Below are 72,089 nucleotides of genomic sequence, written 5' to 3' on the forward strand. Positions count from 1 at the left end.
CAAAGCTATCCACTCAAGATTTGAAGCATCTCCTCATCCAAGATCCAACACACCCGCTCTTCTTGCACCATTTTGATGGTCCTAGGCTCATTCTCTTGTGTCAACCGCTCCACAATCACAACTATTCCACCTGGAGTTACGCTATGGCAATGAGTCTCTTTGTGAAGATCCAAAGTAGGAAACTTTCTCTACCAGGTCTTGTGTCAACAATGTTTTCATCTCATGTTTCTACAATATGATGTCCAAGGAAATCCTCACTAGTATCCTCTTCGCCATAAGATTTTCAAGAAAGAATGATCCTTGTGTTTTTCATCTTCGTCGCCAATTAATGTCGCTTCAACAAGGAATGAATGATGTTAGCTCTTACTGCATTAAGCTTAAATCCATCTAGCAAGAATTGTTTGGATACAAACTAACCTTTCCACGTACTTGCGACGGTCTTCAACTTCTTCACCAACGCATGGAGTCTAAAATGTGTTGTCTTTCTTAGTAGGCTCAACGATTCTTTCTCCCAAATTCGTGGGCAGATCCTCCTTTAAGATCTCTTATCCATTATCAGTAATGTTTTCTTCCTTGTTCTTCAAAAGGAAGGATAACATGAATTTGTTTGTATACATAGCCTTTTACCTTTTTTCGACCGATAATGTTTCCTTTTCTATTGATAATGCATCTACTAAAATTGACACTCGTAGGCATACTTGTGTTAAGAAATCTAGGCCTAAGTGTGCTTATTGTCATATCTTGGGACACACTAAAGAGAAATGCTAGAAACTGGTTGGTTACCCCTCAAATTACTTTAAGAAATAACCTCAACCTTTTGTTAATAATGTTGATGATGCTTTTGAAAGCTAAACAAACACTCATGATCAAAATCTTACTCAATCAATGCCAACAACTTATTTCTTTTCTCACTAACAAATTGAATAACGATACTCATGTTGATGCTATTGCTACCAATGTCCTAGGTACAAGTTTAATTGTTGAGTCCTATAAAATTCCTAATTGTTGGATCATTGATTCCAGAGCTACTGCTCACATTTATTCTTTTTGAAGTTTATATGATTCTTATACTTCCATTTTCGATTCACATGTTATTGTACCTAACTCTATGAAAATGAAAGTGTTGAGTACTAATAGCATCAAACTTTCTGATGATATTCTCTTGCATAATGTTCTTCATATACCTACATTTGGTTTTAATCTTCAATCTCTTGTCACTTTATTTAAGGAACATGATTTTTAATTCATCATGCAACCTAATCAGTTTCTTTTGTAAGAAATGAAATCCTTAAGGATGATTGGCACTGCCAAAGCTCACCATGGATTACTAATTTTTTATTTTTCTTGCTAAAATCTCACATCTTTCCTCTATACATAGTAACATTCTTGCCTATGACATTTTGCATAGACATTTAAGGCATATACCATACAATGTTTACAAATCTATTGTTGCTAAAACCAATCTTTTGTTAATAAGTTTTTTAATTGCTCTATATGTCCTCTTGCTAAACAAAATAGATTACCGTTTCTGAATTCTAACAGTTTTAGACTAAATTCTTTTGATCTCATTCATTCTGACATATGGGGTCTTTGTCAACATCCCATATATGATGGTTTTCAATACTCTCTAACCTTGGTTGATGATAAAAGTAGGTTTACTTTTAATGTGTTGCATAATAAATATGATTGCATTCATATCATACCTCAATTTTTTTAATATGTTGAGACTCAACTTTAATATGAAATAAAAATGTTTCGATTAGACAATGCTAAAGAGTTTTTATTCAAAGACTTTTGTTTCTAAAACATGATGTTTTACATTATTTTCCTGTATTGAAAGACCTAAGCAAAACAATGTGGTTGAACACAAGCATTTGCATATTTTTAATGTGGCTTGCTCTTTATTTTTTTAGTTCAATATTCATATAAATTTTTGGAAGAATGTGTTAAAACGAATATTTTTATTATGAACAGAACCCCAAGCCCTGTTCTTAGCAATAAATCACCGTATGAAATCCTTTATGATAATATACTGTGTATTCTACTTTTAAAATATTTGGTTCTCTTTGCTATGCTTCTACTCTCATGTTTAACAAGCACAAATTTAGCCCTTGGGCCACTATAGATGTGTTCACAGGTTACCCCATTGGATAAAGAGGATATAAATATTTTAATATTTTCACTATAAGATTTTCATGTCCCATGATGTCAGGTTTTATGAACATATATTTCATTTCAAAACTAAAATTTCTATATCTCATGATACAATTTTTTTAGCACCCATGTTACATCAAATCTCCAGCCTCTTACTGGTTTTGTTGACTTTGCTCCACCTTCACCTACATCTATACCAAACCCTCAACCTTTTAATCCACCTAATCCACAAACACCTTCACCTAGCAAATCTGCTAGAACTTAAAAAGCTCCAAATTATCTCAATAACTATCACTATTATAACCTCACCAGTTAGCCTTCTACACCTTAACCTGTACAATATTACATGAGCTACTATTGACTTTCCCCTTCTCACATCTATTATGTTTGTCGGATTTCTGCCAATTGTGAACCTTTAACTTATTCCTAAGCCATCAGATTTTGCCATTGGAAACATGTTATTGACGATGAGCTGGTTTCCATTGAGATGAACAATACTTGGACTATCACAACCCTTCCTAGTGGTAAAATTAGTTGTAAATGGCTCTTCAAACTGAAACTTAACTCGGATGGCATTGTGGCTAAATATAAGGCTCACCTCGTGGCTTGTAGCTTCACTCAACAATACGGCCTTAATTTTCAAAAGACCTTATCCCTTGTTGCGAAAATCATAACCTCGCAGGTTCTTCTTTCTTTAGCTGTTTTAAAAAATGGCACATGGCTCAATTGGACATTAATAATGTTTTTCTCAATGGTGACCTCCAATGAGACATTTATATGCAACTTCCCTAAGGTTATAACCATAATTTTTCTCCTACTTCAAAAACATCTTTGGTATGCAAGCTCAACAAATCAATTTATGTTTTGAAGCAGTCTTCTCGCAATTAGTTTTCCAAGTTCAGTACCACTTTGTTGGCGTCGTGTTTAACCCAATCGAAGCATGACTACACTTTATTCACACAAAAAGTAACTCTACATTTTAACTATTCTCATTTATGTTGATGATATTGCTATTTCCAATCCTAACATAACCATTGTTACTAATGCTAAGCTTTTGTTTAAGGATCATTTTAAAGGATCTTAGAAACTTAAAGTTTTTCCTTGGGCTTGGAGTTCTCAAGATCTACAAGAGGTATATTTATGTTCCAAAGGCATTACATCGTGTCTCTTTTGTAAGACTATGGAATGCTTGCTTGCAAACCTTTAGCCATTCCTATGGAGCCTAAAACTTCATGCAACCTCTAATACCTTTCTCACTAATCCTATCATAAAATGCCAGTTTAATGATTGACTATTATACCTGACTATCTTTAAGCTAGACATCTCTTTCACCATTCATAAGTTAAGTTAATTTTGTATTTCATCCTCATTTTGATCATTTTAATGCTGCTTATACATTTCTACGTTACCTAAAACACATAATAGGTCAATGAATTATTTTTAAATCACAATCTGACCACAAACTTCATGCTTTTGTAGATGTAGATTGGGGGTCTTGTCCTGACACTAGAAGATCCATCTATGGTTCGTACATATTTTTAGTAAATTCTTTAATTTTATAAAAAGTCAAACGCCAACCTACTATCAACAAATCCTCAATCAAAGTTGAACATTTGTCATTGGCTTCGATTTTCACTAAACTTATTTGGATTCGAAATCTATTATCTGATTTTCACATATACCATATATTGTTGCTTATTGTGACAACAAAGCAGCCACAACATTGCTACAAACCCCATCTATCATGAAATGACCAAACACCTTGAGATTGACCTTCATTACATCCGTGAACAAGTTGATAAAGGCACTTTCAAGTTATTCCATGTCCACAAACATCACCAACTTGCAAACATATTTACAAAAAGTCTATCCAAATCTACTTATCTCAACATCATCACTAAGTTGGGCAGCAAAACTATCTTCCTCCCATATTGAGAGGCGATATATTAATTATAGACATGGTAGTTATAATTGTATGATTCGTATCGCGATACGATTGAAATTTTTTGTCCCACGATACATATCAATAGATGAATTGTTTTCTCACTTGAATCGTGACATGAATCAGATGAATCATATTGGAATCGTATGATTCCCAATTCAGTTTCGTTTCACCCGATTCTGCCCACACTTACACTTCCCCAAAATATTCCCCAAAATGCACATCTCACGAAGTGACACATTGCCTACATGCTACTTAAACATGATACGCTTCATGCTGCATATAATACACATCGAAAATGAAAAAAACCAACAAATTGAAGAGTCACATTGGATGGATATTTGCTTATAAATTAAGAAGGGAATGAAATATGAGATGCATAAGAAGGTGGAGAAGAAGCGTAAAGTGGAAGAGAAAAGAAGAAGCAGAAAACCTAATTGCCCGAGAAGTTACTAGCACCATACAAGAAAGCAATCGTGAAGAACCATTTCCGTGAAGAAGAAAACACCATGAAAAATAAAACAACTCGAAACAAGTTTGCCTGTCCCACCTCTAAAATGGCTCAAATGTTTTCATTCTGAATCTATTTCAGCACTATTTTAATATCTTGCTTTTTGATGAAGTATCTAGATTTTGAATTTTAATAATATTTAATTTATTGTAAAATTAATTGTGTATCACATCAACCTTTTATTTCCCTTTTATTGAAATGTTCACGTGATCTTTCTTTACTTTTATATTACTTCTAGATTTCATGTGTTTCTTTTTCAAATGAAAAAAAGTTTCATATTTTATCCATAATGAATCTTTATGATCTCGTCACGTGAAATAAAACTTCATATTTTTATCCATGATCATGTCACGTGAAATTTTTCCAGCTTTATCCAGAATTATATTTTGACTTCAAAATTATATTTTGACTATTCTTTATACTTTTTTTATCCAAAATGTTAATTTATCTTTTTATATTTCTTTAGGAAGAAATATCAGTTTGAATTTATTCTTATTTGTAGAAGTAAAAAGAGTATAAGTCAAACAAAGAGAAAAAAAATAGATATTACATGGAATCATTGTGAGAGTGTTCCTCCTTATAGACTTGTAGTCAAGTGCAAATATTGTTCACATACTTGTTGGGGTGGTGTTACAAGAATGAAACATCATATTGCTGGAACAAATGAGAATGTCATTGCTTGTAGAGAAATGTTTTTGAAGTTGTTAGAAGATAAAAGAAATAAAAGAAGCAAATCGGGTAGACTCTTTTGAAGAAACATATATTCAATGTAGTAAGAAGGGGAAACAAGGAGTTACAAAATAGAAAACCATAAATGAAATGTTTAAAGATAGAGAGTTGGTGACTCAAGATATTTGCAATTGCATATATAGGAATGCTTTGCCATTTAATTTGATAAGAAACTCCTTATTTACCCAAATGTTGAAATTTGTTAGGGGAATATGGAAAGGGTTTAAAGCCTCCAACTTATCATGAAGTTAGAGTATCTTATCTGAAAAAAGAAATATACAATATTCAAGCTAGTTTGGAGAAATATAAGGTTGAATTGGAAAAATGGGGATGTACTTTGATGTGTGATGGTTGGACATATGGAAAAGGGAGGTCTGTTACAAAATTTTTAGTTAATAGTCCAAGCGGAACAATGTTCTTAAAATCTATTAATATTAGTAATGTGGTTAAGGATGCTAAACAAATGTTTGAACTGTTAGATTCTGTGATTGAAGAAATTGGGGAGGATAATGTCATGCAAGTTGTGACAGATGGTGCTACTAATTTTGTGGCAGCAGGAATGATGTTAGAAGAGAAGAGAACTAAATTATTTTGGTCTCCTTGTGCAGCTCATTGCCTTGACTTAATTCTTGAAGACATAAGTGAACTTCTAGGCTTTTACAATACGATGGCAAATGCCCAAAAAGTCACAACTTTCATTTATAAACACATATGAGACCTAAATTTATATAGAAAATATTCTAATGGAAAAGAATTAGCTCAACCAGTAGTCACAAGATTTGCAACTGCTTTGCTAACCCTTCAATGTATAGCACAATATAAAAATGCTCTTCGAGGTATGTTTGTTTCAAAAGAACGGACAACTAGTAAGCATGCTAGTAAGACTGAAGGTAAACAAGTAGTGGGCATTGTTTTATCTGATGATAGATTTTGGAAATCTATCCAATATTGCTTGAAGTGTGTCACTCCACTTGTGAAATTACTAAGGCTTGTGGATGGAGACTCAAAACCTACAATGTCATATATTTATGAAGCTATGGATAGAGCTAAAGAGCAAACAACTACAAATTTCAAGAATGAAGAATCTCGTTATATAAAGGTGTGGAAAATAATTGATACTCGTTGGAATTTGTAGCTGCTGCTTACTACCTCAATCATAAGTAAGTAACTATAACACTATACTTTCTTAGATTACAATTTCATAATGATAGATTTTAATACCTACTTTTTATTTTTATATTAGATTTCATTATGACAAAAACTTCAATCTGGATGAAGAGGTTTCATATGGTTTGTATGAGACCCTAGAAAAAATGATCCTTGATAGAAGGATTAGATTTAAACTTGATCAACAACTTGATAAATTTAAGAAAGCCCAAGGATTATTTGGAAGAAGCATGACAATTGACACTAGGGATAAGAAGCAACCTGGTATAATTTTTTTTTTTCAAGATTTTATTAAAAGCATAATTTCACAATTATAAATGTTAGTTTTTTATTTGACATTGCAGCTCTTTGGTGGGAAAGTTATGGTGTTGAGGGTAAAGAGTTGCAAAATCTAGCAATGAGGATTTTAAGTCTCACTTGTAGTGCTAATGGTTGTGAAAGAAACTAGAACATCTTTGATCAAGTCCATACCAAAAGAAGAAACCGCTTGGAACAATAAAGATTAAATGCTCTTGTCTTCGTTAAATATAATCTTCAACTTGAGATGAGACAAAAGGTTAAAGAAGAGAAAGGAGATACTTATGATCTTATATGTCTATCTAATATTGAATCAGATGATGAGTGGATTACTGAAAAAGAGGATCATTGTCTAGCAAACAATGTTTCATGGATGGATATACATGAATATTTTACTCTTGAAGAGGGAGCTCCAAGCAAGAAAAGGAAAAAGGGTCCAAGAAACTTAAACAAAAGGGAAAATATACTACAACAACAAATGATGATGGTTGAAGAAGTTGAGGAAGAGGATGAAGATGAAGATGAGTTGCCACAGAATGTTATATTAGATGAAGATGCTGATCTAAGTGACATTGATCTTGGAGATGATGAATGAAAGAATAAAATTAAGATGTAACATTTAAATCGAAGATCTTGACTTAATTATATTATATCATATTTTTAATGTTATTTTTTTCATATCACTTATTTTTACTTAAATATATTATATTTTATTTATCATGTATTTTACGATTCATAATAAAATTCGATTCACGATTCAAAAAAATTCACAATACAAATCTTGATTTGATAACCATGGTTATAGACCTTTTGTTGACTTTATTTTAACTTGACTAGGGTGTATTTTGTTATGGATAATGATATTTTGACCTACCTTTTTTGATTCACTTTTAAACTATCACTCCAATCACCCTTAGACTATCACATCATACCATTAAAACAAATTAAAATAGATGATCTAAGGGTAATTGAATTGATAGATTAAAAGAAGGTAAAAGAAAAAGTGATTAAAATATTATTATCCGTTTATTATATTGGTTCACATATATTAGGAACACATTTTTTTCTTTTGCTTAGATGTAAAAATACATTCTCTTGCAATAACCTTTTTTTTTCTTCCGCTTGTTATACTCTAATAAAATTCCAACTATAACTTTATATCCTATGAAGATTAATTAAAAACTGTAAATATATAACATATAATTTAATACTTATTTTGTCAAAGATGAAGAGATCTCCGATTAATCCTAATATACATATGTCCTAGCATTGTTATGGAGTCTCTCCTCCAAAGATTCTTCTCCTAGTGCCAAAATGTTTTAATCCAAATCCGAATTTATTTTTTCTTCTTTATTTTATACCACATTTAATTATATTTAAATCCTTATTTAAATTATTAATTTTATTAAACAACAAAATAATTAAAATTCGGTTTTTTCGTGTATTACATGTACAAGTTTTTTGAAATTAGAGTAATCTATCTTTTAATTTCTTCCATCATATTTAATAAACGTAAATTTTAGTTGTCCATATTTATCATATTTACAACACAAAAAACATGAACTTTTTACTCAATCAATTTTTCATTAACTTGCTACGTACACAATCTTTTTTAATTATTTACAAAATTTTAAATATCATCTACATATTTTACATTTTAATTACTTAATATCTTTATGAAAGTTTACATTTTATTATTTCAAAAATATTAAATATCAATTTTATTTTATGTTTCACTATAATTAAATCAATATTAATATTGAGTATTTTAATTCGTCACAAAAACTAATTAGTTACTTTCTAAAATAATTGTTACATTAATTTTATATTTTAATTTTAATATTTATTTAAATAAATAAAATTATGAGTGCACCATTTATACGTTAATACTTATTTCGTGAGATATAAGGCCCCTTCTTATTCCTCCCTTATAAATTTAGGGCTTGGCTTTTAGTGGACCCAAAGGTCAGCCCACACTTAGGGACTTTAGAACTCTAAGCTGTCTTTCACTTTTCATTATGTTCTCACTTTACAAACAGCTCACTTCTCAAACACCCTTTTTTCCTTACAAAAGTCATGCTAGGGTTTTGCTTCCACTTTTTGTTAAGCTAGAAGAACTTCATTTATTCCATGTAAGTTAACCTCCCAACTGATATTCCCTCAGTTCTAGCTATGTTGTCTTGGTTCCAACTAAGGTTCCTCATGATAACCTCGTTTCCTTTTTGTTTCACTGTTTTCCAGCTCATTAATCTGCTCCTAGAACTACTGTGCTTAACTGGTTAGGGTGTCTAAGTCGTTTCCTAGCCTTTTCCAGGTAAGGGAAGCTAAAGTTTCGTATTTTAAATTCATTTTGTCTAATTTTGGTTCTGTTTTGCATTTTTGGTGATTGTGTGGTGTTCACGATGAAATGAATATGCATTGTTTGCTGTTTTGGATGAATCTTTGGCTTTGCATGTGTGAAAATGTGAGGGACAACTATTATTTTCGCCAAGCCAGAAGTCTTGCCTAGGCGACCGTAGCAAAATCTTGCCTAGGGATTTTTGCTCGAGGACTCGCTCAAGCGGGAAAACTGAGTTTTGAGTGAAAAACCATCTCGCTCAAGCGAGATGGCCTCGTCTAAGCAAGCATTCACAAAACCTCCTAGGATCTTTGTTCGTAGTCTTGCCTAAGTAAGAGCATGCAGCTTGAGCGAGAGCACTCCTCTCGCCTGAGCGAGGGCTCCTAGCTTGAGCGAGACCTGACACAGGCCATTTTGTTTTCTTATATAATTATTTTTGGTTGAATGATTGGCTGGTTTGCTCTATTTGAAGTATGAAGTATGAAGTATGTGAATATGCATGTGATACCTAATTGGATAGTTAGTTATAAATGTTGGCATGGAATTGGTATGCCTGATAACTTTATGCTTGGTTGGCGAGACATGATTTTGGTGTGGTTTAGGACGTCATTCCACAAATCTCTAGGTGAGGTCTCATGGTGGTGTCTCATTGGTCAAGACATAATTCCACGATGGTTTCTTGGTGGTGCCTCATGGCCAGGATGTAATTCCATGACCCCTGTTAGTGGGAGCTCATGGTGGTACCTCATTGGTCAGGACGTAATTCTACGGGGTTTCGTGGTGGTGCCTCATTATATAATCTAGTAAGGATTCAAGTAAGGATTGCATCCTGACACTCTAGAGAATCAGTTAGTCTCACATAGAGGGTACTGACTCAAGTGGTAAGAGTAGCAGGAAGCCCTAGTCTTTGGCAGGATAATGGCCTTAGATGTTTGAAGGCTAACTTTGTGAGTGGTAGGGTAAAACCCACTGGAAATGGCTATGCAGAGCAGTAGAGGCCACCACAAGTGCAAGCATCCATTGAATCCGACTGATTATATGTATCCGGATAAAGTGTGTCTTTGAGTCTTAGTGTTTTGCTTGTCAGTCATTATATGTTTGGTTGATTTATGTACTCATGACTTTTGAATTGTATATTCAATTGTATGATAAAACATTTTTCCACTCTAGCTTAACCTTCCTGTTTTGCTTGTGTGTTTGTGTGTGATTTTCTTCTTTTGCGATGATCATCAATTTATTGATGTGAGTAGATGTGAGAACTCCTCGTGATCATCAGGGTGATAGAGATTCCGCTGCTTAGCTTATCTTGGGTCAGATCCCACTTCTTCTAGTTCTTCCTTTAGGGCTATAGCCTATGTATTACCTTGCTCTCTGAACATTTATTTTGAATACTGTTGAACTACTATTTTGTTTTGTTAATGGTATCGTGATGTGCCTTAGTTTTTCCTTCTAAGTATTCTTGGATAATTGTAAGGAGTGACATTATACTCCGTAACTCTGCTCTTTATATTATTCTGTGTGATCTTTCATTTAGTTATGTTATTTTTAAATGGAATGTTACATAAGACACTAAAACATCTTCGGTTAATCCTAGTATGTGTATGTTCTAACATCTGGCATAAAGGTTCTCCTCCTAGAGCCAACATGTTTTAATCCAAATCCAAATCGTTTTTCTTCTTCACCTTTTTGTTATATCATTTTCATTTTATGTTTTTACTATAATTAAATCAATATTAACATTGACTATTTTAATTCGTCACAGAACTAATTAATTAGTCTCTAAAACGATAATTATTACATTACTTTTATATTTTAGTCATAATATTCATTATATTTAAATCAGTAAATTTCGTTACTTTCGAAATAATTATTAAATTTATTTGTATTTTAATCATAATATCATACTGCTATACAATTTTTAATAATTATTATATTTACTTATTATATTATATTAATGTATAAAAAATCAAGTTAATTCATGGAAAATTGAATTCTAGTTGTTTTATGTGGAAAGTCAGATTTACAGTCAGAGTTCATTTTCAGGAAATAGATTTCTTTTACCAGAACAGTATATAATGCTACTTCTGAAAATAAAAAGACACAAATCACGGAACAGTACTCAAATAGCACGCTATAATCTAAAAATTACTTAAATAGTATATTATACTAAATCTTTATAGTATATTTTTTAAATAAAAATTCAGTTTGCAGAAAATTGAATTTTAAAATTTTTTATTTTTTACAATTTTTTTTTTCAAAAGTCTCTTCCTTCTTTCTTTTTATATGGAAAAGAAAAAAAAAATCAAAATTCAGGTTTTCAAAAATTGAATTATGATTTCTTTTTTAATCATTTTTTTCTTAGAATTTGATTCCCGAAAATTTAATACTGATCTAAAAAAAAATACTATATATATATTCGGTGAAAAAGTCAGTCTGTGTATACCTCAAGAAATTAAGAAAAATATAGATATGATGAATAATTTAATATATCTAAATGGGCCTAGAAGGTTACGAACAAAAACTATTACTATTTCCATATATTCACATTTTCTTCAAACTTCATCCAAACACAAAATAGCTCTGTAACTGTTTCCATGGGAGAGAGAAAGAAAGAAAACGAAGATAACAAACAAAAAGAAACAGAAGCGACAATGGCTAACCTAACAAAACCATTATCAAAAGGAAAACTGTAAGAAGATCCAAATCATTGAGAAAACACAGAGACGACAACAAACAACAACAAAAGTATAAGCACTGTCGAAATCAAAGAGGTGGTCTTATATGTTCCTCTAGACGCGTTCCTCTTGAGGAGTTGTTCTATTGGAGTTGGTCTGGTTCTGGTTCGGCATCTCCACGGTTCCTTCTTCTTCTTCTGTTGCTGTTTCCTTCTTGGGATCACTTTTACTGTGACGGTATATAAAATAGAGTATGAGCTGCGTCGCTCCCAGCAGTGAACCCACGCCGTTAGGTACCTGCAGTACGTAACAAAACAGGGTTTGTCCAGTTACGAGTCTCCATCACCACAAAAAGGGTTTCTCTAAGAAAGTGATAAGAATCTGTGTGGTGTGCAACTTACAGCCACAAATGGGTCACGACCAATTAGACCGTAGATGAACCAGGAAGTGCCACACAGGAACACAAACAGTGACAGAAAGAAGGGCATAAACTCCACGCTCTTCGTTCTGATCACTAGCCTCTGCACCCACACATAATGCCAAACACAACAAAATTATGCTTTCAAATAATTGCAAACTTTTCAAATACAAAAATTATTTATATATACGCCAAAAATAATGACTAATACAGAAAAAAATAATAATATAATGTGATAAGAAAAAAAATATTTAATAAATATATATATATATATATATATATATATATATATATATATATATATATAAAATATGTATGTTTATTATTAGTCCTTAAAATAACGCTTGGTTCTTGATATTAGCCTTTGTGTGTGTGCGTGAAGAAAAAAACATTTTAGTATATATTTAACATTTACACAGAACTTTAGGTCTTATTCTCTGTTATTTTTGTAATTGTGTGCATCAAAAATATCTTATTGCTTCTTCTTGTCATCTTTATAAGAAAATAAAATGGAAATGAAGTCAATGATGTAATGAAAAGAAAGATAAAATTGTTACAAATTTTGAATAAAAACAGCTTTGTAAAACACAGTGCTAGGCCAAATTAAACCTAGTTATCTATAACTATTCTATTAATAGAAAAATGCCAATATTTGGTGCACATTTTTTTTTGACATTTTGTATCTTTCTACTTATTTTTTATCTTTCTTATTTATTTTTTACATAATAAATCTCAAGATATCCTCAAACCTTTTTATAACCAGAGAGGAAAGAATTGACGGTGAATTTATGAAATTGATTGTTTAAAATAACATTTATTTGTTGTTTTTGGCTGAATGAATGATTAAGAGTTACGAAATCCAATCAAGTGAGAGTGATGTTAGATTCAGTGAATTTAAGAAAAGGAGAAAAAAACAATGTAAAACACTCTTAAAATAATGATTAACAACAAAGACAACATGAGAAAAGGTAACTTGCCAAAAGAGGAAAAGGGAAAACGAAGAGACAGGGGCAAGCTGGCCATGCCATGATGACATGATAAGGATGTGATGAAATTATTCGATGTAGAAATTGAACTTTGCTTACCATGATGGAGAGAGGTGACCCATACATGATGATGGAAAATATTGCAGCAGCGAAACCACAGAAGAGTGTTCTGGTGTTTCCATGCAGAGCCAACAGAGACACCAGAACAACACCAGAAAACACCGCCACCACGAACGAGAAAAGACCAAGAATCTTTGCTTTCTCTCTCTTGGGTGCAAACAACACGAAGATGAAAACGTATATGATTTCAATCACTGCTCCTGTGCCATTGACTATTGATACTAGAATGTTGTGTGGGGACACAAAAGGTAAACCATACCTGTGTATTGCAGAATACGATCAAAAGAATTAATCAGACCATGGAATATCAAACTTTCATTTCTCAGATTGAACCTGCTAAAGAAAATATGCAGAAAGATAGAAAGAACAGGAATAACCTCTAAGAAACTTTCATTTCTCAGATTGAACTCACTGTTAGAAAATATGCAGAAAGATGTATCTTATTAGAAAGAACTAAGAAAAGATTTAGCCAACGAGAGGGAAAATTCAACCATGATTTGACAAAATTGTGCAACTTTTTTTGCCTTAACTGAAACTACTATCTGCGGATAAATATTATGTCCCTCTTCCCATATGAAATTTGATGCAAAATAGAATGAAAAAGCGGTTGATTCTGAGTGAGAAAGGTACCAAGTTGAAAGGAGACAGTTGAGAAGTGTCATAGGGTAAGGAACGCCAGAGAATTTCTCTGTGGATTTGTTCGCAATGACCCTCTTGAATGTTACCCTGCAAAAACCAAACTTGTCACGAATTTTGTCAAATGGGTAACCTACACACACAAAAAGATGATTTTTTTGTGTGCATAGATGATGAAAAAAACATGGGGTGGGGGAGATAAAGATAACAGTTATGAGAAGCATACGTTGGGGCCAAGAAGAGGAACAAACCAGAAGCATTCCCTGCACCACAGAAAAAAAAAGTTGAGAAACCAAGAACAAAGACAAGAAGGGTATGCAAATGATGCAAATGCAACCATTGTAAGAGAAACCCCTATGCGAGCAAACCTCACCAAATATGCCGAACAAGAAATGCGCAATATTCATGGTGTTGAAGCTTGGAAAAATGAGAGAAAACTCAATGGGGGTTGAAGAAGGGAAAGAAAGTGGTCTAAAGAACTAGTAGTTTCTTTAGAAACGGTAGGTAACTCATAACTGGCTACAATGAGGGGTAGTTTTGCAGAGGTTGTGGGATGATTATTTATATATGTGTGTGGAAATGGAAGAATTGAAAGGTAACTTCTTTGGGCACTAAAAAAAAAGAAAAAGAAATTATTTGATCTTATCCATGGGGATTCAATGGAGAACCGTTTATGAACTTCAAAAGACAGTGTGTGTCTTTTATATATTAATTGCACCAAACCCAAATGAATGCAGGTGATAATGTAACATTCATGCGGTGGAGGCCAATATGCAAAGTGTTCAAGGTTCATCTCTCATTGTCTACAATAAATTTGTTTATTGAAGAAAAGGCAGAATAATTGAATCAGAAAAGTAAAAGATATTTGGGGTTATTTAAAATGATTTTTCACTTTGTTTTAATTACTCACATCAAACAACTGAATCAGCCATGATCACTAGCAGTCAAAACTTACCAATATTTTTTTTCTCTTCAATTTTGTCAAGTTTTTATTTATTTATCTTTACTTATAATAATGAAGTAAAGATATTTCAATTTCTTAATTATCGATTAATTTTATTTACTCTTTATATTTATGTATACTTTTTTTTCTTTCTTTTTTTCTGCCATGCAGACCCTGACAAGTGATTTTGTTTCGGAAAATTATAAACATATACACCTCTCAATTTTCCTACATCTACTTAATATTTAATAAAACTTAATTTTTTAACTTTTCTACTTTATTCATTTCAATTTGTTTTATATTTTAAAATAAAATATACATTTTTGGTGTTGAATAGATATAGAATAAAAAAATGTGATGTTTGTGTGTCACTCTTTTGTTTGTTCTTTAAATATATTACAAGTGTAGTATGAATTCTCTTTGAAATACTAGAGTCTATCCACTGGGGGATTAATTGGTATGTGTGAAAGGTAGTTTTGCCATTAGTAATACTAATACTTTTTTATCAAAAAAATATGATTGAATTATTTATAATAAAAAGAAGGTATAATTATTGGTATTTCGATTTTTTGTTAATTTCAATTTGGTACTCATACTTTTAATTTGTTTAATTTAGTATCTTAATTTTTTAAAGAGATTTAATTTGGTCATTTTCGTCAAGTTGGAGTTAATGCCGTGTTCCTACAGGACACGTGCCAAACCATGAATTTTTTTTTTAATTTTTAATTTTTAATTTTTTTTAAAAAAATTTAAAAAAGAAATTATTTCTTTTTCAAAAAAAATTTTAAAACTGCCACATGTCAGTTTATCATCGTGTCACGTGGCAGCTTACAATCATGACATGTGGTAGTGGTAATAGTTGTTTTCAATTTAGTACCCCAATTTAAATTTTTGGTTCAATTTAATACCCTAATTTTTTAAAATGATCCAATTTCATCCTCTCCAATTTGAGACCAAATTAGTAAATAAGCTTAATTACAACTTATATATACATGTTACAATAAATTTTTCTAATATATACATCAAATCATTTCACCTAAATACTTAAATTATTTTATTTTTACATTTTAACCTTTGTAATTTTTTACACATGGAATTTTTTATACTTGTAAAAAATAAAATAATTTGAATGTTTAGGTGTAGTGATTTGATGTATAAATTCAAAACAATTATTTTAACATGTATATATAAGTTATAATTAAACTTAATTACTAATTTGGTCTCAAATTAGAGGGGACGAAATTGGATCATTTTAAAAAATTGGGATACTAAATTGAACCAAAAATTTAAATTGAGGTACCAAATTGAAAACAACTATTATCACTACCACGTGTCATGATGGTAAGCTGCCACGTGACATGATGATAAACTGACACGTGGCAATTTTTAAATTTTTTGAAAAAAGAATAAAGTTTTTTGAAAAAAAAAATATTTAAAAAAAAATTAATTTAAAAAAAATTAAAAATTTCATGGCTTGACCCGTGTCCTGTACGGACACGGTGTTAACTTCAACTTAACGGAAAGAACCAAATTGAATCATTTTAGATAATTGGGGTACTAAATTTAACAAACTAAAAATATGGGTACCAAATTAAACTTAACCAAAAAGTTGGGATAAATAAGTAATTATACCTAAAAAGAATTTCTTTCGATACTTTTTTATACAAATGTTAGAGACTCATATGATAAAACATCACTTTATGTAACATTTTTTTAAATACTAGTATAATAGACCATGTGACAATGTATATAATAACGACGGTTTAGTATGTATTTTTGTCCAATATTTATTAAAATATGATTCTTTGATTTTTTTTTCTTAATTTAATTTTATTTTAATTAAAATGAATCCGTGTGCTCTTTTTCGTTAAACTTGAATCACCTCTAGAAGATCTTAGTCTCATCTATTTTTGATGGGTTTATATATTTTTTCATATATGGTTGTAGTCATTGAGTTATGGTCATTGAGAAATTGTGATTATATATATATATATATATATATATATATATATATGACATTTGTATTACACATATACAAGGCATTTGACATCACTTTTATCCCAAAACCTCAAGACAGTGATGTTATGAGTCTTTATTCTTATATAGTGTTTAATTTTGTCTATTCTATCCAATGTAGGACTTTTTGACTCGCACTTGGACTATTCTTGAACAACTATTTAATCATTCAAGAAGATTTTAGCCTTACCAACTCTTGTTGTAAACCACACAACCATTGCAAAACATTCCAGCCAAATAACAACATTTACACCATTGGAAACACTCTAGCAAAATAATAAAATGAGAGTTTAACAATGATTCAATACACAACAAAAGCACGACACTTAGACCTCTTGTAAATAGGACATTCTTTATTGAAAAAAGTTCTTAAAGATAAATATTAATTTTCTATTTATTAGATTTTGAAAACACAATTCAGAAAATTAACGTATTTAATTGATTATCTTAAGCATGTAATTATTTGTTTAACAAAATTTTTAGTTTTAAGTCTCTATGAAATAATCATTTATTACACCATTTAATTGGTTAAAATGCTCCTTATTAATTACAAAAAAACATATTTAATCTATTATAAAACATCCTAATCAATTATTTGGCTGGGAACATTAAAACTTGAAAAAGCACTATGTTTTAATCTATTATTTCTATGCATAATCCATTATTCCATTCTTAATTAGAACCTCTTAAAGAGAAAAGTTAATTGATTACTTAATCGATTAACAAGATTAATTTCCACTTTACAATTTATTTTAATTTTAAGAAAAAAAAATGTTTGACTCATTTTATCTAATTATTATAGGCTTTGTGTTGCATTTTAGACTCTAAAACTTGAATCTTAATCATCAACATCATCAAACATTATCAAAATATCTTCATCTTCATTTGGTCAATTGAGGCTGACTTTAATCTTCATCAAGATCAACATGTGTTCTTTTGGTTCAAAAAGGCCTCCTTAAAACTTTGGAAGATGAATCAAAGTTTCATGTAGAAATGATAGAGAAGGACAAGAAAATTCTATTGGAGAAGACTTTCATTGTGATTTCTTTAGCCTTAATGATATCGTGTTGAGGCCAATCTTGAAAAAGGAGACTACGAAGTAAGCTTGAGAATTTGTATGTAATGAAGTTTTGGTGAATCATATAAATTTAAAATAATTGTTTTACTCATATAAGACGAGTTGTGAACATGCAATTAATGAACTACTGGATGAATTCAACAAGTCGATCATTTTTTTATAAACAAATGCTAACTGTTAGTATTTTGTTAGTGGGGGAGTTGAACCCACAATCTCTTCCACCCTCACTTCCTAACCCATCAAACCTACTTTATATCTCTCAAATGTTAGTGGGGGGAGTTGAACCCACAACTTGTCCCTCCCTTCCCTTCCACTTTGAGACACATGATCATATCAAGAAAACCCTTTTGTATGGAAGAGAGATCTTCAGGAGGTTCAAGTTGCTTTGATCTCAAAGGAGTTGAATGAGAAGTTTGACGTTCGACCATCTAGTGTCGGAGATGGCCTTATAGTAACGGGTAGATCATTTACTAGTGATGACATAGAGGGCAGAAGGAGGTCAAAGTCGAGGACGCGTGATATCACATATTTATATCTTTATTATACATTGATTACACTTTCTACCTGCTTCATTTTCAGTTTTCATTTCATTTTCTTTTGTTAATAATAAATTTTCCTTTTCTATTTTTTACAATTTTTAGAAGTTGTGTAAGATTTATTATAAATGGACCCCACAAGATTTGGACGTTTTTAATTAAGCTTCTAGACCTAATTATGCCTATTATTCTTTGATTGTAACATTAGAGTTGAGATTTAGAGTCTATTTCAAGGGCTTATTTTGCTTAGCGCAAGACACACAAATTAATTGAAAATCTTTTAGGGTTTCATATTATTTCTTCATTCTACATTCTACTAATGGAGAACTAAATCCCTAAGGATCAATTCATGAAGTCAAAATCAAAAAATGTGAATCGATTTTTGCTTTGATTGTTCATCGATTTGAGTTTATTTATCTTTTCCTTAATTTTGATTTTTCTCTTTGTGATATAAATTTGCTCTGAAAGTAGAATTCGAATTAAAAGTTGATTAAATCTTAATTTGATAATACAAATTGGATAGAATGATACTAAGATGTAATTTGTATAAATTTATTTAGTCGATTGATTGAATTACCTAATTGTTCAACTTGAATCTAATATTGAGAATTGTGATCTTTGGATTGTTTGGTTGTTTGAATCTATAGATTGATCTATCTTGATTATTATTGATTTTGAATTTGCTATACATCTTTGTTTTCTAATTTTTGTTTATAGTTTTTAATCGTTAAACCCCTAATATGAATTTTTACCAAGGAAATGCTAAATATAGAATACAATTCAATATGTTTCATTGGGAAATCAACCAAGGTAGTACTCTATACTCCATAATCACATAATTTAGAGAACTCTAGTATATTTGAGTTTCACGTATGACAATGAAACATCAATGCGTAATGGTGGAAATACATCGTCTATTAGATAGTACCATTGCAAGAAGGATGGTCATATCATAAGATTTTATCTTGAGGGACATAGCCAAAGAGCTAAAGGTGCAAAAACAAATTGTCATTGTCTACTATGACAATACTAGTGCAATACAACTATCCAAGAACCAAGTCTACCATGAATTAATTAGGACATTGATGTTAAGTTACATTTCGTAAGAGAAGAGATTACACAAGGACTTGTGAAAGTGATGAAGGTCTTATAAATCATAACCCTTTAATAAGATTACAAAGATTATTCTAAACAATCAGTTCTTTCATTGCTTGGATTTGATCTAGCTTATTAGTGATTAAGCCCATAATAGACTTACTAACAAGTAGTGATAGGTAGTGACTCTTTCTTAGAAGATTTGATTTGAATCAAAGTGATTTTTTGTTAAGAAAGTGAGCTTTTAAGCCCTACTTATATATATATATATATATATATATATATATATATATATATATATATATATATATATATATATATATATATATATAATGAAATTGTCTTATCTCTAGTTGACGTGAGACCAACTTCTACCACATGTAGTGGATAGTCTTAGTAGAATGTCTAGTCTCTTAGCATCTACTAAGAATTGAATCATATGCAAAAATCATCTAAGTAACTTTCTAACTTAGTAATGACAAGTATTGTTCACATGTCTTCCTTGTTGGTCTAGACATGTTTCATGTGAGTGAGTTATAATGGTATTGTTTTATAAATATTAACATTGTATGTTTGAGTTGTGCTTGACTAAGAGTTTGAGTGAGAATTTGTTGTAAGAAAAACTAGAAGTTGTAGAGTTGTAATATTTGATTCTAATGAATTCTATTGAATCATATTATTTATGTGTGATTTTATTTTTCTCTTGTATTTAATCTGTACTAGTTACGTATGTGGACTCTTTAAGAAGTCTGATTTAATAGGATATTTGAGTTTGTTGGATCTACTTGTTAGTGTATGATATTAAGCCATACATCAAAATACAAATAGATGAAGAGATTAACATACCTTAATGTGTACCCTATTAGAGTTTTTTTGATATGCTTTCGCAGGGTAAAAATTCATTTTGGTCGTGCAATATAATCCAACAAAATTTATCATATACACAAAATCATATTTAATGCATGCCACTTAAATCCTAACTACTTTGAATGTGCACCAATTCTATTTTGGATACTTCAATATTAACCATTAATGTAATATGGAATTTAAATGAAAACAAAAAACAGTTTTTAGTCATAATTCAAGTCTTTTTGTTGCTATAGTACAATACATTAACAAAAAAAAAAATCAGTACATATATTTTCACTCTCTTCTTTATTCGTTTACTAATACTAATGTATCAAGTAGACAAAATCAAGGGGAAGAATAAATGATAAAAAAAACATATGAAAAAAAAGTTGGAAAAGAAAAATTGTGAATGAACTTTAATTATTTAATGTAGTCCTATACACGGCATTAGTAGTACATGACACTTAGCATGTCATATTAGCATCATTAAGAATGTAATTAACGAAACTTTTATTTAAGAACCAACGTTGATGGTGAGATGTATTTTCAGAATTTATATTTTATATTTCTATTTATTGTTTGTTATACATTTCTATATGCTTTTAAGATCCTGATTGAATTTTCTTTTTAGATTACAGACTATCTGATTTACATAAATTTATATAAAAACAAAATTACCTTCTTGAAATGATTGGGATTTTTTAAGGAAAAAACAAAAACACCCACGATGCATTATTAACATGTCTCGTGTTTTTTCTTCCTTTCCCGATTAGAAGAGAATGCTTCCAAAGTAACCACCCGATGCAACACTTTTGGTCTCTTGCAATTCATTCTTTTAAAAAGAATTATTTTTAGTGTATTAAATATAATTTTGGAAAGTTGATTCTTTCTTAAACGATATCGATTGGATGCTTACTTACGTCACGTATAAATGAATATTTATTTATAATTATGAAAAAAAAATAATTAGGTTCTCATTATTAAACTTGGTCTTAGAAAGGTAGGTTGTTATTTTTAGTAAGTTTGTCTCTAATCTAATTTTATAGTTTGTTATATAAGATTTGTACTTCATTTATATATTATGATTTAATTGTATTTCTAATTGATGTGTGATCTTTAACATACTTCTCAAGAAATAAGTATCTTAAACATGAGATTAAATATTGGTAGGTGTTTTAACATGAGTCCGATAAGAGGTAACTCAACAATCTCAATGAACTTAATTAGAATAGACTCGTAATAGTTCTATCATTGAGTATAAAAAAAGTGTCAAAAGGACAACTGAATTTGGTCTTATATTGGTCCTTTGGTACAATATATATATATATATATATATAATCTCAAAGTCCAACAAGAAAACAATAATGTGATTTAATTGCCAATGTCTCCAAGATACGAATAATGAATAGGAGAGAGGAGTAGTCCTTCCTAGTAGCCTTGGTCAAGTAATTGATAATCAATACATACTCTCCAATTGTTTGCAACTTGAGTAGGCACTAACTTATTATCTTTTCTTTTTACTATAATTATTTCAGACTTCTTAAAAATCATTTGAAGATGTGAAACCCATGTGTTACTTAGAACAGATGATCCCAATTGTTAATAGCTTTGTCATCTCTTTCTTCACAAAATCAATAATGACAAGATTGATTCTCTTGATAATGGAAGTATAGGAACATCAACATGTATGTTAGCAATTGCTACAATCACCTCTAACATAGCATTTATAAAAGTTAGTTCACCTATAATATATGGAATATTAAAAATGTCAACATCATCACACTTCTACAAAAGGCTAGACTAAAATAGGGAGGCAACATGTTTACTTTGTATAAGTGAAAACACATTCTTTCCCATCTTTTAAATCTACTTATCTTTCAAACTCCTTTTGTAACCATACATTTCTTTAAGAAAGTTTGCATATTTAGGATTCTTTTAAATTACATCAAGGAGAGGAGTGCTTATCTCCACTTTTTTAAAAGTCATAAATAGCTCATTATCAAAATTTAATTTCCTTAACTTAATGGCCTTGGAAAGAAACTAGTGTAGGACCTAAAGTTTATTGATATGGTGATGTCTTCTAATTCAGCTCTCTACCATTCCTCATGGTAATGACCCTTATGTTTCCCTTTGGATTTAAAACAGGAACTTTTTCAATAACATGTTGGAAATCAAATATGTAATGGTTGTCATGTTTTCAATAACATGCCATCAAAACTTTGTTGCTAGTTGCATCATCATGGTTCTCTCCATAGGCATAAATCCCCACCACCATGTTCATCCACGTTCTAGAACCTCAGATGATGACCTTAATATATCCTTTGCTGCCATAAGCCACAACTCGTGGTTCCACCATCTATAAGCCACAACTCATAGATACACGTGCGAGACTATGTTGTTATGAACCACCATTCGTAATGCTAGGTGGAGTTCCTAATACGAACCACAGTTCGTACTCTCGACTCAATCAAATGGAGACCATCCATACGAGCCACAACTCGCATACTCACACTGGTTACCAACATCACCAAGCCACAACCCGGGATCGTCACGTGTTTACCCTCCACTCCGAGCCACAACTCAAGTAATAGCATTCCGAGCAATAACTCAAGGAATGCTTCAGGAAATCTCCACCCTAAAGCCATCATCCAAAGCATTTAAAATTAACTCGACCCCTTCTAAAAACCTCCACCCTCATGCACTAGAAATCACAGTCACCACCATGCGCATCCCGATTATACACACACTGATAATATTCTTAAGATGACTCTTGTTGCCACAAGCTCCAACTTATGGTCCCTCCATCTACCGGCCACCACTTGTAGATCACACACGGGAATTATCCAGTTACGGACTACAATCCATAACACCGAGTGAAACTCCCCAATACGAACCACAATTCGTATTTATCACAAGACAACCAACAAGGGAAATCAAGTGAACTAATCTGTACTAGTCACAATTAGGACACTCATACTGGAATTCCAATTACCATCAAGCTCCAACTTAGGATGGTCACGTGTTTAACTCCCCATTACAAGCTACAACTCGTAAATGGGCCTCCAACAAGTCCCCTTCTCAAGGAATTCATCAAAGCTGTGTAAAATCCTCCAATGTAGCCCCACTTTTCACGCATAATCGCCTGACACAATTCTAGTGTCGCCAAGCGAATTACCGCTCCAGACTGCCTAGCGGGCAACCTGACGCCGCCAGGCGCCAACCCATTGGATTTTGATCCAAGCCCAATTGCTCAACACACCGCTTGGTGAAACCACCCTACGTAGCCAAGCGCCAGCTCTCAAATTTTGCTCGAGAGCTCTCATTCTAGCCTATCGCTTGGCAATTCAATCTGCACTGTCAAGCACCACATCAATAGTGTGACAACTAATTATTTTTCCTCCATCAAATTAGGTTCCAATGAACCCAATTCCAAAACCACACAATCCAGTATAATAAATACATGTTCATACATTTCAATGTGACTAAAAATTTCACTATCACAACTCATATGCATCAATCATATATACACACACACACACATGAATCCACCAATTAAGACCATAACAACACTTGGTTTTAACAAGAAATCAAATATGCTCAAAAAATCACTCACAGACCAATAACCAACTATTGCATACTACTCATCCAAGTCAATACTTACCTCACCAGCCCCATCCAATAATCCCTTTTTATATAAATTCAAGTTTAACATCATCACATAGTCCTATATTCTTGCACATTAGACTCACCATAGATTCCTTAGATCCATTTTATGTCAATATAACATGCATTCCAAAAGGTGGACTCACATAGCAATTCAATTGCCACCAATCATGCAACCAAACATATACTCTCTATTGCACACTAGGTGTGCCTGGCGGTGCATTCCTACCTCCAGGTGTTAATCAGGTTTCAGGTGCAGAACTCCTTAATTCCTCCCCCACGCGACCCCAAAACCCCAAACCTAAACTAAACATTCAATTTCCCTACATTCGCATTCAATCATGCTTTTGCAATTCATATATTATTCAATAATCGCGTGCAAACATAAAAGTCATCCTCATTTACACATTAATCATATCCAAATTCATTTCTCAGAAGCGCTCCTAGAACCCTTATGAGCATGTATTGTTCAATCACCACATTAGCATCATCTTTAGCAAATTATCAGTAATTGATCATGAAAAACATACACTACCATTGCGCATAATAATTCCAAGACATCACCATTGCCCCAGAATCCATAAAATAAAATAAAAAATCGAACCATAAATCTCGCATCACCTGGCAGTAAAGGAGGCCCATCAGGTAGTTTATGGGCAAAACCCAAAAACTACGTTTAAGCTACATGCATCGCCTGAAGGGTCGTCAAAATTGCCAAGCGCTATCTGGAAAATTTCCAGAAATACGAACAATCCAGATATATGATAGAACCCAAAATCCACATGCATTTTGATACATCCCAAAATTATATTCCACAAATTAATAGACGAGATGCAACTCTCTTAACCAGGATTTCCTTGCTCAAAATGCCCTTCTATGATTACACTTGTCCAAGTTTTCATCTATTTTTGACCTCTAGCAATGGCAGCCCTCTTCCTAGCCTTTCACCCTCCTAGTAGGTCCAAAATGGTGTTCTGGAAACTCTCTTACATTGCCACCCTCAAATTGCCTCTCTCTTTTGCACTAAACTCCCTTTTTTTTCCCCACTTTTCAGCCTTTTAATTTTACTTAATACACATTAAAACGAAAATGAAACTCATATGTTATCAATGACATTAATCTGATGGTTTCAGCTCATCAAAGTCCATAAATCCCACCTTTCTACCTCCTCCACAAACAGCTAGGGTTTCTAGGTTTTCCCTACCTTAGCAAAAATGATAAAATGTTAAAAGAAACTATTTTGCACTAGCCAAGGTTCAAACTCACAACCTCCCAATTACCAAGCGAATGCTCAACCATCAGGCTAATAGATGTTTCTTGGCATTTTATGCACACCATCCTTTATAATTTCATATCCCCCAACCATGCACGCATGCAAAACCATAAAGTAATAAAATTAACACACTAATGACATACATAAGACTCTAACCCAAGTCTTCTCAACACCACTCCACACACTCAACCACTTAAGCTACCATTGCTCCTTTTCATAATTCCCTTCATTAATTACCATAAAGATCCCTTTAATTGCATTTATACTAAATAAATATTTATTTATTTATTTTTCCCAGATCTTACATTCCCTAAACTTACAAGAATTTTCATCCTCAAAAATTGTACTTACCTGGAAACAACTATGGATATGATTGTCTCATGAGGTCTTCCATTTACCACGTCTTCTCATGTGTAGCTTAGTCCCAAAGGACCTTCACTGATTGAATCTCCTTCCCCTTAGCTTCATGACATGAGAATGCAATATTCTCACTAACCTCCCTTCCAAAGTCATATCCTCCCTAATATGGCCCTCATCCTGATCTGACATCCTCCTCCTCTAGCACATGAATGGGACTTGCAATTTATTTCCTTAGTTGTGATACTTGAAACACATTGTGCAAGTTCGCCCGATATGGTGGTACGATGATGTCATATACGACCGAACCGATCCTCCGATTAGTCTAATACTTCCCAATAGACTTTTGAGTCAACTTTCTAGATTGATCGCTCCTTCAATGCTTATAGTTGAGGTAACTCTAAGAATCACGTGCTCTACTACGTCAAACTATCACAATCATTTCCTCTTATCTGCATACAACTTGTGTCTATTTTGTGTCGCGTACATCTAATCATGGATAAAATTGACCTTCTTTGTTGTATGTTGTAACAACCCAGTCCAATAGTAACCAACTCCCCATCCTGATACTAGCACAACGACATTCTACCCCTTTTACCATCTAATGCCTCATACGGTAACCTTCCAATCTTAGTCAATACTTCACCTGGATGATTTAACTCACCAATTTCTCCTTAAAGATCCACTAAAACTTGCAATCATTATGGTGTTTACACTGAGTCCTTGCCATTATGTCCTCAATATTTTTTTCTCCTAATTCTCTTACTTCCCACTTCAAGCCAAAACTATCCAATTAGAACGTATTGGCACAAGCTCGACTTCAAGCACTAATGCAATAGTGGAATTTACCTATCCAACGAGAAATTCTAGTATCTCCTTTCGAACTTATCTATAGACTTTTCCACCACCGAGACCCTTTGCATTTATTCTTCGCTTGCCTTTGTCTGATACACTGGTTCACCTGACACTGTACCCTCACATTCCAGCTTGATCTACACTTGATACATCGTCACCAACTTATCTCTTTGAATTGTAGAACCTCACTTTATTGAGAATTGCATCGCTCGGAAAAAGGAATTTGAAAACAACCAATTCCCCACAAGTTTATGTACTAACCTTGCCAATGAATCACTTCCAATTACATTGAATTTGACCCTTTGATTCACCATGAACACAAGCCTCTCGTAAGCAAGCTTCCCTTAATTGCAATTGTAGCAAAACCAGTATCTCATTATCAATTCCCTCTTGCAAACAATTGTGACTCATTCACTATACCGGCAACCCCAAGGGACGTACAATCCCAAAAAAAACTAAACCCATATCCAGACACTACTTTTATATCTTATGTCCTTGAATTTGGTCATCTACGTTAATCACTTTAGCACTAACACTCACGGACACCCCTTTTAGCTACCCCAAAACTTTCTTTTTTCGTTCCTCCTCGCTTGTGCTCGGACAGTACCAACTACCTTTCCCATAAGACCAACTTAACGATGTACTTCTTCTTTCGATACTCGATACCGTTCATCTCGTGTCACAAGTCAAACCTTTCTCTCTTGTGAGCCACCTCACATAGGCATCCCTTCTACTCTTGCCTTGGATAACTACTATTGTCGAGAAAATATAACTACTTCTTCTTGATATTGATATGGTATACAACCCCTAGTAGACTTCCTTCTTATAACACATCAACATGTATGGCTGATCTTCACAATTCTACCTCATCTTAGCCTTTCATTAACACATGTCATCCTTATGCACATTCGTTGTTTCCACCTTTCATAGCTTGCTCAATGCCCAATAACCCTACCATTTTCTGCCACCTAGTACCTGCCAACCGCTTCTCTTTCATCAAAGGAAATCACCAGAGGGTCATATGACTACCTCTAAGAACATATTCTCCTTAACCACTGTGTACCTCTGAACCCCAATGCTGGCGGGAGGTAGAACCAAGTTCATCTTCTCAACGTCGCTCCACTAACACGCCCTAATATTTCCCTTTTGTTCTAATGTTTATCTCCTTTTACATACTAGAGATATCGGATCCCAACTTGTCCTTGAAGCTCCCTTAGTTCAAACGTTGTTATAAAACTCTAGCATCTTCTCCCAGCCTACTAACCCAAAACTTAGCTTTCCCCGTTCATCGATATAAATCATACCACAACTTCCTATCTTTGCGGTAATACGTTGTCTTAGAGATCCCGTCCAATCCTTGTAAGAGTAATCACGTCAAGTTTAACCTTGAATTTGCATTCCCTTACCATTACCGAGACTGAACACATACCACAAAAACGCGAACATAACAAGAAAAGGTATAGGAGACAAACTCAAACTATATCCTCATCTCTCTTCCCAAAACCTTTAGAATTAAAAAAAGAATTATCTCTGATATAGTCATGAGTGTGCACCCTCATCACTCTACCTAGATATTTTCTGTTCTTAATGCTTCCAGTTTCACCAAGAAGTCCATAAAATTTGAACTCTTAATTAAGAGACATGACAGTCCAACAACCTGTCTTTTTATGGAAACACCACTATGCACTTTCCATAATCAATAACAACATGATTGATAGACAACCAATCCATTCCTACAAAGTTTCGCAATCGAAACACGACAAGCTCACTCCCCAAAGCCCAAAAATCTTTTGAAAACCATTGCTCTGATATCAAATGTAACATCCTGGTCGGATATTACTAATTTAAACAAAACAAAAGAATACTAATTATAAAACTACATTTAAAACACGAGAAAATCTTGGCTTTATTAAAACGTCGCAATTTAAAATTACATAAGCTTATCTCAACTTTTACAACTTCAAAGTCTAGTTATAAATAAACTTTACAAAATAATAAATATAATTCATATAAAAGTTCCCATGATGCCCCTCTCCGACATTATGCCTCACTAGCTTCACCTGAAACATCATCTACTCCCGTGTAACGAGTTACACGATCATCGCCAAACACAAACAGATAGGGTGAGCTAACAAAATAAATAATAACAATTATCATAAGGTAAAATGAACACACACACAATCGTCGAAGGACCTCCATCCTCTAGTTTCAGTATACATGGCCACCACCATGTTTATCCACGTTCTAGAACCTCAGATGATGACCTTAAGATATCATTTGCTGCCACAAGCCACAATTCGTGGTTCCACCATCTACAACCCACCACCTGTAGATCACACGCGAGAATTATCTAGTTACGGACTATAATCCGTAACACTGATTAGAGCTCCCCAATAAGAACCACAATCCATATTTATCACAAGACTAATAACCTCACTGACTCCGACCGTGAAGGCCAAGGAAGTGAACCAATATGTATTAGCCATAATAAGCACCCTCACACCGGAATTCCAATTACCATCAGGCTCCAACCTAGAATTGTCACGTGTTTAACTCCTCATTACAAGCTACAACTCATAAATGGGCCCCAACAAGTCATCCCCTCAAGGACTTCATTCAAAGTTGTGTAAAATCCTCCAATGCAACCCTACTTTGCACGCCTAGACTGCCTGGTAGGACACTTGGCGCTCTTAGGCTCCAGCCCACTAGATTATGATCCAAGCCCAATTGTTCAACACACTGCCTAACAGAATCCCCACTATGTCTCCAGGCGCCAATTCTCGAGTTTTGCTCCGGAGCTCTCATTGTGGTTTATCGCCTGACGGTTCAACCTTCACCACCAAGCACTACACTAGTAGTTTGACAACTACTGATTTTTCCTCCATCAAATCATATTCCAATGAACCTAATTCCCAAACCACATAATCCAGTATAATGAATACATTTCATAAACGTGATTGAAATTTTCACTACCATAACTCATATGCAAAAACCATATATATATATATATGTATATATATATATATATATACATATATCTATATATATATATAGATACATATATATATACATATATCTATATATATCTATATATACATATATATATATATATATGTATATATAGATATATATAGATATATGTATATATAAATTCATGAATTAAGACCATGCCAATACTTGGCTTTAACCAGGAATTAAACATGCTCAGAAAATCACTCACAAACTAGCAACTAACTACTGCATACGACTCATGCAAGTCACAACTTACTTCACCAATCCCATGCAATAGTCCCTTTTTACTCCAATTCAACTTTAACATCATCACACAGACCATATTATTGCACATTAGACTCATTACAAATTCCTTATGTCCATTTTTTTGTCAATATAACATGCATTTCAAGAGGTGAACTCACATAACAATTCAATTCCCACCAATCACGCAACCAAACATATATTCTCTACTGCACATTGGGCGTCGCCTAGTGGTGCATACCTGCCGCTAGGCGATGCATTAGGTTTCAAGTGCAAAACTCCTTAATTCCTCCCTTATGCAACCCCAAAACCCCAAACCTAAACTAAACATGCAATTTCCCTACATTCGCATTCAATCATGGTTCCCAAATTCATATATTATTAAATTATTGCATACAAACATAAAAGTCATCCTTAGTCTCACATTAATCATATCCAAATTCATTTCTCAAAAGTATTCCTAGAACCCTTATGAATATGTATTGTTCGATCACCACATTAGCATCAACTTTAGCAAATTATTAGTAATTGATCATGAAAAACATATAATACCATCGCGCATAATAATTCCAAGACATCACCATTGCCCCAAAGTCCATATAACTCAAACAAACCGAACCACGAGGCTCACGTCGCCTGGCGGTAAGGGAGACCTACCAGGCGATTTCTGGGTAAAACCCAAAAACTACGTTTAAGCTGCATGCGTCGCTTGATGGATCTTCGAGACTGTTAGGCGATTTCTGGAAAATTTCCAAAAACACGAACAGTCCAAATATTTGGTAGAACCCAAAGACCCACATGCATTTCATACATCCCAGAATTATATTCCAAGAATAAAAGCATGGGATGCAGCTCCCCTAACCTGGATTTCGTTGCTCCAAAAGCCCTTCTATGATTGCACTTGTCCCTGTTTTGGTCTACTCTTGACCTCTAGCAACGACAACCCTCTTCCTAGCGTTTCACTCTCCTTGTAGGTCCAAAATGGTGCTCTGGAAACTCTCTTACGTTGCCACCCTCAAATTACCCCTCTCTTTTCCACTAAATTCCCCTTTTCCCCCAATTTTTAGCCCTTTAGTTTTACTTAATGCACATTAAAACAAAAATGAAATTCATATGACATTAATCTGATGGTTTTAGCTCATCAAAGTTCGTAATGCCCACCTTTCTACCTTCTCCATAAACGACTAGGGTTTCTAGGTTTTCCCTAGCTTAGTAAAATCTACCTTCTCCATAGACGGCTAGGGTTTCTAGGTTTTCCCTAGCTTAGCAAAAATGATAAAACATGAAAAGAAGCTAGTTCACACACTAGCCAAGGTTCTAACTCACAACCTCCCAATTACTAGGAGAATGCTTAACCATCAAGCTAATATATGTTTCTTAGCATTTCATGCACACCATGCTTTATAATTTAATATCCCCCAACCATGCGTGCATGCAAAACCATTAAATAATAAAATTAACACACTAATGGCATACATAGGTCTCAAACCCAAGTCCTTTCAACACCACTCCACACACTCAACGACTTGAGCTACCATTACTCCTTTTCATAATTTCCTACATTAATTACCATAAAGATCCCTTTAATTGCATTTATATTAAATAAATATTTATTTATTTATTTATTTTTCTTGAGTCTTACACCACATCGTAGTAGATTACATCCAAACACTTTAAACACATCGTAGCACTTCAAATTACATATTTATATTATTCAAATGATTGGTTATGACAAATGAATTGATTTTCCTTTTAAGGTTCTTCAAAATTGAAAGTGGACAAGATGAAACTTAATACAATACTAGAGGAGATAATTGATGATGATGTTAGTATTTTTCTTTGTATTATTTTATTCTAATTTTACTAACAGTGTCACTATGTCATTTATTGATGAATTTATTTGTGTGTTATTTGTTTGAGGAATCAAGTGGTCAACATGAAGATATTGGAAAAGAAACATAGATCTTAAAGTGTTATTTTTAGAAAAATTAATTTTTAAATTTCATATATTTGGATGTATGTTTTATGTACTATTAATTTGAATTTATGTTTTAAGTTTTATATAGTTGTTCATTAACTTCTACTCAGATGTATGCTTAAATATTATTTGTTTTTTTTTTCGCAATTTAATTTGGACCCCATTTAAAAACATAATTTTTTTTAAATATGCACGAATATACAATAGGTACCCGTGAGTTCAAAAATATCCCCGGGCATTTTTTTTGCGAGTATCCAGTGGGTAACGGGTAGGCATTATCTGTGTCCGACCCAACCTATTGCCATCCCTACTCACTGGACAACCCTTGTCAAAAAGACCTATAGGGGTTGGGCTTGCTAGGTGATTAAAACTCCCATTGGGGGATTAAAATTCTCGCTGAGAAAAATATTTTATGAAATTTCTAGATACCTCGCAGTGGATGAGCTGTTGAACGAGTATAGTCTCATTGGGCAAATTTATCTAATTTTTCTCTTAGGAAATAGTAATTAAGTGAGTTAATTCCCTTGTAGAGTGAAATTTTGACGAAAATCTAAAAGCCTAGAGGGAATTGGTCTTGAGTTGTTAAAACTCTAAACTTTGCCTTGGTAGACGAGTTTATGTTCTCGATGGAGAGATTTTTGGATTTCAAAACCAGTGGCTAAGATTTTAAAAAGAAAATGTGTTAAAGGTGAAGTATAACCAAAATAGTAGCCATTTTATGCGTGAGGGAGAGGTTAAGTAGAGCCAGGGCATGTGCCACAATCAATATAGATTATTCGTTTATGTGATGTGAACATAGTTATTTTCAAGGACAAAATATTATGTTGTGTGATTTTAGGATGTGTATTGAATGGGAATTCCTTGATGAGCTTATCTTGACTCTACTAATTATTAGACTCAATATATATATATATATATATATATATATATATATATATATATATATATATATATATTTTAAATTCTTCCTAGTTAGATGAAAGTTTATGTTTTGAAAATTTTATACGAGGAGTACTGCAAACATATTATAGTATTACAATTATACACAATTAACTGCTTACTGCAAACATATTATAGTATTACAATTATACACAATTAACTGCTTTTTTATATGTTTAGTAAAAGGTTTAATATAATGTTAATGTTGTACATAAATTTTATAAACTAAATAATATTTTTAGTTGATCATATAAATACGTTAACAAGTTAAATTAAAAAGATAATAAATATTTTATTATTTAATTTATCATTTCAAATATTATGCTAATTGTATCAATAAAAATATGTCATATTTTAACAAATAAACAACAATACAAAATATTTAATGAATATTGTAGTTTAGTCAAGATGTCGGAATCAAATTATAATAAAAATTTTAGGTCTAAGTTGTTTTGGATAAGATTGAGTTAAGTCAGTCTGGACTCATAGTCAAGCTGAGTCGGTACGAATTAGATGTCTAGGTCCTTAGATCTGTTTTGTCTTACTCTTTCGTAGTTGAGTCTAATCTTCAACAAAATTATTTTAGTGATATAAGTTATGTTTAAAGCATTAGTCTGCATCTGTTTTTTTATTTATGATGCATCAATGTGATCTCATCTAATCTAACATCTTATAGTGGAGGTAAAACATTAATCGTGTCAACTCTCATCTTATACCATTTTCTACATTTACTAACATATATTTTACACTAGATAACTTAAATTAGACCACTACAAAAAATTGAAGTAATTACGACGGTTTTAATATGACGGTTCTAGAAAACTGCCATAATTTGCTTTATAATACGACAGTTTTAAAACCGCCATATTTTATATGTAAATTATGGCATTTTAAAACGTTTTATACTATTTCCTCATTCACGCCCATCTTTTCCTTCCTCTCATCTTTCCCTCTCAGTTTTATTAATTTTTTTGTCATTTATTTTTTTATTAAAATAAAACTTATAACCCCTAAAAGAAAAAGAAAATAATTATCATCACAAGAACCCTTAAGTTGATTGACCTATCCACTTTTCAAGGAATACATATAATGGTATTAGAGTTAAGGATTCAACTCAAAAGTGAGTTTTCACTATCTTCTAAACTAATTTTCATATTTGGTGTGATTCTTAGTTTATCTTTGCTTATTATAAAGGCGAAATCAATAATATAGCAACAATTTAAGATATGTTCTTGTAAAAAAAGGAAACATTTACTAGAAGAGGTGGAAGTAGTTCAATATTCAAGTCTTAACAATGACGAAGGAGCATCAAATATCAGATATTTCCATTGCAAGAATAAAGGTCACATAAGAGGGTTTTGTCTTGAGAGAAAAAAGAAAGCTAACAATCTTGATATATATGACTATTTGTAGTCAAGTGTCTAGTATTGATAGATTGTGAATGTCTCGTGCAACAACGTTGGTGGGAGAAGATTATGAATCATCAAAGATTATTATGACTTCAGTTAGTATTGATTATGTTGAGTGGATAATGGATTATGGTTTCTCATTACCTATGAAACTTAATTGCTAATTGTAACATCTTGTCTAGATGTTACTTGGTACAATTTAAATTCAATTAAAATCATTTCGTACACATCTGATACCATCCTATTAACATAGGAAAAATTTAAAACTTTCCATTCACAATACCCGTTAATTTCTTTCAAATAAAATTTTGTACAAAAATATTTATAAATTAACCTCAATGGTTAATATAATTAAACTTAAGTCGTACAAAATTTCCAAAACTCAACATAAAACAATTTCCAAAATCTTTTACAAAAGTTATCCAAATAAAATCCCAAAGCTTTTCCCAATGCATCTCTCCTTGTCTAATCAACATCAATGGCACCTATATCATCCATTGCTCCCGTATAACACAAATTATACGTTCATCGCACAAACATAACCAAGAGAAAGGGTGAGTTGACATCAATCACAAATAACATCAATTAGCCAAACAGGTTTTCACCCAATCCAAATAACATCATCAAGGTACAAATCAAAACATCACAAATCCTTACATAGCCATTGCCTCATAATGTCATACAATTACACTAGGTGTTCCACACAATCCACACATGTTACAACCACAAATGATACAACTACCAGTAAACTCGGTATCAAGAACCGAGTTGTAATTCTCGTGCATAAATTACCAATGGCGCCACTTCCCATTACTCCCCTAAAGAGCCCCAACAAAGTACACAAGTGTCGCACTTTCCATTATTCTCCTCGAAAGCCCTGACAAAGTACATTGTCGGCACAACTACGCAAAGATTACCAAAACATATTCACATGTCATGCTACAACATGACCACACCTCATTAACTACAACAACAGTTTATGCAACCCAGCATAAGGAACCATGAGTTATAACTCTCGCACAAAACTTAGCAAGGATGCCACTTCCCAGTACTCTCATAGCGAGCCCCCGGCAAAGTATACAACTTTCTATTACTTATACCGAGAGCCTCGACGAGATACATAATCTCTCATTACTCTTATCGAGAGCCCTAATGAAGTCCACCTCCAACACATTTACACAAAGTTACCCTTCCCACTGCTTTCCTAGAGAAACTTACAGACGAAGTCAACACTCAAGCTCACTACTAGAGACTAATAGAGTGTCTCACTTTTTGTTGAGAATAAAGAAAATAGGGTTTGATATTAATCTCCCTTGTGTATAAACCACACATAGGGTAATCTATTTATAATAGAGAGGGGTACAATTAAAAAGAGTAACTGAAAATAAATAGAGTAAATAGAAGATATTGTTTGATATTGTGATTAAAAATATCTAACAATATCTTAATAATATCAAACACTATCTAACACTCCCCCTCAAGCTGGAGCATACAAATCGTATGTGCCAAGCTTGTTACAAATATAATCATTTATAGGCCCCCATAAAGACTTAGTAAAAATATCTGCTAACTGATCACTTGAGTTAACAAACTTAGTCTTGATGTCTCCAAACGATGTTTGCTGGAACTGGAGGATGGAGGTCCTCTGACGAGTGTGTGTGCACTTTACCTTATGATGATTATTATTGTTTATTTTGTTAGCTCATCCTATTTGCTTGTGTTTGGCGATGATCGTGTAACTCGTGACACGAGAGCAAAGGATATTTCATGTGGAGGTGGTGAGGCATAGTGTCGGAGAGGGACAACATGACAACTTTTATATGAATTATATTTATTATTTTGTAAAGTTTATTTATAACTAGACTTTGAAATTGTAATAGTTGAGATAAGCTTATGTAATTTTAAATTGCGATATTTTAAGAAAGCTAAAATTTTCCAGCGTTTTGATATTAAATAAAATTTTATTATTAGTATTATTTTATTTAAATGTCCAAGATATTACATGGAAAGTAAGAAATCGACCACCAGTACTAAAAGAAGACTTAAAAGCAACTTTTGAGATAGGAATGGCTAGAAAATCTTTTGCAATCATTTGCAAAATTGGATATTTTAACCCATTAGCCTTCTACCAAACTAAAATGTCAAATTATTCATGTGAATCAAGTAGTGTCGGTTCCTCCTAGTCAAGTTCCAGCTTATAATTTGATGGTTCACTTTTCTTTGTAATTTGATGTTTTGCAAATCTCTCATCCAACCATCTTTTCTTCCATCAACACTTTGACATACATTTATGTTTGGATTTGGACATGAAGAAACTAACTTCTTACCTTTCATGTTCATTTCATACTCTCTTACCAAGTCCTTAAAAAGATTATTCACCTTTTCAATTTCACAATCAGATTGATCACCATATATCTTAGGGAAAAAATAATTCGACAAATCAATATTATCCATGAGGTCTAACACAATAACTTTAGCCATCACTCCACTGATCACACCCCAATACTCATAAAACTTTAAAACCATAAATGTAACTATTTGATGAATAATAGAATTGGAAGAGTTAAGCCATTCCATCAAAGCCAACTTAATTTGACATACATTTGGAAAGAAAATGTTGGCAGTTGGATAAGAAGTACTAGAAAACAAGAGTGTCACATCATAAAATATTTCCAACTTTTAACAAATTTCATTTGCCAATTTCCAATCATGTGTGTTGGGCAAAGCTTTATACTGACTCTCTTCGTTGTGAGAAACGATGAAATATATCTTTGTATTGTATGGCTACTTGAAGCATTAAAAATGTAGAATTCCACCTAGTTTTGCAATCAACAACTAATTTTCTTCTAAACGGAATATTTAATTGAGCATGTCTCTATAAATTTCTCTTCTCTTTTAGATATAGCTATCCAAAAATTAGCACAGTCTCTAACCTTTTAAATGACATTAGCAATTATAGACAAATCATTGATGAGTTTTTCTCAACAACCATTTCCCAGCAAGTGTACTGGTATGTAGTAGTATCAACATATGTCGTATCCACATAGATTTAGCAAGTATATTGGTAGTTTGAATTTTGGGTTTTATGTTTATGATAGAGAATGCAAGTAAAAATAGATAGTAGTTATGAGATAGATTGAGTGGAGTAGAGGCTATGGATTGATTTCAACTCATCTTCTATTACACCACTACCATCTTGTTTACTAACTTTGCAAATCATTCAATCTCTTGGAAGTACCCTTTCTATGTAGATCTAGGTTCATCCCTGATACACTAGAACCTAAGGACTCCAAACGTAGTGTGATTCCTCAACTCCTGGTAGAATGAGTCATCGCTTTAATGTGCAAGACTCTCTCCTCTAGCATCAACTCTGGTATGCCATGGAGCATCTAGTACATGTATGATGATTTTATTGGATCACAGTTTGAGACCGATTTCCAAACTCAAAATCCAAACCACTTAAATAGATGAGTGATCAAGTCATCATTAAGCATAAATCAAACCACAAACAACTGAATGAAAACAAAGACAAATACCCAAGGAGTATAAGTGAATAGAATCAGAATTGATTACATCAAACCTGCACACGAGTGAGTTCAGTTACTCATAGAATATTACAATGCAATTCAACAACATTTACACATAAGATTTACACTAGAAGCACCTCCCTCGTGCCTCACAGACCATATTCTATCCTACTACTACATTGTGGAGCCTCTACTCAATGCTTAGAATGAAGTCCAAGGTCTTTATTTACAAGAATTTTTGGGCGGTGCTCAACACAACTTTTAGTGCTCAGCCACAAGGGTTACTTCACAAGTTGGTTTCCTTCTCAACTTAGCCCTTTGTCCTGGTCTTAGCACGTGACCTTTTCTTCTTGGAAGGGTTTTCCTGGCTGCTAAGCCTCATGGATTTGAGCTCAAGGTTTCCTTGCAAAGAGGGTTCCTCACGAGGCTCAACTCCATTTCTTGTGCTCAATCAGAAAGTCCAGATATGTTGTCTTGTCTTTTCTACTTCCATGGCTTAGTTCCAAAATTGTGGCTCAGCTGCATACTTGATTTTTTTTACTATAAAATAGAAAAATACCATTACAATTCATAAAACTTCATTTCTCAATATCTCATTATGTATATAAATAACATCATTTCATACATGATAAGTGTCAATTTCAAATGGAAATTTCATTTATTCTTAACACTTATCACCACACCCCACTTTAGCTCTTTGCTTGCCCTCAAGCAAAGCATAACAAGACAAATTGGAAAAATGAGTTTTATTGGTTGTCAAAGAACTAGTTTCAACATGTTAAAGGTAAGTGAAGGAAAAATAAAATAATCCACCCATTCTTAAACCAATACCCACACATAGCAGTTCATAGTTTTGGAACCTACATGGATTTTCACTCATGTTTTTCAATCTGGTTTATATTGAATGATCTCCCCAACTTAAGTATCTTTACACTCCAAACAACCTTTCAAGCTTTCACTTTATTTTGTATCTCATTTCCAAGCACTATCTACACACAATAAGCATGGATCACTTAGGGCTTTCTTGAGCTTATAACTTGGCTAGGCTGTGAAGGAACTTTGTTTTACAAGACAAGCAAGACTCACTGATGAAAAGAGTTAAAAACAACATGTACATATCATGAGTCATTCAACTTTTATTCAGCTTAGCTCTATCTTACTGCGCTTTCTTTTCCACCTCAAACTCTGATGCAATTTTTTCTTTAGTTTTTTCTATGTTTTGTATTCACATCAGATTCAGTCCTTTGGACTGCATTGTTGTTTTCCCTAGGCAATTTAGCCTTCATCCTTGCCTTTTATTCCATCACATATGTTTTTATCTTCCTTATCAATGACAAAAGGTAAGATGTACTTTTTTGCGCTAAGGTGTGCATTGTGAGGCTAAGGTTCAAAAAAGGATATTATAATTCAATTCGAGGTAGGCTATTTGGCTCTAGGTATGGATATTCAACAAAGAACATGCCTTTATCCTTTCCATGCTTTTTCATGTGTTTGAAAGTTTTCAGAGAATTAAAACAAAACTAGTGGCAAATCCTCAAGGTGTTTTCACTTAGCTCTCAATTTAGTGTTTGGCTGCTCTCTTCTCACTAGTTAGGTGCACTCATCCATGTTCAGTTTTCAACTATGGTCCTACTAGCATTGTTGGTCTATCATTTAAGCATTGGGATTCCTAAATCATAAATCATAAATAGAATGAGTTGTTATAGTCATGTAGCCTCTATTTTTATTAGTAGCAGTCTTTATATCAGTTGTAATTGCAACTCGACTTTGAATCCTTGACAACATTAATCTCATTTTCTCTTTTTTTTTTGCATTGTAATCCTTCATAATATCCTTTTTTAAGGTGTTTCAAGAAACCACCTTGAATAGAGGTTGTACAACATCACAAAATTCTTTAAAGCCTATGTGATCAACCATTGGCATTGGATACTCATGTAAAATTATCATCTTACAGAGTGTATCTCTAGTTGTTTGTTGATTGAACACATAATTGCCAACAACTACGATTTCACCACCTTCTTTATGAGTTTTTAGAAAAGATTGTTTGATGTCCTGTGTTGTTCGAAGCTTGCAACTCTTGAAATGACTTCTCAAATGTGATGTACCTTGCCTCGTGTCACCCAAACGACTTTTGGCACAATAATTGCATATCGCTTTCCATTTTCCATCTACCTTTTGTCTCTTGAAGTGATTCCAAACATCTAACAGTAATCTTCTTGAGTTAACAGTTGGAGTTGAACTTTCAGTTTCTCCTGGAATTGAATTTATAGGAACATAATTTTGATTTGAATCTCCTATATTTGTATTTGGTTCTACGAATTGTCCTTGCTGGCCATCATCCATAGGGGAAAATGTATCTTGATTAGACAGTCTATACATATTAAAACACAACAAAAAAAAAGTTAAATTTTGGATATAAAAGAAAAAACCCATTCATGTTTAATATAAAAGAAAGTGAAATATACTATAATGGAATAAGCTTAAACTAGATTGAAAGTCTACAAAGATACTTTAGGCATTAATTTATTCACTAAGTTTTCTATGTTCACTAAGTTTTCTAAATTTAAAGATTGAAAGTCTATTGGACATTTCTTTCAATTTAAAGGTATTGACAATGAAATTATAAATTTCAATGATTTGACATTTGCTTCTAATTGAAGGAATCATTCATGCATAAAAAAATGAAGGGAACTCGAATTGAAACAGTGAAAAAACTAGGTTCATGTGAGTTCAAAAGTTTTTTGAATCATCTGAGAGTCTGTACCAAATTAGTGACTAAATACATTGCACGCGATAGGCATATTTGTAACGTCCCATTTAATAGAGAATAAATTCTATAAATGAAACATCACTTAATATAATATGAAAGAGCAACACCATGAAGTATATATGTATCACCATTATAGTTATCTATGAATATACTAGAAGAAAAGATTAGGCACACCACGATGCCATGAACAAAATATAAGAAAGTTCAACAGTTTCCCACAAGTGTGCTCATAGAGCAAGAGATTACAAAACAACAAGGTCCTTCAAACATGAGCCCAACATTGACCCATGACCAACTACGCTACAACATTCTCATCGTCACTACAATCTCCAAGGGTTCCTATACCTGCTCACACCAAGGAATTTAGTGATCATTGCAAAAAGGAAAAGCCGCACACAAGACAAACACAAGCAAACACAAAAGGTAAGCTAGAGTAAAAGGTTTTTATCATACACTTAAGCATGCAATTTAAAAGTCAAGAACACATCAATCAACCAAGCATGTGATAGCAAACAACAAGACTTTAAGACTCAATTTATCCGGATACATATAATCGGTCGGATTCACCGAATGCTTGCACTTGTGGTGGCCTCTACTGCTTTGCAGAGCCATTGCCAATGGGTTTCACCCTACCACGCACAAGGTTAGCCTTCAAACATCTAAGACCATTATCCTGCCAAAGACTAGGGCCTCTTGCTACTCTCACCACTTGAGTCAGTCCGCCCTACGTGAGACTAATTGACTCTTTAGAGTTTCAGGATGCAATGCTTACTTGAATCCTTACCTAATTATATACACTACGGCACCACCATGAGATCTCACCAAGAGGTTCATGGAATTACGTCCATCACATCCAACACCACCATGAAATCTCACCAAGAGTTTCATGGAATTACGTCAATCTCATACCATAGCCATGTCTCACTAACCAACCATAGATTTATCATGCATAACAATCTCATGCTAATATCTAGCCAACCACCCAATCATGCTTCATGAATTTATTCATACCAATCTCATCAATTCAAATCCCAATATATCATATAGAACATACAAGCATCATACCTAAACTGTTTAAAGCAACAAATCATCCAATCATGTGAAACATACACGTATCCAATCAACTTTGTCAATCTCGCTCAAGCTAAGGAATTCTCGCTCAGGCGAGAGGAACCCCTCGCTCAAGCTACCAGCTCTTGCCTGGGCGAGACTGCAAACAGAGGACACGTCGATGTCTCGCTCAAGCTAGCCCATCTTGCTTAGGCGAGATTATTCTCGCTCAGGCGAGAGGCCTTCGCTTAGGCGAGCCCTCAAAACAGAGAGGGAGATGGGTTGCTGGTGTTCTCGCTCAAGCGAGAGCTCCTCGCTTAAACGAGAGCTTTTTGTTTGGGCGACCACCCAGCTCGCTTGGGTGAGTTCAGCAGAACCTACCCGCTCTCAAGCATGCAAAACCCGATTCGAACCATAACAACAGTAGAAACATGTTATCACACAACCAACAATATACATCAAGCACCCAAACGTAAAACAAACCAAACAGGCAGATTAATTTAAAAATAGTTAAGCCATAACTTCCCTTATCTTGGTTAATCGCTAACTCGAAGAGAATGAGATCCTTAGCAGACTAGCACCTAAAGCAGGAGCGGCTAACGAAACTGAAAACAACATATAGGTGAACAAAGATGAAGCTATGATAGAGACTAGCGTGAAACCAAAACTTGGAAACAGAAAAGAGCTTGAGATTCAAGTCCTACTTACCCGGTGAGGAAGTGTTTAGCAGATTCAGAGGGGAAAAACTATGCCCTAGCAGAGCTCGTTGCTTCAGCAGTGGGAGGAGAAGAGGAATAGTTTTCTGAGAATGGGCAGAGTGAGAGGGTTAGGGCTGGTTTTGGGGCACCCATTAGGCTGGCCTTAGGCCCAACAGAAGCGGTTAGGCCCTTAAACATTAAGGACATAAAAAGTGGGCCTTACAATATTCACTCCTTATCTTTTTTGTTTAGAATTCTTGAGCAAGAGTCCCCAGACCCAGAGACTAACTTAATCCGACATGAAAAAATAACTGGATAATTTAGTTTATTCAATAAGAAATTATCATAGTCATGAATAGTTCATGTATTAACCTAGAATTGAAATAAGAGAAAGAAAACATACCCCTTTTGGAGCTTTACTCAAAATTTGAAGGATTGGAGGACCAACTTCGAAAGATTCAATACGAGATTAGATCAAAATTGGGAGTAGAGAATGAAAGGAAAATGGGTTAACGAAAAGGATAATACCCCAAAAGGGTTGTTGAGTAAAACCGAAGATTTGGAGGGAGTAAGACCAATTTTTAGACATGAATGTTAAGTGTGAAAGAAGAAGTAGGGGTTTACATGTTCGAAAATCCCCTTCAGAAAAGAACAAGGAGCACTTGGACGATAGAAGTGAGCTGAAAAAAGAAATGAACTTCAACATCAACCTAATATCTCATAACCTAATAGGGATAAATATGTAATTTCATTTTCTTAACAATTGGAGGACTAACTTCGAAAGATTCAGTACGAGATTAGATCAAAATTGGGAGTAGATAATGAAAGAAAAATGGGTTAACGAAAAGGATAATACCCCAAAAAGGGTTGTTGAGTAAAAACGAAGCTTTGGACATAGCAAGACCAATTTTTGGAGATGAATGTTAAGTGTTAAAGAGAGGAAATGAAAGAAAAAGTAGGCGTTTACCTATTCAAAAATCCCTTTCAGCAAATAGCAAAGAGCACTTGGATGACAATAGTGAGCCAAAAAAAGAAATGAACTTCAGCATCAACCTAATATCTCATAACCTAATAGGGATAAATACGCAATTTCATTTTCTTAACGAGTAATGAGTACCCACGAGTACGGGTTGTATGATACCCGATCCCGACCAGTTAAGGAACAAGTATTAAACTTCCTACTACCCGCTACCCACGGGTACCAACTATCCACAATGGATTTTATCCCTAGGTACCCGTGGGCGTGAGTTTTTTTGTCATCCCTACTTGTGGGTAGAACAATCTAAGCTCTATTAATTTTAAATTTTAGAATTTTGCTTTAGCAAGTGTTGACTTCCCTAACGAATTTGCATAGTTTAAACATTTTGAGAGATTAATTTGATTTATGGGCTCCATTTGATCTCTTTTACATGTTAGAATACGTATAATCCAATTCTAAAATATGTTATTGTTAAGAAGTGGACTTTAAGTCTAACTCAGACCCAAAAAATTGGCTTGTAAGGTGAGATTTGCACCCCACTTAGGAGCTATAATATCAAAGCATAAGACTTGAGTCACAAAGGAAACCCAACTAGGAAGGAAACCTTTACAAGTGGAGCCATAAGTGCACTATTGAGCACCACCCTGGACAATTTATAAAACCGGAATTGCACCCCTATTTAACAGACTTTTTGAAGGGTTTTTTTTAGAACTTTTTGTCAACACTTAGCTCTGTACTTAGTGAACATTAATAGAAGACTTAAGAGGGGATTATTCTTAAATATCTTGCATTCTTTTCATCTATTATGAAGAGTGATGTGACCCCAACAAGCCCAACCTCAAATGCATCAACAAGCCCAAGCCCACATAAAGGCCCAATCACTAGAAGCATGATGAGAAAGATTCACATGGGCCTCTCACAAGATGATCAAGTCAATCATGGGCTTTTTACATTATTCACATGGGCTAAAGAAATATCTAAAATATGAGATGATGCATGAAGGAAGTAGTCTAGATTTAAATTGGGCCATCGTTTGGGCTTTGTTTTCAATAAAAGCTAGAACACTTTTTGGGATCAATTGGGCTGAGCCCAATTTGCTACCTTTGGCCAAGAATTACTTGAGTGACTCTCCATTTGGATGCAAGCAAAACATGAACTAAGCAAGGAGAATGTGATGGAAGCATGGTGCGTGTGACTTGGGCAAGGAGAGTGTGATATGTCACTTGGCATCATCAAGACTCATCTACTACATCACATGGTCTACAATCAAGCTTCTTTTCCAAGCTACATTTGCATTTCATCTTTGTTACATTTTCTCTTCATTTGGCCGGCCATGTGCCTATAAATAGAGCCACTCATTTATTGTAATGGTAACTCTTGAAATTTCTAATAAAATATTTGTGTTGAGATCATTCCACTCTTCTATTATTTTGAGAGCACACATGGCTAACCTTCTCCTTCATCTCCTTTAGCCACCTTCCATACCATAGCTCCACTTCTACTCTTCATCTTCACCAAAAACCTCCATTGCCTAGAGCTCTTCTTGCTCTTATCTTCATTTCTGCTGCATTTCATCTTCTTTTTGGTGTCTTCCATGGATCTCCTTCCTCTCCTACACCAAGGACGTCCATCAAGGAGCTAAACCTCTTTAATTGTTGAAGCAAAGATGTAATCCTTTGGAACTCCCTTGTATTGGTATTGTTACATTTATCAAAGTATGCTTTTATTACATGTTTTTGAATTGGTTTATGCTTGTTGTTGGATGAACTGACTACTCATATGATTTCACTAGCATGGAATTGAGTGGGAACTGGTTCCAAGTTGTTGTCCAACTAATTCTCCTCCTGCTTTTTTATGCTAGGAATAGATTTAAGGCTCTAGCTTGTTATAGAGTCCTTATCGGAATGCAGGAGATTCATTCAAGTAATCACTAAGGAATCATAGTGAAGTTTGATAATCTTAGGCCCTAGGTGTCAAGAATTAACTAGAGTTACATTTAAAGAGCATTCTCAAAACATGAATATTTGCATCTTTGTAAATGATGGTTGCATCGGTACAAAACAGGGACAAAGTAGTGAAATCTAGCTTTAACAATTCTTTATTATCTTAAAGTGAACCTTTTCCTCAAAATTATTTCATTACATCTTTATTGCTTTGAGACAACACTTTTTTACACATTGGATTTGTTTCCATACTTCTCGTGTATCCCAAACACTATTTTATTCGAATCAAACTAGTTTAAATTTTGTGTATTCTATCAAATCTGTGTGGATACAACACTTGTACTACAAATTACCCAATATATTTGTTGAAAATTTTGATTGCATTGGAGCATCAACACTATGCTAAGATTTTTATAGCGAGTCTTTGATATGAAAAATGATCAACATAAAGATAAGAATCTTAGCAAGAAGGAAAACTATTCCTGTAGAGAACAAACAAGATAAGTTAGACACGAGCGTCACCTTACCTATGCATTCTGCTATCTCCTCAGTTGGCCTCTTCCCGGTTGGTACATGTCTGCTTGGACCCAGGAGGGGTTACTTGCAGAAGGGACTTCGAAGCTCAAGTCAGCTAAAGCTCTCAAAAAGTCAAATCAGGTGATTAATGGAGTAATGAATGCGTACCTTTAATTACTGGGGTCCACGTGTATTTATAAAGTATTAATTATGTCTGGTTATGCCATGGGCCGGGCCTTAGCTTGGGCCCTAGTTTGGGCTGTAAGTGGGCCTAGCCCTAACCCAGGCCCTTAGATTGATTACTATGGACTTATTGAATATAAGGGGGGTTTTGCTAAGTGTACTAAGGTAGTCAGCCTAAACCGATTGTTCCTGTAGAGAACAAACAAGATAAGTTAGGCACGAGCGTCACCTTACCTATGCAGTCCACTATCTCCTCAGTTGGCCTCTTCCCGGTTGGTACATGTCTGCTTGGACCCAAGAGGGGTTACCTGCAAAAGGGACTCCGAAGCTCAAGTCAGCTAAAGCTCTCAAAAATTCAAATCAGGTGATTAATGGAGTAATGAATGCATACCTTTAATTACTGGGGTCCACGTGTATTTATAGAGTATTAATTATGTCTGGTTATGCCATGGGCCGTGCCTTAGCTTGGGCCCTAGTTTGGGCTGTAAGTGGGCCTGGCCCTAACCTAGGCCCTTAGATTGATTATTGTGGACTTATTGAATATAAGGGGGGTTTTGCTAAGTGTACTAAGGTAGTCGGCCTAAACCGATTATTCCTGCAGAGAACAAACAAGATAAGTTAGGCACGAGCATCGCCTTACCTATGCAGTCCGTTATCTCCTCAGTTGGCCTCTTCCCGGTTGGTACATGTCTGCTTGGACCCAGGAGGGATTACTTGTAGAAGGGACTCCGAAGCTCAAGTGAGCTAAAGCTCTCAAAAAGTCAAATCATGTGATTAATGGAGTAATGAATGCGTACCTTTAATTACTGGGGTCCACGTGTATTTATAGAGTATTAATTATGTCTGGTTATGCCATGGGCCGAGCCTTAGCTTGGGCCCTAGTTTGGGCTGTAAGTGGGCCTGACCCTAACCCAGGCCCTTAGATTGATTACTGTGTACTTATTGAATATAAAATATAAGGGGGGTTTTGCTAAGTGTACTAAGGTAGTCGGCCTAAACCGATTGTTCCTGCAGAGAACAAACAAGATAAGTTAGGCACGAGCGTCACCTTACCTGTGGAGTCCGCTATCTCCTCAGTTGGCCTCTTCCCGGTTGGTACATGTCTGCTTGGACCCAGGAGGGGTTACCTACAGAAGGGACTCCGAAGCTCAAGTCAGCTAAAGCTCTCAAAAAGTCAAATCAGGTGATTAATGGAGTAATGAATGCGTACCTTTAATTACTGGGGTCCACGTGTATTTATAGAGTATTAATTATGTCTGGTTATGCCATGGGCTGGGCCTTAGCTTGGGCCGTGATTTGGGCTGTAAGTGGGCCTGGCCCTAACCCAGGCCCTTAGATTGATTACGGTGGACTTATTGAATATAAGGGGGTTTTGCTAAGTGTACTAAGGTAGTCGGCCTAAACCGACTACTTCCCTTGACAGTTTGTGTTGCTTATATGCTCTCTTAAGCAGGTTATTCCTCTGGATGTTTATGTTACCGGTTCCGGTCGGCTAGGCTTATATCAGCCCAGCCTAAGCTGGTTACTTGAATGTTTTGGTGTATAGATATGGTGATTGTTTTATTATTATTTTGTTAAGTTGGCTTGGTGTGGTAAAAAAGAAAAAAAAAAGAAAATTTTAGAAATATTGTCTTTATAAAACAAAATTTGAGTAAAGAGTTTTTTATTTATAAACTTTCATATTTTAATAATACAATATTCAAACTGTATTTTTAAAAAATACCACTTTTTATTCTTGTTAGATATATTAGATATCTTAAATATTTTATCTTTATTTTCTATCTTTATTTTTTTGTTATTATTTTTTATCTTGTATATTAGGCTTAATTTATGTTTCCTTTATTTCTAAACCGATTTTTCACTCTATTGAATAATTCTTAATTATTTTCTAAACTCTTACATTATACAATTTAATTTAAATAAATTTATTTAGTAAAGTAGTTTTTCAACCTTTTATATTATAAATACATCTAATATAAATTATAAATATAAAGTCCAAGGAAAAGTGAAAATTGACAAATGGAATAACCATAAATATAATAATTTTAACAATATTTCTGAAATTGTAGTTATGGATGGCTAAGTTTTGGGTATTGCCTATACGTCACTCTGAATATATATATATATATATATATGAGCATATGGATACAAGTAGGTACTTTGTTTTCAGATAAAATACTAATTTTAAAGCATATTTCATATAAAATTACATAATAAAATATTAATATAAATTAAAAAAATATATTTAAAAACAGCTTTAATATTATAATTTGAAATAAAAATAAAAATAAAAATATACAACTTTTAAAAAATTATTATTTAATAATTAATATCTCTCCGTCAGCAACTTTATTTTCTTACAATGTCTATTAAAAGTTCATTGAGAATGAGCAGTTGACACTCGTACCCATTATTTATGAATAGGAAAAAGAAGAGAAAAAATAGGGAAAAAGAAAACCTCACTACAAAAAATTATTTTCAGAATGTATTTTATGTCTTCTATAAAGCCCTTTCTGGAACATATAAAACTCGTTTGAAAGATGTTATATGCATTATGAAAAGTTTTCTCTGAAAATTTCATTCTGGAAAAACTTGTTCCTAAATGCATTTCATACGTTTCATGAATTTAGTTTTGGAAATTTCATTTTGAAAATCTTGTTCGGAAATTATATTTCAAAAACCTTATTTTTCAAATTTCGGAAAACTTGTTTCGTAAAATTTCCGGAACTTGTAATCGGAAATTTTGAAATTTTGAGAGGTTGCGTGAAGAAATTCTGCGATGCTGAAAGTAAAAGCCCTACGTTCTTGCTTCGTACACCCCCATCAAATTTCTCCCTCCATCTCATAAAATAGCTCCCAGAAATTTCTTTCTGTGATTATTTTCTAAAAAAAAAAAATTCTGGAATTGGTTATAGTATTTCGGAAAACAAATCCGCAAGTGATAGGGTGCTGAAAGAAATATGATAGGGTGCAGGAAGCTTATATTTTGGGCTGACCCATAATATTAGAATGTCTGGCCCATGGGTTTAGAAGGAAAAAAAAAGACCGTACCCGATCCATAACCTTAGAAGTTTAAAAAAAATGTTTCTGCATCATTAATTCGAATCATGCCCCAAGCAGTAGCCGCTGGGAGAATGACTTCCTCTGAAACCTTTCGAAGTGTTGAAGAAGATGATTCTACTGCTAACAAAAAACGCGACGTGTTCTACGATGTTTATGGACCCGAAGTACATTTTCTTATCTTTATTTTCCTTTTCAATGTATCCTTTTCAAGTTTCCTTAACTTCTTGTTCAGGAGAATGTTTTCTTTTCGTTCCTCTCTTGTGTGTTATGTCCGAGCTTTTATAAAGAAAAGAAAAAAAAAATGTGGTTTTAATCACGTGTATGATTAAAGGAGTTGATTAATCGTTGTGCTTTTTGCAGGGTAAGGCAGATGTTGTTTTCAAGTCACCAGAAGATAATTCAGTTCTTGATCTAAAGGTAAGTCTTTGCAAGCATTGGTGAATTGAAATTTGAATCAAAAGTAGTCATGACCGAGGTGGTGAAGCAGGATATTCAAGGACTTGTAACTTGGGTGCTTGGTGAAGGATTTATGCCGTCATGGGTTTTTATCAAGGTATACTTGTCTTTTATTTCAACGGATACCTTTGTAAAAGGAAATATGATAGAAAAAATTATTTCTAGCTGTTTAGAACTTGTATTCCAAACTGCTTCCGTGGTTGTGGGAACCGTGTGAATTGTATCATGTTAATACTGTGGGATAGCAAGGTAAACAACCACTGTGCAGTGACAAACCTAGCACTCGCTGTTCAGATGGACACAGACAAAATGTACCACTGATCAGGACATGGGGGCACCTGGTCACATCAGCAGTGGCAAGCCTCAGTTGGTTTGGCAGTCTCGCCTTTGTGTAAAGGGTTGTGGGAGGTAAAATGCAACATGAAAGAGACATTTGTATATATGAGATAGACAATGGAAAAGGCAGGGTTTTAAATACTGTGCTATAGTGACACTATAACATAGCATCGTAATTGAGCAGTTTAGTTTAGTGGTAAATAGCAGCTGTTGCAGATTGGGGTAGCAGCATTATGTGATTCCAAAGAAAGCCATGTGAACAACATTAGATTTCAATTTCAAAGAATGAGATCTCCATCTGTAATTGTAGTGAGAATGATAAAGAAGACTTGATTTAGAAGATGTAGGATGTCGTGAATTTTATGTAGGCTTTCCAGAATTTGAGAATATATATATATATGCACACACATACTAAACTATGTTAAAATTTTCAGAATAGTCACTAGTGGTCACCATACGATATTTAAAACACTGGGCAAAGGAGAGAGAAAACAGACGAATGAAAACAAAAAAGAAAAAAGTGATTTTTACTTGCAAGTTTTAAATTTCATTTATGGGAGATTTTCATTGAAAAATTTCAATTATGGATGTGATAACAAAATAAATAAAACTTTATTCTTAATTTACACATTCAGTATAATATGCTTTAGGACATTCCTTTTATTGGAGGAATGTTGCCAAATGTTAATGTGATACATTATTGTTATTTTGGAGAGAAAGAGAATACCCGGAGGTTGCATAGCATCCAATTATTGCTTCTATAAATGCATTACTGGAAGATGCACTTGATTTTAGAAATTGAAAATAGGGATTAATACAAAATTGGTTAGGATCAAAGTATTTGCTTGAAAGGCTTAGTTTTTTATTCATGTTGCAAAACTATATCCTTTGGTATATATGACATGTAAATGCCACTTAAAATCACACCTGCTATTGGTGCATGACCTAATCATATATGGGGGGTATTCCCTCTCCCTTCCTACTAGATGATATTACTAATGATGGATATAGACGGTGAATATTTGTTACAACAGACTTTCTCTGTTTCACTGGAAGTGATCTGAATTTTCTTTGTTATTTGGCTATTCTTTGCGGTAAAATGTTGTACATCTTCATTTGTTTCTCTATGTTCAGCGAGTTATAGTCTATGCAGTTTAGTGGTTCTGCTTAACATTGATTTTCTGGGGCCTGTAACAGACTTTGAATGTTTAACACAGCAAGTTTTATGTTAGTTTAACAAAAAGATTATTTTTATCAATCTTTATGCTTGTTTAAGAAAGCATGTCATTGAATTTGGAAAAGGTTGTTAGACTACCCTAAAGAGCTTTAAGCTAAGAATAAATACATGTTGGCTGATCCAATAAATAAAAGAATTAGTTGATCACTCTTGTCGATTTAAAAATAGCTATACTTTTGAATTCTGGACCTTTGATTTGTACCTCATATAGCATATTACATTTTATTTCAACACGATCACTAATGTAGCACTCTCATTATTTGCAGAATAAACCTCTTATTCCCAAAGTGGTTATGCTCTATATGCCAGGCCTAGATGCAGCCTTGTTTTTGTCGCTGTCTAAAATGCTTCATAATTTAAAGAAAATCTGTGGTAAACCAAGGCCTGTCCTGGCTCTTAGGTATGTAGAAAATGTATTTACTTGTTTCCTTCAAAATGTTGTTTCTCTGCACTTAAACTTTTATATTTTCTCTCCCTGGCTAGCTGTGTGTCAGATAGTATGCAGACGATAGATGCACTCCTAACATGCAAGATGAAAAGAAAAAGGGATGAGAATAGACCTGCTCTGACATCACATCAAGGTTTTCATTATTCAAACCAATATATGCAAATGTCTCCTATTAGGGAAATGGGTGTTGAATTTGAGGGTCTTTAGATAAGTTATTGATACAAAAGTTCCTGGACTGGCATGGACTGGCAATTTCCTCAAATGTTATCTTGCTGGAACCTGAAGTCCTGAAATTGTTTATATGTATTTTGCCTGCTAATTAAATTCTTAAAGAGTTTGGTAACACAGCAAAAGGAAATAGCTTTAATCTGGAATCCTTTCTGCTTAATTATTGTGTATAATTGATGCATATTGACTGATGAAGTTGCAAAAGTAAGCTATTAAATCCAAAGGATGGCTAGTCTTTTGGATCATATATCTGTAATATTTGGGGGGTGGGGAATCGATAAAGGTCTTCAATGATGGTTTATGATATTTTCTTATAAATACTTTATAATATTTATGAATATATATTCACATGATTGTTAGTTATCAAGAATGGAAACCCTGTTAAATAAGCAAGGAAAAGTAGTCTCCTTGGCATTAGGAATTTTTCTGGCTTCTGATATATGTACTCAGACTGCTGATAATATACATACACACACACACACACACACACACACACACATATATATATATATATATATATATATATATATATATTTACACACACATACATATATGTGTGTGAGTGTACACAGACCACCTATATATGTTTTGTAACTTTTCTCGTTGTTCATTCTCAATTATGGTGTAAGTTTGTGAGATTTCATATCTTAATTTTGAATTCGTTTTAAGATTACCACTATTCTATAAATTAAACAAAAAAGGTTTTTAATGACAATTCAAATTAAACCCTATAGTGTTGTTTTTCCATTTGGAGCAACTTTATTTTACCTGTTCTTTATGGCACAAACATTAATGCGTTGCAATCGCTATAAATTTGAATTACTTTATGAAATGTGAAATCTTGATGCAGAAGAAGGTTGTCATGATACAGACAGTCTAACATTTAAAGAGCTTACGAAAGACATACCTTTCCCTGTTACGTACTATACACTAACTGAGAAAGAGCTGGAAGAGAATGGATATTCTTTCAATCAACCAGGTGAATTTTACTCTGCTACCGATTATATATGTGAATCTTTATGAAGTTGTTCTTACTGGACAAGTTTTTTATCTGCCCGGTTGATTACAGGTTTTCTTTCTACTTTGCCTGCACCTCCAGGATCTTCTTTTTATGAGATGTTGGCACTTGATTGTGAGATGGTATGTTAATCAATACCAGTTTGGTTTAAAGCTAATGCTGTTTTTATCACCGAGAAATGAAGTTCTGGATGATGGTGATGATGATAAACTTGTCCAAACTTTTTGAATTCCTAGAACAAATTCATTTAACATGTGGTACTTGAACTGCCAGAATAGCTTAAAATTATACTGACAGTCGTTTTATTGGCATGCATGACCAAAAACTTCATTCTATATCGAGACAAATTAAACTAGTTATGTCCTTTTTTATTTATATCCTTGACATATGCAATTTTGATCAATCTATTTTTTACCATTTGCTTAGTGCATAACAAATGAAGGTTTTGAGCTGACAAGAATTACTCTAGTGGACATCAAAGGAAAGGTATTCGCTGATTTTTTTTTTTTTCCGAACTACTTGTTTGTTAAGCAAATGCATCTATTATCGATTTTAAGAGGAATGGTCATTATTTTTAAAATTTCATTAAATGTTCATCATTATTCTAATTTTCATATCTTGTGTTTGTTTCTGTAAGAATAACTGTTTCTGATATTATTCATAAAGGAGCAGCAATTGCCCTTAAATAGAATACAAAGACTTAATAACTGCAAATCCTAATTTATGATGGATATAATCTATCCTACAATTCAGGATCAATGATTCTGAGCAATAAATATAAAATATTATCAGTCTATTAATCCTCCTAATTATGGGATGTAATTAAATCTCCTAATTGTGTAATTAAAGCCGTACAAGGAAATATTAACTACAGCATAATTCATGAGTTTCTGACTGTTTCTATGTATCTATTTCCACTGAGATGTATACAAATTACCATCTCCTTCCCTTCCTGAAGCGTGTTGTTCTTGGAAGCAGTTATAAATCTCATTCTTGGGCGTAGTGACTGCCTCAAGACTGCTACAGTGGGATAGTACATGGCATGATGACCACTATTTTAAAGGACTACAAATACAATTAAACAATTTAACAGCACACATAAGTGCTCAAGTGGAAAAATTAGGTAAACAATATTATAATTAATATTCAAAACTCATAGGCTAGAGCTTAGTACGTAAGGGACATGAAAATCAAGGAACATGAGATCAACATAGACACCTCTTAAAAAACGTGGAGACGCATTATAACCTGTCTGAAAATAAAAATAATAAAACACGAGGCCCTGCCACTCCGAACTTGATATGGAAAGAAACAAAGATGCTATATAAAATTTAGAATTGGCCTGAAGTGATGCTTGAGTGAAGGTGCAGTGGCAGATATGGAGGTCTGCCATAGCCAAGTGTCTGGGTTGTATCACTCAAATACTAGCCAAGTGTGAAAGGTGTTATCCTAAATCAGATGTCAAACACGGGTGTACAAAAAAGATACCCCAAGAAAAATAGATTTGTTCTTGTGTTGTGAAAGAATAGCAGCTATAAAGTCTGGTTTTCCATGGTAGCAGCAATAAACTCCTTCAAAACAGTTTGACTGTAAATAAATAGCTTGACAAAGGTGCTCCCAGTGCTCCTCTACAGCAATGGCACTATAGTGTGCAGTACATCAATAGGAAGTGGTTTCCTTAGAATGCTTCATGACAAAACCCTTTATGTTATGTCGCTTGTAATTGCATTTTAACAACAATTCTGTGTTATTTTGGCCATTTTAGAAAAGAGCCTAGCTTTTTAATTGTTAATGAAGCTACCTATATATATATATATAAATATATATATATATATATATATATATATATATATATATATATATGTCTGTAAAAGACTAAATCCTATTGGTTAGAGATTCTGTTTTGCTTGTCTTTTATTCTGTTTCATTTACAATCTTTAAGAAATTGAAGTAACCAAGTTATATATTGAGACTCAGTCAGTTCTTTAAAATTCGGAACATTTAATTGCACAGTGATGGCTTAATTTCTAATATTTATCTTTTCAGGTTTTGATAGATAGATTGGTTAAACCCTCAAATGCTATCATTGACTACAACACAAGGTAGGGTTTTGTTTGAGTATCAGTCAATGTGCCTGAATAAGCTCAGTACTTAATATTGGAAATTAAAAATGCTATTGCTTAATAAATTCATGAGTTGATCTAATCAACACCCATATTATTTGAGTCCCTATTTTTCAATTTGAGGATATCTATACATATAATCTCAAATGATTTTTTTCATATTTTTTTAGAATTTGCTTGACCGTAGGAGAAAATATTAAACGAGGAGGATTTTTTTCCCTTCCATTCTATAAAATTGAACCAAACAGTAAAAGTTTATAAAAATCCCTCCCTCTTCCTTTCAGTTCCCTCCTATCGAAAATGGTGTTATTGCAAAGTTGGCTTGCGGGTTTGGTTTCCATTTTATATTTGATTGTCTTTTCTTTTATAAAAATGAATATAGATTAAATGGATGTTGTTAGCTACCCAAATGATCCTGGGAAAATACTGAGAGGAACGTATCAGGATGTTGTCAACTTCCTAGTGCTAGAAATCCTTGAATAGATTTAGAGTATTATATGTTGTTGTTTGGTCTTCGTGGAATACTCTTTGCAATTAAAATAAAGCTGTACAAAACCTGAAAATAAGTTTAAATCTAAAACAACAAAGTTGAAGCTTTTCTGTATGATCTATTTTTCTTCATTGGATTTGGAACAAAAGTGTCCGCATCAACTAAAAATTATGCTGTGCAGATTTAGTGGAATAACGCCTGAGATGTTAGATGGGGTGACAACAAGTCTGAGAGACATTCAGGTTCTATTACTTTAGTTGTCTTGGTTTTGGTCTTTTGTCTTATTTCAGCTAATAATAGGCTCAAACTTCTGGTGCTATGCTGAACCATTTAAGTTGAAACTATTTGTTTTGCTGATTGAATTTCATTTGCTTTGCATTTTCAGCAACTGTTCCTAAAGTTTGTTTACGAGGAGACTATCCTTGTTGGGCATTCTCTGGAAAATGATTTATTAGCATTGAAGATATCCCATGACTTGATCATAGACACGGCAGTGTTGTACAGACACCCCCGAGGAACATCTCATAAAAAAGCTCTACGGTTTCTTGCTAAGAAATTTCTTGCAAGGGAGATACAACAATCAGCGAATGGACATGACAGCATTGAAGATGCTAGAGCTACCCTGGAATTGGCACTATTGAAGATAAAAAATGGCAAGTAGTTCTTCTTCATGCATTATTGCTGCTGCTGCAATCTTTGTATTAGAAGTTTTGAATGCATTATAGTTTAAGTACATTTCCAGTTTCTGTATATAATCTGTAAAAGCGGATGATTTGCTTCACGTGTAGAGCTGTTACCCTTTTACGTGAGTGTGTAGGGTAGATGCAGCCACCATAGCAGCAAGGTAATAATATGTATAAAATATAGAATGTATATAATAATTTTGCAAGCACAATTGGGGAGGGGAAACAGAGAAGAATATACTTCAGTGTCAAATAAAGAAATTTTCTACCAACAAGCTTTTGGTTTGACATATACCTCTTGAAACAGGGCCTGACTTTGGTTCCCCTCCATCCTTTACAAGGAAAAAGTTCCTTTCTATTCTGAGTGAATCTGGCAAAACTTCGTCATTGATTGATGATATATCCATAGTAAAACGGTATGCCTCTGAGTCCTCTAATGCAATTCCAGTGATCTCTGATGATGAAGCACTTGCAAAGACCAAGAAGGAGGTACTCATGTCCTAAGCTGGTTATATTTCCTAGCTTTTTCCTTTCCGTTTAACATTTGTGACTACTTTATGGTCTTGTTTCATTCCTTGTGTTTTTTTTTTTTTTTTTGTTTTAGGTGAAGAATGACAAGGTACATTTTATCTGGACACAGTTTTCGGAGCTACACTCGTACCTGAAGAAGCAAGCTGAAGATTCTGATAGTTTGAATGAAAGACTTGCCGAGATGATGGCATTGCAAACGTGTCAGAACAATTCTGCTAAACAGAAAGGCTTCAAGTTGAAAGCACCTGCTGAACTGAAGGAAATTATGGCTCGCATGGATGCTAGAATTTATAATCTCTACTCGTCATTACCCACAAATGCTATGATGATAATTTTTACTGGTCACGGAGACACTGCTATTGTCCGCAGGTAGACATGCTTACCTTTTTCTATTCCAAGTATTCTATCTTTCTCTTTGTTTTAATTGCAATGCACTGGCCACTTAACAATAATGTTGGAATAAATTAAAATATGACCCTAGAATGATGCATTTTTTCGTACGAGTCCTCAATCCTCGTACACAATTTCCATAAAAGTTTCCAGTTGTCCAAATCTAGAAATTCCACCTACTCTAGTTAAATTTGAGAGCCAGATTCGCTCATATAACTTGTTCATTCCTCATGTGGTTAATGGACCTTGGATCACATTGAACTAACTGATTTGCATATGTGAATGCAATGGTGCTGTGTAGTTGTTGTGCCAACAAATTAAATGGCTGGAGTTCTATTTTATTACACGTTGATTGGAAAAGTATATGATAATTAGGCTAGAGATGAGCATGAACCAGCTCATCCCACCAATCTGGCCTGGTTCGAGGTTTGTTTTGACTGGTTTGAGTTTTGAAATTAGACATTTTAAGGATGAGTTGGGGTTATGTTTGGAGTCATTTTAACACAGTTTGTGTACTGTTCTCTTACAAAATATAAGTTTCTTGAACAATCGTGTAGTGTACAAATGACTCGGTGGAACTTTCGAGTCGGGTAGGGACACAGGTAAACTTGTCCCAACTTGCCCTTTTTCACCCTTGAATTAACCAAGAAAAAACTATTTTTTAGCATCTTTTTAGTGGAAACCCCTTAACTTTGGAACTATGATTTTCGAGCACATTTACTACTTTTGGTGAATTAACATTTTTTTTTTTGTTTATTCTGCATGTTATGTTTTTGTTTTTTATTATGTTTGACCCGCCACACCCCCTTTTGAAGGTTGAGGAGAATGCTTGCAGAGCAGAATGAAAGTAATTTATGTCGAGAAAAGATCGTGGAAATTTTGGCAGAATTTCAGGCCCACGCAGAAGTAGCATTGTGTTTTGTAGGCGTAAAGCATTGAGTATTGAGTATAATGAAAATGAACTTAAATTAATTTTTGATTGTGAACGTTGTAAATATAGTGGCAGAGGCCTTAGAGTAGTTATACGTGTATAATATTGAAATGCCCCAAATGTATTGAGTTAAATAGTTTTGCATCCGTTAAAATTACTTGGTCATTATTTATTCTTGTCCTCGTCTACATTCTTTCTTATATATAGTGTGTAACACCTCATTTAAATAATAATATAATTAAATAAAATCTTACACTGGATAATATAAAGAGTCAAGTTGCGGAGTATAAGTTGGATAACTAAGAGTCAAGTTGTGGAGTATAAATTGGATAACTTATATATCACTCCTTATATATCACTCCTTATATAGTTATATAGTTACCCAAGGTATTTAAAAGGGAATACTAAAGTTCATTACCATGCCTACAATAACTCAAAGGAGTAAGGGATAGCCAACATTCAAAAGAAAACCTTATGAACTTCGAATCAATACACTAATCTTGAGTTGCTCATCCTTGAGCTATGTATGTGTTAGAAGCATCCTGTTAGAGTTTATAGATGGGACACCACCATGGACATCCATTAACCCCATTTATCTAGAGAAGGAATTATGTACTGACCATAGACCAATCATAATCAAACAAGTAATGTATTCATCATGCATATATATCCCATGTCAACCTTTATAATCAACCTCTTTTATATTCCAGGTCAAACCTATACCAACTCCTCATACTCCATCCATGAATATAGAATTTTAGCTCATCTCATTACCATGCCACTTTCATAGCCAATCATCTCATGTTCATTATATGTCAAGAATTTATCCAGTTCCTTATTCATAACCCATACACCCTCCCATTCATGCATATTTATCCCTTTCATGACATTATTCAATAATCCAATCAATTTCATGCCAAAATCACATCAACACATCAATCCAATTTCATAACCACAGATTTCCATGCATTTTCCAAGCCTCATATTTTAAATCGCGTAGATCCATTAATCAAACAGTCCATAACTACCAAGCGAAGGAAAACAGCGTGACCTGCAGTGGGTCTCGCTCAAGCCAGACGTCCTCGCTTAGGCGAGAGGAGTACCCTCGCTCAAGCTGCAGACTCTCGCTTAGGCGAGACTACGACAGTGGCCTTGGGAGATTTTGCGGGCACTGGCTTAGGCAAGGCCATCTTGCCTGAACGAGATGGTTTTTCGCTCAAAAATCAGTTCACTCGCTTGAGCGAGTACTCACGCAATACTCCTGGGCGAGTTTCTGCAACTCTCGCCTGGGCGAGATGAGCTCGCCTGGGCGAGATGAGCTCGCTTGGGCAAGAACATCAGTTCGCCATCTCCTGTTTCACGTGACAGAGACATACACACATTCCCAACGATAACCAGTTCATTCTTATTTCAATACAAGCATTTTCCAGGCACAACAATCATAAAACAGAAGTGAAACAACCAACATACGACAAAAAGCAAAGATCCCTAGCATCCCTTACCTGGAATGAGCTAGTGCAAGGCCTCGACACCAACAATGGAGCACCACAACTCAAGGAACAAACTTAGAAGCTGGAAAATAGCGGAACAGTAAAGGAATGAGGTTACTGTGGAACCCTAACTGAAAGTACGAAAATATGACTTAGAGAGAATACGTAAAGAGCTTGAAAATCACTTACATGGAGTGGAAAATGAGATCGAGCTTGAGTAACCTTGACCAAGACTGGGGGTTAAACCCTAGCAGAGAGTTCGCATCTGCTTTAGGAGGGAATAAGGGGACTGTTTTTCTGAAAATGAGACGAATGAGTGGGTTAGAGCAGGTCTTGGGTCATTTAGCTCCCTATGCGCCAACCCTTAGGCCCATTAGACCTTGGGGCAACCCTTGAAGATTGAGGCTGAAATAAGAGGGCTTTACATTCTCCCAAACAACAAAATTTTCGTCCTCAAAAATTCATCGATGTGGTAGGAAGGAACTATGTTCTCCTTATATCTTCTAAGAACCACCACTCAAACACGACTGATATAACGACTCCAACACCCATAGTCACTAGAAACTTTGCCTTTGTGCTAAGCGATGTGTGTTCAACTGTGTAGATAAGTTTAGTCACTACTCACAAGCACTCCTAATCCTCCAGCTTTAAAATTGAAATGTTCCTCCATACCTGCCCCACTAACTTGTATCTGATATACTGATTCACTTACCATATGCTCTCCACTACCCCTCGTAGGTTTTTACCAAAACCTCAGATGCCTTCAAGTCTCAAACTAACGCATGTTAGTTATCACTCCACACCACCTTGTTCCCTCCTTGTAGCATCACTCCATTGACTTGATCGCCCTTGACTTATGGTCTATTGCCTCATATCAACACTCTTGGTCACCTTTATCCATGACGACTCATAACATCTTGCCTCCTTTACTAACTTAAACCAATGGTAACAAGGTCCTCAACCAAGTCATTCCATTTCCAAATCAAACTTTCATCTGTTTCAACCACCCAATTTATTTTAGTATCTTCCCTTCATTTCTGATCTACTAACTTGTAACCATCCTTCCACAAAAGCCTTAGAACCATGTCTTTCCTTGACTTGAAATTTTTAGTTTGATTTATACCTATCAACTCTAAGATACTTCTTAACTAAGATTTTTCTGAATTGCTTCTCCCTCAACCCTGTTGAGGGAATCACTAGTTCTAGTCGGATGACCCAACTAATGAAATCTCCTCACATATTCTCTTTCCAACCCAAACACTTATGTTTCTCAATCAACCCTTACTCTTAACTCGTCAAAACACGGATCTTGAATTCCATTCCCTGGCTATAACATATACTCTCACTTTCTCAATTTCAAGTTGGCACTCTAATTTGAAATCATAACTCAAACCATCTCCTACTACTCTTGCACAACTTTCTCCGAGTAACCCCAAAATTCCAACTCTAAATGATTCTCTGAACATCTTTAATTGATACTCATAAGAACGACACTTTTGCTATTCAACAAGAACTGGTTGTCGTAGTAATACTCTAGGTCATGAGTAAGATAGTTCTTTTCACACACCTCTTACCCTTCATAAGTATCACTTGTCGTCATCTCGTTGCACCACTCTGATCAACACACAAAGTCACTTATTTGTTTACTCAAAATGATGCTCCTTTCATGCCTGCCGTGATAAGGAATCAATCATCGCTGAGAAACCTTCCTCCAAAACTTCTATGGAACTTGCAAAACCCTTTTGACTCCCCTGTGTATAGCCTTAACATCCTATTTTCTCAACATCACATCCACCCTTTTTAAACCATATGTCTTACTAGTCACTCCGACCTTTGTCAATACTCCTCTTGAACATTCTAAGGACTCTCTTCACACTTGGAAAATTCGCCGCTAAACCTTGATGATATCGCTAACCTGTTTGAAATTTCTTACCTTCATCATGTTTCCACCCTTTAAACCATAGGCCAAGAAGTCTACCCCCCCTTATCCAACGTTTTCCTTTGAACAGTCTATCCTCCCATTACCTCTTCTTTAAGATTCACCAAGCTCACAATCATCCTTGTCGTTATATTTAGTATAAGCCACTACTCCTCCAACATCTCCCCCATTTCCGTATTTACTTCAAATTCTCAGTAGGAACCATTCAATTAGAAATTATTGGCACAAGTCCTCCTTCAGACACTAATGCAAAAGTGAACTCCACCACACCAAGGTTAAAATTCTAATACTTGCTTCAGAACACGTTTACAAACTCTTCTGCTATCGAGACCCTTTGTGTCTATTATTCACTTTCCTTTGTCAGATGACTCTGATTCATGTGACACTCTGCCCCCACTATTTAGTTTGATCCGTACTTCATACGCAATCACTAACTTATCCCTTTTTAATCAAAGAATCACCACCTTGTTAGTCGTCTCAGCTCATCGGAATGAGGTTGAGAAAATAACCAATTCACCCTCGAGACTATGTCCCAACTTTGCAAAGGAAACAATTCGAATTGGGTTTAAATTTAAACACTTTGATCACCACAAAGGCACCACACACCCGAGCAAATCTTCACTTGGCCGCTACTGTAGCAAAACCACAATATCAAACTCCACTCCTTCTTGCAGACAACCATGACTCCTTTACCATACTGGCGACATCAAAGAGTGCACGACCCTAAGCGAAGCCAAAACCCATAATCCAATCACCACCTCTGTAACATGTATCTTTTAAATTAGATCACCTGTGTTGACCACTTTAGTACCAATCATCGCAAACACTCTCATAGCTACTCAAAAATTTTGTTTTCCTTTCCTCTTTCCCTGTGTTGTGACATTACTAACTGTCCTTCCCTACAAGAACAAACTTAACTATGTGTTTCTCCTTCTGATACTTGAAATCGTCCATCTCCTATCTAATGTCAAACCTTCCTCTTTTGTGGGCCACTTTACTTAGAACATCCCTTCTACTCTTAACTTGGGTAACTACTATCGCTGAGAAGACTCAACTACTCCTTACTAAATTGATCTAGTATGTAATTCTAAATATACTTTCTTCTCCTATAACATCATCATACTTGGCTGATCTTCAAAGCTCTGCCTCCCATAAGCTCCCAACCACACATCTGCTTTCCTATAAACTTCATGGCCTCCACCCTTAACCTCAAACCTTCCACACTATTCCACTTCAAACCTCAAACATTGTCATGACGTAAAGCCAAGTTGATTCCTCAAACCTTGCTTCACGAGCACGCACCGATATCTTTTTATACTAATCTTTGAACTCAACTCTTCATTTAAAACTTATGGTATACGATCTTAGAACTCGATCTTGTAGCTCCTTCGGCCCAAAGCGTTGCTTCTTAACTTCCAACATCATTTCTCAGCCTTCTAAACCAAGACTCAACTTTCATCATCCATTGATATACAATCCTCTACATCTTCACATCTTTGGGACAAGAGATTTCCTCCTAGGCCCCACCAATCTTGGTAAGGGTGAGTAGGTCAAGTTTCCCTCATCACTACAGACACGAGACACAAAACACAGAGGCGTAATAGGACAAAATAGAACATACAAGACAACACTCCATCATCTACAGACATCCTTTGATCTAGTCATGAGTGTGCACCCCTATCACTTTATCACAACATTTTCTGTTCTTAAAACTTTTGGTTTCACTAACAACCTTGACTAGACTTGGCAACCTACGCCCACGAGGCATGACAAACCCACAACCTCAGGTCATCCTAATGACGAACTGCTTTGATACCATTAATGTAACACCCAATTTAAATAATAATATAATTAAATGAAATCTTACACCAGATAATATAAAGAGCCAAGTTGAGGAGTATAAGGTCACCCCTTACAGTTATCCAAGGTACTTAAAAGGGAATACTAAAGCTCACTACAATTCCTACAACCCAAAGGAGTAAGGGATAGTCAACATTCGAAAGAAAGCCTTAGGGGCAACACAATACACGGGCCTTAACCTAAAGAAAAGCCCGTGAAGTCCAGCCCAAGTAGACTATGCAACGGAATCATCTCTCCCCTATTGACTACGAGTACCACTCGCATCTGCTCCCATCAATAAATTGATGATCATCGCAAAGGTAGAAGAACAACATACAAGGCAATCAAACAAGAAAAGGGTAAGCTAGAGGCAAAAAGATTTTATCATGTAATCAGGTATATTTTCACAGTAAAATATACACACATCATCCAAGCATGTTATGACCTTCGAATCAATACACTAAGACTCGACTCGACTCATCCGGATACATATAACCTGGTCGGATTCAGCGGATGCTTGCACTTGTGGTGGATACCTCTGCTCACCCCCGAGCTATGTGTTACAAGTGTTACAATGAATCAATTCCCTCACACACAAGGTTAGCCCTTAATGAGTTTTAGGCCTCCTGCTACTCTCACCACAAGAGTTAGTCCGCTCTAAGTGAGACTAACTGACTCCTTAGAGTGTTAGGATGCAATCCTTACCTTGAATCCTTACCAAGTTATATAGATGGGGCACCACCATGGACACCCACTAACGGGGGCCATGGAATTACGTCCCGACCACTGAAGCACGACCCTGAAACCCCACCTAGAGATTTCAAGGAATTACGCACTGACCATGGACCAATCATAATCAAACAAGTAAGTAATGTATTCATCACGCATATATATATCCCATGTCAACCTTTATAATCAACCTCTTTTATATTCCAGGTCAAACGCATATCAACTCCTCAAACTCCATCCATGAATATAGAATTTTAGCTCATCTCATTACCATGCCACTTTCATAGCCAATCATCTCATGTTCATTATATGCCAAGAATTTATCCAGTTCCTCATTCATAACCCATACACCCTCTCACTCATGCATATTTATGCCTTTCATGACATTATTCAATAATCCAATCAATTTCATGCCAAAATCACATCAACACATCAATCCAATTTCATAACCACATATTTACATGCATTTTCCAAGCCTCATATTTTAAATCGGGTAGATCCACTAATCAAACAGTCCATAACTACCAAGCGAAGGAAAACAGCGTGACCTGCAGCGGGTCTCGCTCAAGCCAGACGTCCTCGCTTAGGCGAGAGGAGTACCCTCGCTCAAGCTGCAGACTCTTGCTTAGGCGAGACTGCGACAGTGGCCCTAGGAGATTTCGCGGGCACTTGCTTAGGCAAGGCCAACTCGCCTGAGCGAGATGGTTTTTCGCTCAAAAATCAGTTCACTCGCCTGAGCGAGTACTCGCGTAATACTCCTCGGCGAGTTTTTGCAACTCTCGCCTGGGCGAGAACATCAGTTCGCCTTCTCCTATTTCACGTGACAATGACATACACACATTCCCAACGATAACCAGTTCATTCTTATTTCAAGACAAGCATTTTCCAGGCACAACAATCATAAAACAGAAGTGAAACAACCAACATACGACAAAAAGCGAAGAACCCTAGCATCCCTTACCTGGAATGAGCTAGTGCAAGGCCTCGACACCAACAATGGAGCACCACAACTCAAGGAACAAACTTAGAAGCTGGAAAATAGCGGAACAGTAAAGGAATGGGGTTACTATGGAACCCTAACTGGAAGTACGAAAATATGACTTGGAGAGGATACGTAAAGAGCTTGAAAATCACTTACATGGAGCGGAAAATGAGATCGAGCTTGAGTAACCTTGACCAAGACTAGGGGTCAAACCCTAGTAGAGAGTTCGCAGCTACTCTATGAGGGAATAAGGGAACTGTTTTTCTGAAAATGAGATGAATGAGTGGGTTAGAGCAGGTCTTGGGTCATTTAGTTCCCTATGGGCCAACCCTTAGGCCCATTAGACCTTGCGATAGCCCTTAAAGATTAGGGCTGAAATAAGAGGGCTTTACATAGTATTTCTTAGTTAGTTTTGATGTTCAGGACTCGTTTTGAAGTTCAGAACTCATTTGAATAAACAGTTAGTTTCTTAAAGAATGTTATAGAATTGAACTTTTAAATTGTTAAGAGTGTTCACATTTCGGTATTTTATTAAATAAGTTATACTTTAATAATTATTTGTTGGAAATGTTTCGTTTTTTTTTCTCCACATACATGGAAGGTTGGAATGGTACTGAATATTTTTTTTTGGTTAAATATGCTTTTAGTCCCTTAACTTTCATTGAATTTTGGAATTAGTCCATTTTGAAACTTTGGACCAATTTAGTCCTTCATCTTTTGAAATACGTGGATTTAGTCCTTTTAATCAAATTTTGTTAAGTTTATATGATATTTCGTACGCATTTCAAAATTGTACTTGAATTGTTTATACTATTTGACATATTTTTGCTTTAATATTAAGTCAAATACTATTATGAAACGCGTTTAAAATGTCAAATAAACTTAACAAAATTTGATTAAAAGAACTAAATTTACGTATTTTGAAACATGAAGGACTAAATTGGTCCAAAATTTTGAAATGGACTAATTCCAAAATTCACTGAAAATTAAAAGGACAAAAATATAGTTAACCTTTTTTTCATTCGGTGGTTGAAAAAGTAAACAACAATTTGTTTAAATAAAAGTTGAAAAATAATAATTAGAAATTGTATGCAATTGTTATCCAAATAGAAAAAGTAAAAGTAGTACTTATTTGTTCCTGTATGTTGTTTTTTAAACAATATTTATATCACAGCATGTCATTATGTTTTAATTGATTTATAAAATTGTACATTAAAATATATAATAAAAAAATAATTTCTTACCGTATGTTAAAATTAATGATGAAATAGTACCTTTACTAAATTTAAATTATACCGACATTTAAAATTGCATTAAGTTTTTTTTCTAAAGTTTAAAAGTTTTACCTTATATGTTTTAATTGATTTATAAAATTCTACATTAAAATATACTATAAAAATAATAATTTGTTAATGTAAGTTGAAATTAATTATAAAATATACTTTTTATACATATAAATTATACCAATATTTAAAGCAGCAGCATATAAACTTAACTTTATCATAGTTGAAAGTTTTGCGTACAAGAATATGTGCTATGTAAAAAAGGATTTTTTGATTTGAATATTATTGTTTTCTTTTTTAAAGTTTAAAAAGTTATGCCTTATAACCTATACGTTTTAATTGATTTATAAAATTGTATAAAAATAACATATAGAGTTAAAAATATTTTTAATCTTTAAATTTATATGCAAAGTTGAAATTTGTATCTCAAAAGGTGTCTCAAACGTTAATATATTTTGGTATCTAAATTTTAAAAATGAATTGATATAGTTTTCTAAAAACTTTAATTTTTTTACATGTTAAACGTTTTTCATATTAACATTTAAGCTTGAAAATGATAAATTTGGTAAACAATTCAAATGTCAGGTTAGAATACCATTTAACATATAATAAAGGTTAACATAATTGAATTAAAATGATTATATTTATTCATTTTTAAATTTTGGAGATCAAAGTGTATCAAAATTTAGGATAAAGACGAATTTTATGTCTAAATATGGGAAGACCGAATCAAATATACGTTCAAGATATACAAAATAAAGTTCCAAACAAAAAGATAAACCACTCTAATGTAGGAGTATGTACATATTATGAAAAATAAAAATCTAAATTAATAACATAAGGCCCAATAAAATATCATTTAAAGTCCTCTCTATTCTTGATAATTAAATAAGTTAACTTATTCGCACAATAATTATTTACTCGAAAAATATAAGAAACCTTAAACTCCATTTCTTGAAAAACTTTTAAACACTTTCTCCACCTTCTTCTAAGAATCCAAGGAACCACCGAAAGTGAGGAAAAAACTTGGCATACCAAGAACGAGTAACAATCAATTCAAATCCTTCTAAATCTAGCAGTTCAAGAATATTCAATAGCATGTACAACTCTCATAACCTCAACATAGATAGAAGTTTAAACCCCAAAAGAGAAGAAAATCTACCAATATACTATCTTTAGCTACCTCTAAAAATACTTTGTCTGAATTTTCTATTAATATTTCAAGCTTATGTAACAATTATACTAAGAAAACCTCAATTTGGACTTAATGATTTTTATTGTTTAGTAATTTTCTCTTGGTAAGAATGGGCATGACAACATTGAAGATGCTAAAACTACCTTACAATTAGAATTATTGATGTTGCAATCTTTACTTGATGTTGTAGTCTTTAGTTCAAAAGTTTTACATGCATTGTAGTTTAAGTACATATTCAAATTTTTTACATAACCTCTTAAAGTAAATGATTCGCTTTGTCACATGTGGACAGGTTTGCTATCATAGCAATAAGGTAATAAAATATATAAAATATAGGATGCACATAGGAATTTAGTAGCATAAAATGCGGAGGGAGTAGAAGCATTAAAGACTATGTAAATATGAAGAAAATTTTTATCAACAAGTTTTCATCTTATGTTTTACTCATTTATATTTGCTTGGTTTGACATGTTGTTAATACAACTCTTGTGACCTTGACCTTTTTGAAATAGGCCTCGACTTGTAACATAAGTTTTGACCATTTTCATTTAAACTCGCGCCTACATAAGTCTGCATTGGAAAAAGCTTGTTTATGTAGCCCACATCGTAAATTGGCTTCAAGTTTTATAGATCACACCTACTCTCAAAAACCCACAAGTTATACAAACTTATCTACACCTACGAAAATATAACTAAAAATAATTTTAACAAATTATGCAAACAACACTATTAGAAGTGTTAATTGGGTTGAATTACCTAAATAACCCAATCCAACTCAATTACATTTGGTTAGATTTCATTTATAATTATGTAAAACTTGACCTAACCTAAACTAACATACGTTTATATGGGTTAAGTGATGGGTTTAGTATGGGTGACTTGAGACCTACTTTTATACTTGTCTCACACTCATTCATAGCTAGCTTAACCCTAAGCAAACCTAAAAATTTCATGATGATCTTGTGTCTTCCTTTGTTTTGTCTTCATCATTGACCTTTGTTACATTTTCATTATATATAAAAAAATCTAAACACTCTCTTGCTTCTTCTTCTTATCAATCCTGACATTTCACCTTTATCATTTCTCTCTACCATTTATCTACATCATTACACCTTAACCTTAACATTAAATAACTAAACCTGAACATTGTTGTATTGTGTTTTCTTTTATGCATAAACCTTGACATTCTTTCCTTTATTGTTCCCCTCCACCACTTTCCCCAGTTATTTGCCTACACCTTTCACCTCCACTTTTTGTCTCTATCTTTTACCTTTAGTGTTCAACTCACAAAATCTTGTCTTTGACTTGCATTCTTAGTGAAATATTTTGTACTTCAATTCTTCATTCTTTTAAATGAAAACATTGTCTTCCTTCTTCGTCACCCTTTATCTCCTTGACATTGCCCAATCTCTTCCTTGTAGATATAAAGCACATCAAACAATATGTGTTGCGTGATTCTTCTATGTTGTAAGCACTTGATTGGGTGGACGTAGTGGATTGGTGGTAATAATGTTAACATATAATTGTCTTTTGTTCATTATTATTGATAATTCGTATATGAAAAAAAAGTGTTGATTATTACTTAAATGTTTTGATAATTTGCAATTATTCCAATGTCCATGCAAATGGAAAATATTAGTTGCATTGGATCTACCACTAATATGGGAAGTATGAATGTCACAAGTCCTATGTCACTAGTGACACCTCTAACGATTCTACTCAATTTGCATAATTTGAAGTTCAATCACCATTAATGCCAAAAGTTCTCACACAATCAAAGTCATCTCAACCATGTTAAGAAATAAAAAGGAAACCTACAAAAGTTCCTTGAAGGTTGTGGTTCATTGCAATAGGGTAGACGATAATGTAGGTTCATTAGAGAAACATAAGACAATGCACTTCTTCTACAACTTTGTGCCATCCCCAAGCATGAAATTTTATTTATTATAATACATCATCCTCACTAGTAAGTTATATAATTAGGAATTAGGAATTTCAAAATGAAGCTCCCCTTCTTGGATCATAGGAGCAAGGGTTTACAGATTGAGGCATTATTAGAACTAGTATAGAAAAAGAATTGAATCGAAAATTTTTGAGTTTAAACAGAAACAAGTGGAACTAAATTCGACTAACAATATTGGCAAATAAAAAAAGGAGAGTGGGAGAAATGGATTGTGTGTGGTTCAAATTGTTGTGGCAAGAAAAACAGTCTTCGATATCAAAATTGAAGTCATATAACACATGTTGGAGAGTGAGTTAATTCTTTAAATTGGACGTAAACTTGAAAAAATCTCTTTTAAGATATGGAGGTGACAACAAAAAATAAACATGAAATTTGGATGTGAATCAAAGTGAAATAAGGAGGAGTATCAACTTCATTGTTAAACTTTTGATTGGTTATTTTAGTAACTCACAAAATTTTTTCCAAATACCTAACTTTATAGTTGGATGGGTGCTTGAATTCATAATTTGTATGTATCATTAATGTTATGATGATAGTTCTCAATGGTCATGGAGACACTAGTTTTGTCCACACAAAAATATGATACATTTTCTTAAAACAAGTATTCCATCTTTAGTTTTCCTTATTGTTTTACATTTTTCACCTTACGATAATGTAAGAAAAAAAATGATCTAGAGTGGTATATTTTTTCACACTGGTTGTAAGACCATGATACATTATAAATATTTTAGGTAAAGTAGAATGGCTAAGATAGACCAAATATTAAAACACAAGTCCGTCAGAGAATGGAATAAAAGCATCTATCTGAGTAAATTGTGATAGAAGCACACTTTTATTCAAGCAGCATTAGCCCTTATATAGGTGAGCCAATGTAACAGTACACATGGTTACAAACAAAAGACAGTTTTTAATAGAACAATTAACTAATTCTGACTTAATTTCCTACTTCCCTCCTTAAATTAGAAACAGACTTCACATTAACCACGCCAATAAGCTCTCTCAACAGCTTAAACCTGACATATTTCAGAACTTTTGTAAACAAGTCTACAAGTTGAATTTCAGACCTACAGTATTCCAATTTCAACTTTTCCAAATTCACTTGTTCACGCAGGAAATGAAACCTTGTTTTTATGTGCTTACTCTTCCCATGACACGTTGGATGCCTAGCCAAATCAATGGTTGTTTTTGTTATCAACCATTACCTTTGTTGTTCTATTATCTCCAATTTGAAATTCACTAATTAGACTCCTCAACCAGACTACTTGACATGTGGCATCTGATGCATCAATGTATTCTGCTTTGCAAGTGGAGAGAGCCACCATAGATTCCTTCTTTGAACTCTAGCTAATAACTGCTTCCCCAAAGAAAAACAAGTAGCCAACAGTGCTTTTTCTGTCATCCTTGACATCGCACCATTTGAATAAGAGTATCCTATAAGCTCTAACTCATGTTCTGCATCCTCTCTTGGAAATAGAATTCTGAAACTCACTGTCCCTTGCACATAACGCAAAATTCTCTATGCAGCTACCAAGTGTGATTGTTTAGGTTCCTACATAAACCTACTTATGACTCTAACACTATAATTAAGGTCTGGTCTTGTGTGACACAATTACCTTAAACTTCCCACAATCTTCTTGTATGCAGTAGGCAGGGGCGGCTCGACGGTTTGAGAGGCCTAAAGCAAACTTAAAAAATGAGGCCTTTTATGTAAAATTTATTTTTTGAGCTTTTTTTATGTAAAATTATTTATTAAATTATCATAATTAGTTTCATTTAACATTTCTTTCTCAATAAATAATTGGACTAATGCATTTAACCTTTCTTAAGAGACATTGTTGATCTTAAATAAATTTTTATTATCTTTAACTTTGAGAAACTCATTTTGACTCAAACAACTAACACTTGAAATGTTAACATTATTCTATAAGTTATAAATGCATTTGGAAAAGAATTTATTCTATTTATATAATTAATAATGTCAAATTTGTTTATCATTTTCCAAACCTATAATTTCCCTTAAGATATTTAAGTATGAAATTAAATCCAATCCGTCAATATTCAACAAATTATCATGTTTTAAATATTTTTCAAGGTTTAAGCATTTATCTTTCAAAAAGGAAATATCTACACACAGTAATACACAAGATATTTGCTCTTTTTTGTTCATAGCTTCTTTTTGTTATGCAATTAAAGTCTCAATTCTTATTTTCTTTTACATTTTTGAATAGCCTGATTCAAATTTTCTAGTTGACATATCTATATATTTTTATATGAAATAAAAAATGATAATATATAAAATACTACTAAAGATAAATATATAAAATGAATGAATTAAAACAATAAAATACGATTGTTGTTGTCAAGAAAATCAACTAAACACTAGACTTGCAGTATCTTGAAGTCTCAAGTCTCTTTTGCATTCTTAAGTTTCAACTTTTTCACAAACTTGCAAAGTTTTTTATTTTAAGATTAATCATTAATAGAAATAATTAAAAAAAAAATATTGCTCTTCTAAACTCAATAGTAAGTCTTTTTTTTTCGAAACTTGAATTATCTTTCTACAGAAAATTTAACTTTGAATTATACTCCAATTAATCTATTATCCACCAAAAGGCTAAATCATAATCTAATTAATAGTTTTGTAAAAAAATTCAGTTACTCCTCAAGATATATGCAAAAGAAAAAAATTCTCAAAATCTGTAAATCTAAAAGGACAAAAAAACAAAAACTAGGCAAAGAAACACATTTCTAATTAATTTAATAGAGAAATATTTCTAGTAAAAAAATTGTTTTTGGAGGCCTTCGTATCTTTGAGGCCTAAAGCAAGTATTTTACTCGTTTTACCTTTAA

At 33.8% G+C, this 72,089-nt stretch overlaps 3 protein-coding genes across 4 annotated transcripts; 2 read left to right on the forward strand and 1 right to left on the reverse strand.

Moving 5' to 3' along the window:
• The first annotated feature begins 5,128 nt into the window (after window positions 1–5,128).
• Window positions 5,129–7,395, forward strand: LOC114194822 (uncharacterized). The gene is made up of 4 exons (XM_085665295.1): window positions 5,129–5,352; window positions 5,384–6,496; window positions 6,580–6,767; window positions 6,848–7,395. The coding sequence occupies exon 4, from the start codon at window positions 7,048–7,050 to the stop codon at window positions 7,393–7,395; it is 348 nt and encodes a 115-aa protein (XP_085521421.1). The 5' UTR covers window positions 5,129–5,352; window positions 5,384–6,496; window positions 6,580–6,767; window positions 6,848–7,047.
• A 4,251-nt stretch (window positions 7,396–11,646) lies between these two features.
• On the reverse strand, window positions 11,647–14,739 carry LOC114193711 (bidirectional sugar transporter SWEET1-like). The gene is made up of 6 exons (XM_028083612.2): window positions 14,347–14,739; window positions 14,200–14,236; window positions 13,968–14,063; window positions 13,317–13,596; window positions 12,215–12,334; window positions 11,647–12,110 (listed from the first exon to the last, which is right to left on the reverse strand). Exons 1-6 carry the CDS (start codon window positions 14,378–14,380, stop codon window positions 11,928–11,930), a joined length of 750 nt encoding a protein of 249 aa, XP_027939413.1. The 5' UTR covers window positions 14,381–14,739; the 3' UTR covers window positions 11,647–11,927.
• Window positions 14,740–48,954: 34,215 nt separating this feature from the next.
• LOC114193099 (Polynucleotidyl transferase, ribonuclease H-like superfamily protein) lies at window positions 48,955–57,995 on the forward strand. 2 transcript variants are annotated; one of them, XM_028082798.2, is made up of 14 exons: window positions 48,955–49,112; window positions 49,309–49,365; window positions 49,436–49,501; window positions 51,244–51,377; window positions 51,461–51,558; window positions 52,504–52,632; window positions 52,723–52,793; window positions 53,098–53,157; window positions 54,718–54,773; window positions 55,466–55,526; window positions 55,670–55,937; window positions 56,275–56,456; window positions 56,572–56,867; window positions 57,704–57,995. In XM_028082798.2, the coding sequence occupies exons 1-14, from the start codon at window positions 48,993–48,995 to the stop codon at window positions 57,825–57,827; spliced, it is 1,722 nt and encodes a 573-aa protein (XP_027938599.1). In that variant the 5' UTR covers window positions 48,955–48,992; the 3' UTR covers window positions 57,828–57,995. The 2 variants fall into 2 exon arrangements, with proteins under 2 accessions (XP_027938599.1, XP_085522133.1); XM_085666007.1 differs by having other exon boundaries at window positions 52,507–52,632.
• The last annotated feature ends 14,094 nt before the right edge of the window (window positions 57,996–72,089 follow it).

The sequence above is a fragment of the Vigna unguiculata genome, chromosome 8 (assembly GCF_037176805.1).
Source record: "Vigna unguiculata cultivar grain cowpea cultivar isolate G323 ecotype 2 chromosome 8, ASM3717680v1, whole genome shotgun sequence".
Lineage (NCBI taxonomy): Eukaryota > Viridiplantae > Streptophyta > Magnoliopsida > Fabales > Fabaceae > Vigna > Vigna unguiculata.

What these genes read in the sequence shown, in the direction of transcription:
- LOC114194822 (XM_085665295.1), top strand. Translation starts at nt 7,048, where the DNA reads ATGAGACAAAAGGTTAAAGAAGAGAAAGGAGATACTTATGATCTTATA.
- LOC114193711 (XM_028083612.2), bottom strand. Translation starts at nt 14,380, where the DNA reads ATGAATATTGCGCATTTCTTGTTCGGCATATTTG. An exon ending in GGTCACCTCTCTCCATCATG is followed by an intron (nt 12,335 to 13,316) that starts GTAAGCAAAGTT and finishes GTGTGGGTGCAG; the next exon opens with AGGCTAGTGATCAGAACGAA. An exon ending in GTCGTGACCCATTTGTGGCT is followed by an intron (nt 12,111 to 12,214) that starts GTAAGTTGCACA and finishes TACGTACTGCAG; the next exon opens with GTACCTAACGGCGTGGGTTC.
- LOC114193099 (XM_028082798.2), top strand. Translation starts at nt 48,993, where the DNA reads ATGCCCCAAGCAGTAGCCGCTGGGAGAATGACTTCCTCTGAAACCTTT. An exon ending in TGCTCTGACATCACATCAAG is followed by an intron (nt 51,559 to 52,503) that starts GTTTTCATTATT and finishes ATCTTGATGCAG; the next exon opens with AAGAAGGTTGTCATGATACA. An exon ending in TAGTGGACATCAAAGGAAAG is followed by an intron (nt 53,158 to 54,717) that starts GTATTCGCTGAT and finishes TTATCTTTTCAG; the next exon opens with GTTTTGATAGATAGATTGGT.